Raw genomic sequence first — 72,089 nt, 5'->3', positions numbered from 1 at the left:
AATAGACTAACAAATTTCTATGGACTAAATACCCAGCATTATCAATACACAGACAAACCTAATTCATTTATTACCAAGCCTCCCTGTATTACCTCTCTTCCTCTGCCCTGCTGGGTTATATTAAAATAAAATATATCATTTTACATTATTTTTTTAATCTATGATAATTATAGTCCTGCAGTGACTTTAATTTTTGTGTAGTCAAACTTACTAGAATTTCATTTTGTGGTTCTGTTATTTAGATCACCATTAACTCCCTCAGAATAGAGTCACAACAAATTTTTGAGGTGACTAATGTTTTAAGATGAGCAAAACAGGGCCACAGAGAAGTCAGGGTACCTTGCCTAAGGGGATATAGTTTCTAAATGGAAGGAGTTGGGACCAAATCCTGGCAACTTAATCCAGGGTTCCGTCTCCTGACCATCACACCATATCCCTGGCCAGTGAGTCTGTAATGGCCATGCTGAACAAGACAGAGACCTCGTGTTGGCATTCCTGTTCATTCATGGCTGAACATACATGACAACCACACATGAGCGGTCTGTTCCACATTGGCTGCTGCCACATGAGCTTTCTAAGGTGGTGCACTTTGGAGGGAAAGTGGGTGTCACAGATTTCTTTTATGAGAATCTCATAAAAGAAAGTTCCAGGACCCTGGTTATAGGAAGCATGCACAGATAGACACAAATACATGTGCATTTGGGCATGCACACATATACACACACAACCACACACCAGCTGTAACAGCAGCCTCCAGGGACTTGCTTATCTTCATTCTGTCATCTCTGCATTAAGCAAGGAAACAGGCTCTTAATTATCATCAATCTGGATTGGATGCTTACCAAGGTTTTTTTGCCATTCAGTTCCCTGGAGAACAGTGCAGTTTGATTATATTTATATTTATAGGCAGGTGAGGATGACCTATTTAATCAATACATCTAAAGGCTAAGAGGTAAGCTATGTTATTCAGACTCAGTAACAAAGCTTATGCTAATTTCACCTGACATATAGTAAGTATGTTAGGTTAATATGATTTGGATTACATGTATCATTTTTAGAAATTGATGTTTTTGTTGCTGGTTTCTTCTGACATTTTTGAACTATAATATGGAATGCAATACTCCTCCAACAAAGAAGGTAATTCTCACTAGTGAAGGTAATTAATGGTTACTTGATCATATTACAGCATAGAAATGATGTTTTTGTTACACAATATGTTTTCTAATTGGTGATCCAAGGATGACCATGTTCATTTTCTGCTGATAGAGATTTCCTACTGTGCATGGCATTATCTCTTAATACTGTGATAGCGGCAAATGATGGTCATAGCCGGTAAGAAAATTAATTTACAGTGCTTCAACAATCATTATAAAAGACCTAATAATGCTAATTTAGGTGTAGGATGAGTCATCTAATTAGTTAATTAAATAGAACCTTGCTGCCAGTCTCGTACAATGGAGCATACTGTGTTACAGGTGTTTGATAGAGCTGAACAATGCCAAGGGAAGGTAAATGAATACACACTGACCCCACTAATGCATGTGATGTTTATAATTATGAAAGCATGGGCAAACGCATTTGCTTTACTCATAATCAAAACCAAACAACCAAATTTTAAATATTATTTTGCTCCTTCTTATTTTATGAGGAAAAAACTTTGCCGTCTTATTTCCTAGTTTTACAACTTCCAAAGATGTCTTTAAATCTTGATTTGATTTCTGAAGTTCAAAATGCTCTCACAAGTTTATTTATCCTTTGGATTTTCTTAAAGAAAGTAATAAGATCACTGCCATATGTTGAAAACTACCGATGTCTCCCTCTCTTTACTCTTAGTTGCAGTACTTGTATCTTATTTATAAAACCTGTAGGCCATAAACAAAAATGGGTTGCTAATTTTAATTAGCTTGTCTAGCTGGTGGTCCCACGAAGCTGGGGATTGAGAAGTCCCAGTTACTCCTCTCCTTTCAGCCTTTGTTATTTCACACTAATAGGTTTTTGTATTTTTAGTCTGTCTTCATGTGAGAAGTACCCTGTCCCTTCAGTGAGTTTAGCTGCTTTTTCCCTATAGGCCTTGCCAGATGTCCTGATTCTTTTTTTTTTTTTTTTTTTGATGGGGGGAGGGGAAGACGAGCAGTGGGACAACCAAAACATCACATATTTCTCATTTGAATGCAACATAATTGCTCAGAAAGAACATCTCTCTTTACCAATAATATGAAATTTTTCCTTTCTAACTGCCAGACTGGAATAACTGATTTTAAATGTTTTTGTATTATAAAGGAGGAATGGTTTATTTTCTAAAAAAAAAAAAAAAAAAAAGGTATTGAACATGATTACAATAAAAGCTATCTAATGACTAAATGGAAATTCAACATTTTCTTTGAGTCTGCAAAACCACAATAGATTTTCTGTCTGTCGATTCAGATATTCATAGGTCATCCAGTCTGGCCTTCTGTCACAGTGCACCTATAATTCCTTATTTTAAAATATTAATTAACTTGTAAACATAAGTCTTTTAGCTCTGGATACAGCACTGTCTATATGAAGGAAATAACACACTGAGGTGAAGAATGGTGTTTCTTGGAATAGGTATTGTTTGCCAAGCTGTATCCAAGAGCCCTACAGAAAGTAGAAAAAGACATTATAGAAGAGTGAGCAGACATTTTTACAAGGTCACTTCATTCAGACTGGAAAGTGGCCAGCACAATGTCATTATTTACAACAGGATCTGGGAACACTTGAGGAAATTACAGACCATTTAGTTTTGATTCCATTGTGGGGGGCAAAGTCTTAGGAAGTATTTTAGGAGATTAAATGGGGAACACTGAGAAAAGCACAGCTTGATTAAAGATAGCCAATGCAGTCTCTGGAATGAAAAAGTCATGCTTCGATAATTTTTTGACTTCTCTAAGGAAGTAAATGCCAAGAAAAGCAAATGAATGCTTCAAAATTCTGTATTCTAAATTTCTAGGAGTTGGTTAAAGTTTTGCTTGACAAATTAGCACAAAGAAGTGGCTCTTAAAATTGGAGAAATGCAGAGACAAAGATATATAGTGCATTAAATTGTTTTTAAAGTGAAAAGAAATCAGGCAAATACACCTTAGGACCAAAAGAATTTTACAGGAACAAGGATAATGTAATAGTCCAAGTCAACTCCATTGTATTTACTACCAATGTCAGCATCATATTCTTTTGGCATTTATTATGTAGTTGTGCAGAATTTTTCCATAAGACAGTGGGAAAAAATGAAAACCCCTGATTTTCAGGAATATACAGTCTAACAGAGACAATACTGATTTAGGTAAGTAAACAAAAAACTAGAAAAACATACAATGAAAATTTAATAAGATTGACTCTTAGATTGCTAGTGGTAAGGAAAACATGTTGGTTTTTAAAATTGAAGGCAAGCATTCATAGAAGAGTTTCTCTTTGGGCAGCAGAGGCAAAGCTGCCATGAAAAGATGTTTGGTGAAAGGGCAAATCTTATAACCATCAAGGGTACAAGCACACCAGGACATTTTCTGGATTTAAGAGGGATCCTGCAACCACCTGGGAAGTCATCCAGGTTTCCCAGTCTAAAAAGAAAGTAGGAGGGAGGTGGTTCTAGAAGGGTAATCTGCAACCATACATGAATAGGGAGTTAAGTGAAAATGAATAAGAAATAGACCAAAAAATAAGAAAATGACATTAGGATATTGGACTATACATTCCTAAGTCCTTTCTGAGTGTAAAATACTATGATCTCCTAGGACAGACACTGAAGGTTTAGTAAGGACAGGACTTCAGAGAATCTCTTCTAATTATACAGGAAATATTTCCTGGAAAAAGTGACCTAGGGATGTATAAGATCTTCTACAAGGCAAGACTGCTGATATAAATAGAAGCAGAGAAGAGTTCCCTATATAGCCGACATTTATTAAGTGCTATGTCCCAGAGGTTATATACTAAGCATTTAACATACATTATCATTTACTTTAATCCTCTCTAAAATTCTAATAATAGTTGCATACTATAATTATTCTCATTTTACATTTGCGGAAACTAAAGATTCACATAGCCAGTAAGTGAAAGGTACTAGAGCCAGTTATTTTAAGCCACTATGTGGAAGTGTCCCAGTTCACCAGATCATGACATTTAATCTGAGGTGCTTGGTATAAGAACAGACATTCTAGCCCCTCCCCTGAAGCTTTCAGGAAGTAGATTCTAGGATGGAGCCTGAGTATAAATTTTTTAATAAATGCTCTAAGTTAGTTTTATGATCAGCCTTGTTTGAGAAGCAGCGATTCAGTACCATAAAAAAAGAGGAAACCAGGTTTACTATATCCCAAAACTAGGAAATGCTGGAAGCTGAAAGGCTGTGTGATGGAAGGTACGGAATATCCAGCCTTAAAGCTGGCTGGAAGCCTAGAGCCCCCACAGCAGCATTACTCTATGAGGCTGCAGCAGTGCTTGCTGCAAGCACAAGTATATGTGCTTGCAAGACACAGTCACCTTCCTGGCTCCATCCCATGGAAGCAAACTGCCCTTGGCTTAAAACTCTTATAAACCACAGTTCAGAGAACCAGACTCCAGCATTCTTTTTGAAATGTTTACATGAAGTAAAAACACAAGAAAAATGTGGAATTATCCATGTGGAATTACCTAGGAAGGGATCCTTTCTGACGAAAAGCAGGGAAAAAGGAATATGAACTAGAACAGAGATCTTAAAATATTTAATTTTAAGGAGAATGGAATTGGTTAATATTTTTAACCTAGTTATTTCTCTTCTTTGTTGTCTTTGTTAACTGTATACTGAAATAGATTTTTTAAAAGAAAGGTCTTTCTTTTGAATGAACAATGAATATATTATAATATTCAATCTACCTTCTTGATACAAGAATTCTGAAAAGATTGTACAATTAATTCAACACATCAAACTTCAAAGAGCTGCTACGGTATCAACATACTCTTCAAGGGATCCATGGGGAAACCACCAATTGCACATTCAAATAAACATACCCATAGCAGACTGGGGCTTATTAGTGTTCATGCTTCAATAAATTCGACAAACATTTATTGAGCCCCTACTGTGTGTCAGGCACTAGGACTATAGTCTATGGGTAATACAAAGATGAATACAATAGTCTCTATCTTAAAGAAATTTATGATCAACTAATGTACACAAATAACTCTAATATAAACTCTAAACATCACGAAAGACCATAAAAAAGTGTTCAAGGAGTTCAGATTTCTTCTAGGTTCTGAATAGTCCTCAGGGAGGAGAAGACATTTGGGCTAAGACTAGGATGGGGAAAATTTGTAAAGAGAGCTTTTATAATTCTTTTTTTGTACCTTAATGTTCTCATCTTTAAAACAGGCATAATAGTAGTTCTCATGGTTACTCTGCAATAATGATCTCAGGGTCAACCCAACTTCATGGACAGTTCAGAAGCAACAGTCACTTCTCAAAGAATGTATATACTTCCCACTGCCTGTTATTAACTCATTGCTTCTATCTCCAGGGTAACCTTTCAAAACATTTCAGAGTGATAAAGCATAAGCCTTACAGCAGACAGGTTACCTCTGGCAAACCCCATAAAAGTGTACCATAGGGATGAGTGCACTGTGTAGCTGTATACAAATTGCTGGCTATTTGTATTTGGGCTATGTTGAGGTGAACCAGTCAGGTAAACTCTCTTCTGTGAGTAAAGGGTAAAGGAAATATCACCCTCTTAATTTGTTCAACAAAATGACTCACATCTGTCCTGACTTTTTTTTTAAATGTTTGTTTTTTTGTTTATTGTGAGAGAGAGGGCACAAGTAAGTGAGGAGCAGAGAGAGGGGGAGAGAGAGAGAGAATCCCACACACTGACAGTGCAGAGACTGAAGCAGGGCTCGAGCTCATCAACCATGGGATCATGACCTGAGCTGAAGTAGGACGCTTAACCGATGAGCCACCCCGGTGCCCATCTTGACTTTTCTGGTCCTGCTGCCCTACCTTGATTCAAGCCCTTATTCCTTCACTACTAGAGTACTATATCATTTCTTCCAAATGATCTCTTGGTACCTAAGCCTTCCCACTTCTGTGCTTTTACACAAACCACTGTCAGACTGATTTTCCTAACATAGTATTCTGTTCACATTACTGTTTAAAAGTCCATCAGAGGCTCTCTCTTGCTGTCCAGAAAGAATCCAGACTCCATGGCCCACCATTCTTGACTCTTCACAACTTGGACCCAGTGCACTTGTCTCATCTTAAATCCCACAACACTCCTATGTCTGTGCCTTCACTTATGCACCTCTCACTGACTAAAGCACTTAACTCATTTTCATACATCAAAATAGAAACAGAAACCATCCTTCAATGCCTGCCTACTTTAACTCCAACCCTCCCCCAACATTTTGTACATACAGCTTTGAACTGCACATATTTTGGTACATGGCTATATTCATCAGGGTAAGTAACATTACTGCTTACTGTTAATTTACAATATTATTTACAATACTTATTATGGAAATAGCCGAAATGTCCATTGACTGATAAATGGATAAAGAAGATGTGGCGTGTATGTGTATACATACACACATACACATACACAATGGAATATTATTCAGCCATTAAAAAGAATGAAATCTTGCCATTTGCAGTGATGTGGATGGAGCTAGAGAGCACTCTGCTAAGTGAAATAAGTCAGAGAAAGACAAATAACATACGATTTCACTCATATGTGGAAGTTGAGAAACGAAACAAGTGAGCATAGGGGAAAAAAGAGAGAGAGGCTAACCAAGAAACAAGACTCTTAACTACAGAGAACAAACTGATGGTTACTAGAGGGGAGGTGGGTGAGGGGGATGGGTAAAATAGGTGGTAGGGATTAAGGAGTGTAATTTTTGTGATGAACACCAGGTGTTCTTTTTTTTTAATTTTTTTTTCCAACGTTTTTTATTTATTTTTGGGACAGAGAGAGACAGAGCATGAACGGGGGAGGGGCAGAGAGAGAGGGAGACACAGAATTGGAAACAGGCTCCAGGCTCTGAGCCATCAGCCCAGAGCCTGACACGGGGCTCGAACTCACGGACCGCGAGATCGTGACCTGGCTGAAGTCGGACGGTTAACCGACTGTGCCACCCAGGCGCCCCTACACCAGGTGTTCTATGTAAGTGTTGAAATCACTAAATTGTATACCTGAAACTAATACTACACTGTATGTTAACTAACTAGAATTTAAATAAAAACTTTAAAAAAAACATTAGCTGCTTATAATGTAATAGAATAATACAATATTGTTTCCTGTGCAGAGCTTTGCTTATTTTAGGTACTTCAATAATTTGTTTAATTATACAAACATTTAGTAATATTATTATTTAACATTTATCAACTATGTTTTAGGTGTTGTTTAAATTCTTTTTTTAAAAATTTTTTAATGTTTATTTTTGACAGAGAGAGAGAGAGAGACAGAGACAGAGACAGAGCATGAGTGGGGGAGGGGCAAAGAGAGAGGGAGACAGAATCTGAGGCAGGCTCCAGGCTCTGAGCTGTCAGCACAGAGCCTGATGTGGGGCTCGAACTCACAAACCGTGAGATCATGACCTGAGCTGAAGTCGGACGCTCGACTGACTGAGCCACCCCAGCTCCCTGAGGTGCTGTTTAAATTCTTTACACGCATTATCTCATTCTGTCTTCTCAAGAACCCTCTGAAGTAGGTACTGTTATTATCCCTTGTAAGGGATGAAGAAACTGAGGCACAAAGAGTAATTTGCCCAAAGTTACACAACTAATAAATTGGACTTAACTGATGCTCTTCATGAATATACTATGCCAGCTCTAATGTTTTTAAGGTGCTTTACGATATAAAAAGCACTTTCACGTACGTGATTTTCATTTCAGATGTGGAAACCGATGCTTAGTGGCAGGCCCAGAGTTATCCAGTGAGTCACAGAGTGAGGACTGGAGTACTAGAAGCCATTCCTCCTTCGTGCTTCAAGGAGTCACAGCAGTATACTCTCACAATAAAAACAAAGACAAGCAGGTGCCAAAAAACTGGAAATACAGACAAGGAGTTTTTCAAGATCAGTGTGTGAAACTGGCGTATTCTTAGTGCCAACTAGCCATTGGGCAATGTGACCCAAGTAACAAAATAGGGACGTCACATCCATTGAGCTTGCCTTTTTAAAACCCCTGACATAATCAAATTCATATTGGCTTAGGGAGGAGTATTTGTTCTTCAGTTTCTGGGAAACGTCTCTGTCTTAGTTTGGTTCCCCCCAAATAAGACAAGAATTTGGGTTAAAGTGGTTTACCTTAGAGATGATTCTAGGAAGCATGAGTAAATGAACTGTGAGAGAGGGACAAGGAAGATGGAGATAACAATAAAAGTGTATTACCAAGATGGTTACTGGGTAAAGGTAGCTCCATTAAACCTGGATCATTAAGAAATATACAGAATTTCCCTCCAGAATTGCCTGACTCCAAAACAGAAGGCTAGAGCATTTAGCTACAGCCCCAACTGGTTGGGAGTGTCCTGGAGGCATTAACTTCTCTCACTTCTGGCCTGCCTTTGACGTAGGTCCAGCAAGTTCTGTAGTTTTGGAGAAGAGACTGAGGCGGAAAGATGAACCACACAGTGCATGTTTGAAGTGTGAGTCAATATGAGCCTGAGTCTGAACTTGAATCTATTGTCCACCAAAGCTGTGGTTGTAATCAGAAGTACACTGAGGCGATACAATACAGGGCACCAGGGACCTCTCTTCTACCAACTGAATTTCACCTGAACTTCATGACCCTGAGATCAAGAATCGGATGCTCTAGCAACTGAACCAGCCAGGTGCCCCACACCTGAAGAACTTTTAAATCTCCACAAGTGGATCCTGAGAAACTTAACAGGAACCCATGGGGGAGGGGAAGAAAAAAAAAAGAGGTTAGAGTGGGAGAGAGCCAAAGCATAAGAGACTCTTAAAAAATGAGAACAAACTGAGGGCTGATGGGGGGGGGGGCGGTGGGAGGGAGGGGAGGGTGGGTGATGGGTATTGAAGAGGGCATCTTTTGGGATGAGCACTGGGTGTTGTATGGAAACCAATTTGACAATAAATTTCATATATTTTAAATAAATAAATAAATAAATAAATAAATCTCCACAAGTGACCTATGGATTACTTTTTGGATCGTAACTCTTTGGCATATCCTGACAAATCTACATAGTCAAAATATATATACTAATCATAATAATATACCTCCAAAAATATAGATCCTAATCTTTTAAAAATTTCCCACTTAAAAACTGAGACCAACATAGCCTATACTAAGCTCAGAATCAAAGTTACCAGTTTAGATATATCAAGTTTATTAGATTTTATGATAAATGCCTGAGGGTACTATTAAAAGATGATAGTTTAATAATATAAATTTGTAATGTAGAAAGCAAAAATAAATTTATCAAGGTACTTTGAAAAGATTTCAGTTAACACTAGTGTTTTTTCCCCTTGTGAATATAGATGAGTTGTAGTAGTATGAGAAATAAAGAGTGTAAGTTTTAGAATCAGACAAACCAATTAAATAAGTGGATGAATTTGAGCCAGTGGATCAGTCAGCTATTGCTGCAATAATGTTATGTAATAAATAACCCCCAAATTTCAGTAGCTTATAATAATAACCAAGTCTTTGGGCAGATTGTGATTCTGCTCAGCCAGGATGGGCTTAGATTAGGCTCAGGTCTACTTTATGTTTCTCCTTATTCTCTGCAGAATAGGGGCTATGCAGGCAGGTTCTTTTCGTGGTGAACAGCAGAAGCACATGAAAGAAACCAGTTTACGTATGCACATCCTTCTGCCCACATATGCTCGGTCAAAGAAAGTGGCATGACTAACATCAACATCAGTAAGATGAGGAAATATACTCTGTCTATTCTTGAGGGAGGTATTGAAAAGTCACATGGCAGAGGGAAGCAGAGCAGAATTGGGAATGACAATCTAATCCACCTGACCTATAAAATAGGAATAATGATATTTACTTTAGCATGTGTTATAAGGATTAAATTAAGGTAATTCATGTGAATTGGATATTATAGTTCTGCCGCAGAGTAATTGATCACTAAATATTAATTCCCTCTATTTTATCCCCTTCCTTATCTATTAGGAGAAAGGCAGACAGAAGCAATGCTTCTCTTCTTTAATTAAATAGAAAAATAGTCAATCTTACTAGGCAAAGTGAAGAAAAAACACTTATTAACTAATTTTTATTTCATCCTTGAACTTTTAGTGTTTATTTCCTACCACATTTCCACCTACTTAACTTCAAAATAACCATCAAAATCAGGAACATTGACATACTGCTACTGCATACTAATTCTCAGACTCCATTAAAGTTTTCCAAAGAATTGTCTAAAGAATCCAATTCAGAATCATGCAATGCAGGGGCCCCTGGCTGGTTCAGTCAGTGAAGTATGCAACTCTTGATCTCAGGTTTGTGAGTTTGAGCCCTATGTTGGGTATAGAGATTACTTAGAAAAATAACATCTAAAAAACCAAAACCAAAAACAAAAATAAAAACAAAAAAACAATCAAACATTTGTCTAACACATTAGTATCCTTTAATCTGAAAGTTTCTTAGTCTTTAATTGACTTTTATAACTGTATTAGTTTTCTACACTGTATAACAATTGCTACAAACTTAGTTTAAAACAATATATGTTTATAATTTAAAATTTAATCAAGAGTCCAGGCCTGGCTTAACTAGATTCTATGCTTCAGGGTTTTACCAGGCTGAATTGTATGTGTCAGCCAATGCTGTGGTCTCATCAGAGGCTACCGTGGGTATATATCTGCTTCCAAGTTCCCTCAGGTTGTTAGCTGCTTCAGGTCTCTTGCTGGAAGCCACTTTTAGCTCCTAGAGGCTATCCACAGTTCCCTGCCATGTTAGCTTCTCTAACATTACCATTTATTTTATGGCAATTTACCTTAAGGACAGTAAGGGGGAGTTTCTGGCACCTCTGCTAACAAGATGGAGTCTTATATACATCATAGATAATTATGGAATGACATCCCATCACCTCTGCCATGTTGTATTGGTTAAAAGCAAGTCACAAGTTTGCTGAAACTGAAGGGAAGTCCATTACACAAAGGAATGGACACCAAAGGACAGGTATCTTTGTGTGTGTGTGTGTGTGGGGGGGTCATGTTAGGTTCTGTCCACAACAGTAACCTTGACACTTTTGAAAATTGTAGAATACTCCTCACTTTGGGTTTTTATAAAATGTGCTTCAGTTTGGATTTATTTGGTATTTCCTTATGATTACATTATGATTAGGTAAAGAATCTTTTTCTAGAATATCACAAAAAGATGTTGAGCTCTTCATATTGCTTGCTGTCTCAGAATTTGTGTGCCCTATTATTAATATTCAAATTGACAATTTGAATTAAGTAACATCTCTTTTCCCTTATGTGATTATTAAGTGTTCTGTGGAAAGATGCTTTAAAACTGTGTAACTATCTCCTTCTTCATCTATCAATTTAGTTATTTAATAACTAAATTTAAAATTTTAGTTATTTAGTCAGTATGGTCTTGTGGTTTATTGTTTAATTCAATGTTATCTTGGTGCTCAAATTATCCCAGATTTAACCAGTAGAAGTTCCAAGTTTGCTTGTGTGTTCTTTTAACATGACACCATCATTCTTTGAGTACTTCCTTACTCTCTGACACAATATGATATCCAGGCTCATGCACTTTCCTTGCTCTAGTGCATTACTCCAAGAAACCCTTTACCAGCGTTCTGTGTGCAGATTCACATTACTGTCTGGGGTCACTTGCTCTCAGCTTGAAGAACTTCCTTTAGTATTTCTTGTGAGTCTGCTGGCAACAAATTCTCTCAGTTTTGTTTATTTGGGAGTCTTTCTTTTGCCTTCATTGTTGAAAGCACTGCTGGGTATAGAATTCTTGGTTGTACTTTTTTTTTTTTTTAATCTTTGACTACTTTAAATATTTTAACCCACTGCCTTCTGGCCCCTATTGTTTCTGCTGAAAAGTCAGCTCATAATTTTACTGAGGTTCCTTATAACTGACTAATTTCTTTTATTTTGCTGCTTTCAAGATTTTCTTGTCTTTCATCATTTTTACTATGCTGTGCCTGCAGTTCTCTTTGAGTTTACCCTATTGGGATTTTGTTGAGCTTCCTGAGTATGGAGGTTATTATTTTTCAATATATTTGAGAAGTTTTCAGCCATTATTTCTTTGATATTTTTGTTTATTCTCCCTTCCTTCTGATACTCCCATTATTTGTATGCTGGTGTATCTAATGGTGTCCCATATCTCTGAGGCTCTGTTCATTTTTCTTTACTCTTTTCTCTCCCTGTTCTTCAGCTTGTAAAATCTCTATCAGTCTATCTTAAAGTTCACTAATTCTTTATTATGCTAATTCAAATCTGTTGAGATTCTCTAGTCAATATTTTATTCCAGTTATTGTACTTTTCAACTTCAGAATTTCCATTTAGTTCATTTTTATAATTCCTCTTCGTTGACATTTCCTATTTGATGTGACAGTGTCATCACACCTTCCTTTGTTTCTTTAATCATTCTTTACTTTAGTTCTGTAGATATGTATATAAAACCTACTTTGAAATATTCTATTAACATTTATTAAAATATTATTAAAATATTATTATTTTAAATTAATTTGTCATCTGGTTGCTCTCAAAGGTAGTTTATAGATCTGCTTTTTTCCCTGATGTATGAATCACGTTTTCTTATTTTTCTGTATGCCTCATAAATTTTCATTGGAAACTGGACATTTTGGATACTATATTGTAGCAATTCTGGGTACTGCTACCCCTTGTCCCCTATAGTGAGCTTGTTATTTCATTATTTTTTTACTGACAGGTTGGATTATTTTAGTGACGTCTATTTTTCTCCCACATTGTTACATTGCTGATGTTGTTCCTCTAGGAGGCAGAGTTTTGGGAATGTTCATAGTCACTCAATCTCAGACCACACCAAGCTGTTAAACTACACTAATTGCAGGGCTGATTGCTCTACTGTTTTCAATAATGCCCTAAGGAATTAGTTCTTGTACAAACAGATCCAATCAAATTGTGGCTCTTTTGAAGGAATAGTTTTAGATGTCAGTGTTTGATATTTGTTCTAAACCCAGGAGGGATCCTCCTAGCTGTCTTATTTTCCTTTCACTCCTGCAAACTAGCCAGCCTTAGTCTTGGCTATATCAACTGCCTTTTACTACATATCTACTATTTCTGAGAACACCCTTAGGCTTAAATTTTTCCAGTCTCTGTTGTAAATGAAGACAGTTACTTTGAGAAAAAATTAGGAGGTATTTGGTTCATGGCCTGCCTCTCCCCTAAGACAAACTCTCTGAGTAAGGGCCCAGGAGCTGAGAGGAGGGACAATGAGGTCCTCTTAACTTGCTTCTTCTGGTAGGGAGCTACCATGTCAGGAGCTTGGGTAAGGGTTATCAGGGTCCCAACCCTTCTAGGATGCTACTCCCAAGGTAGAGCCTCTCTACTACAAGCAGGATTGGACACAAGAAGGGATCCCTACTCTTCCTGAACTCATTCAGGAATTAGCCTGAGCAACAGGCAGTTGGGGGCAGGGTGAGAAATGCTAGGATCCTGCTAGTCCCAGGAAGAAAGCCCTCCAGCTCAGAGCTGGGGAGTGTATGTGGGGGGGTGGGGGGGGGGGGAATCTCTGCCTCCCTGATTTGGGAGGGGAGAAAGAGGGAGTGGTCTGATTCAAATACCATACACTTGCCTTTCTTACCTAGTTATTTTTCTTTTTTTTAACTTAGATTTTCCTGAGTGGATGTTTTTTTCATTTGCTATTTGCATTAGGATCATTTCCAAAGGTTTTAATAATCTGTTTTTGTTTGTTGTTTGTAATTTTGACCAGTTTTTAAAAATAATTTTGACCAGTTTTGACCAGTTTCACTGGGGAGCAAGTCAGAAGAACAACTCATGTTGTCATGCCGGCAATTAATCTCACAGCATTTTAAACATTTTAAACTGAATTTTTAACTTAGCACTGTTGTTTTTGTGTAGTCATGACCCACGGCCCATATACATTTCAGAGTTTCTACATATCAGAGTTCTTTTACATTATCCATCACTGCATCTTTTCCCAGACCTTTGCATTGTCTGTTCTCTCTGCCTAGAACTCCCTTTCTCCAGATATTTGCAAGGCTTACTCCCTCTCTTCCTTCAGATAATTGCTCAAGAATCATCTTTTTAGCAAGGCTTTCTTTCACTATCCTATTTAACATTGAATTCTCCATCCCTTCTTATCCCCCTTTTGTGTGTGTGTTGTTTTGGGGTGTTGTGTTTTTTTTTTTTTTTGTCATTTTTGGTCAGAGATTTTTAAAAAAATCTCTTTTGTTCACTGCTGAATTCTTAGCACCTTCAAGTATCCTGCACATAGTAGGCACTAAAAAAAGTTATTAAAATAATATTCTTAACATCTTATGCATTATTAATTCAACTAATGTAGATCAATGATTGTAAATTGTGATAGTAATTGATAGCTAATAATAAGGTTTCCTACTCTTCAGACATGGAAATTGAGGTACAGAGAAGTTGAATACCACAAGGCCACAGATGAGAGATGAGAGAAAAAAATTATGGAAAATGAGAACAGACTTAGGGAACTCAGCAACACCATCAAGCATAATAACATTCGCTAAATAGATGTATATATCCAGCAAGGCTATCATTCAGAATAGAAGTAGAGATAGTTTCCCAGACAAACAAAAGTTAAAGGAATTCATGACCACTAAACCAGCCCTATAAGAAATGTTAAAGGGACATTTGAGTGGAAAGGAAAGACCATAAATAAGAGTATGAAAAGTAGGAAATACAAAAGCAGTAAAAATAAGTGTATCTGTAAAAATAATTCAAGGGACTCAAAAAATAAAAGGGTGTATAGTATGATATCATATACCTAAAACAGGGGGAGGAAAGGAGTAAAGAATGGGTTCAAACTTAAGTGACCATCAATTTAATACAGTCTGCTATATACAGAAGATATTATGTACAAACCTAATGGTAACCACGAATCAAAAACCAGTAATAGAGATGCAAAAAATAAAGAGAAAGGAATTCAAGTGTATCACTAAAAAAGCCAACTAATCATGAGAGACGAGAACAAGAGAAGAAAGGAATGGAAAAAAACTACAAAAACAACCATTAAACAAGTAACAAAATGGCAATAAATACATGCCTATCAATAATTACTTTGGATGTAAATGGACTAAAAGCTCCAATCAAAAGACAAAGGTTGATAGAATGGATAAAAAAACAAGACCTATCTATATGCTACCTACAAGAGATTCATTTCAGACCTAAAGACACATGCAGATTGAAAGTGACCAGATGGAGAAGCATTTTTCATGCAAATGGATGTGAAAAGAAAGCCATGGTAACGATACCTATATTGGACAAAATAGAGTTTAAAACAAAGATTGGAAATAATCTAAATGTACAGCAATAGTAAATTTAAAAAGAAAGTATAGTATATCCATACACTAGAATATTATGTAGAATATTATGTAATCAATAAAAATTGCATTGTGAAAGAACACACAATAGTATAAAAAGATATTCTTAGTATACCATAAGGTTTATTTCAAAAGATAGTTATAGGTCACCTGGGTGGCTCAGTTGGTTGAGTGTCCAACTCTTGATTCCAACTCAGGCCATGATCTCACCGTTAGTGAGACTGATCACCTCATCAGGCTCTGTGCTGACAGTGTGTAGCCTGTTTGGGATTCTCTTTCTCTCCCTCTCTATCTGCCCCTTCCCCACTTGTGCTCAGTCTCTCTCTCAAAATAAATATAAATCACCTTAAAAGAAGGTACATATACATTTTATATGTATATAAATGAAGAATAAAGAGTAAACATGAAAGAAACCAAAATATTAATAATGTTATGAGTCCCTATAGAATTATGGATTATTTTCTTTTCTGTATCTTATATTTGTTTTCTAAACTTTCTGTAATAAACATTACATTTATGTAAGAAGAAATAAGAAATAAAATTTTTATTCACGATTGAGGCTTAAGCATTAAAAACACTTGAACATTATTGAGGATTATAAGGAAACTATTGCCATTAGCAGATTACTTGTTCTCCTTTGTAGTGATTTCTCTGCAACTTGTCATACTATTTCACAATTTTGTCCTGGACCTTATCAAAATCCATGAACATATATGATCTGAACAAAAATTAACAGAAATCTTCAAAACAGCTATGAGGGACATTGTTTTTGTGAACTGATGGTCAGCACTCTAGGGACAATGTGTCTTCTGTTTTACCTTAGATTTTATTTCTGGGCTTAACAGTGCTTTGCTCCTATCAGTGTTCATTCATTTATTGAACCAATGCTAAATGAATATTAAATTACTGAAGGCAATTTCTGCCTAATTGCTGACAGCACCCTACAGAATTTGCTATGAGATGTACATAAACTGTAACCTGCCAAAATGAGAACCCGAAACTGTTTTGGGAGATATAATTAGGGACAATTCTCTTTGCTTTGTTACCTCTGAATTAGATTTAAAATAAATAGTGTTGATCCCAGAATGGCATGTGTGTAAAAAGTTCACATTTGTCTTATCTCATCGATATTTTGTAATAAGATTTTAATAGGTCTTCTGTTTTGATCTCACTTGCTGTGATCCAATGTGATTACAATAGGTTAGACAAACCGTAAAACTCCTAAAAGTACGGAGCAGTGTGGAACAATTGCCATGATTTTAAAGAGACATTTGTCTTGCCTATGCCATTGTCTAATTGTTTTTCAGTTGCAGACATATTTTCTAAATTAAATTTATTTTTTATCTGTGGGATATACACAGGAGCTCTTATCTTCAGGCATGCTTTTGACCTATAACTTTAGTAATTTGAATCACCCACACAAGCTCAAGGAAAGTGCTGTGAACATAACAAGTCCTTATCCAAGTCCAGTGTATTTGTTCACCTAGTTTACTGCCTTACCATCTGCCCTTCACTTCTGGAGGACTTGCAATAAAGCAGGAGCCAAAGTAAAAGCAGATACCCCACTGCTATCTATTTAACTTTCATTAAGTGAGTTGGTGCAGTGCTCAGGCGCCTTCTCAAAACCAGCCCATCATCTAAGAGTATTTACATAAGACTCTTTGCATTATATTCCGACCTCTGCAACATTAGTATTAACTACTGACATCTGTCAAGTCTGACTGGTAAGTGCTTTACAGTATCAATTCATCCCAAGCAAAAAGCATTTCTGAGTGCTGCAGTGCTCTTGTTAATGCCAATAAGAAGTATCAAGGCTCATATGACACCTAGCAGAAATTAGTACCCACATTCAAAGAAAAGTCTTTGTTATTTCCCGAGTATTATGTGGACTTTATTGAGATGACTGCATCTGACACCTGCTGTAATATAAAATGCAGCTATAATTAGCCAACTGATGCTCACTGCAGTTTAGGTCGAATCCCTTCTGTGGGAATTATGCTTTAAAATATTCAGAACTCCAAGTGGCTCTCATTACATTTAATTTTAACTTAGAATTAGGTGGTCTAGAAAAAAAATTTAGGATTGTAATAGCCCCCTGCTGAATGCCACACAGCAACATGAAAACCCATAGGGTTTTTCCCCCCTTCTAAATTAAAAAAAAAAAAGGAGAACAGCAGACTACACTAGAGCCTTCAATTGAAGTCTGGCTTTGCTTAATTGTACTTTTTGCACTCATCAGTCTCTCCTCTTCAGAGCAAGCTACAAAAATTGCCTGAATAGCCAAAGAAAAGTTTCCCACAGTCACTGGCCACAGAAAAACACTATTGTCCTTCCTCACAGTTTGATGGACAACATTTCTATAAATGGGTAGCCAGCCTGTCAATGGTACCCTTGCTGAAAAGGCAAAAGAAGAGAACAGATTCTGCCAATATCTGACAAAGCATGTTAACACATAATCAGGCATTCAGTAGTCAGGCAGCTGCCCCTGGGACCTTCATCACACAGGTGCCTTTAAGCCATTTCCTATTCACAGATAAAGGAAACAAGCAGGAGATACCTGGGAAAGGAGCAGTCTATTATGGCTTGCCAAACGTCCATCTTCTAGGCTGTGTGTATAAAAGTAGAAAGAAGAAAAAGGAAACTGTGGTTTCAATTGAAAAACTGTAAAATAGCAGAACATTTACAAAACCTATCATTTAAGCTGTGGTGTTTTTTCCCTTTCCTTTTCTATTTATTTATTTTTAGGAGGGATGGATTTGTTTGTTTGTAAGACAGAGCACTCATATCTAATAACAAAGGTCTATTTTCCTCAGTGGCTTGTCAAATGCATTTGTCCAAAAGTCCCTTCACATACAGGCCAAAATACTTACCTGGTCTAATTGAATTTACTTTGTCACCTTAAGTGATTTTTTTCTATACACACACATACATACACACTCCATTTTAAGTGATGTCAACGTGGTAATGGGGTAGATGATTCTCCAGTAAGGCAGAACCTCTGGACTATCTCTTGAGGAACCACCAAAATAAATACTTGAGAACGATTACCATTGTTCATTTTTTTGTAACTGCTTAGGCTAAGGACATTAGTACCATACTGCACTGCTCTACCCAGTTAGAGGAAGTATCAGACCTTAATACTCAATTAAGCCAAAGGCCCCATTAGCATATGCATGCGTATGTGTGTGTGTGTGTGTGTATAATATTTTCAAGTTAAAATTTAGTAATTTTACTTTAAGACCATTTCACATCAAAATTTCATGATTTAGGATTGTTAAGGCTGTTAAATATGAATTTCTATTTTATTTCTTTGTTTTCATTTTACTTATCACCATACTCTCAGATCTTCTATACTCAGTGTATGCAGCAGATATGGGAAAGAACCAGGAGTACAACTTTGGGAAGTGATCAAATCCTCAGGGACCTTAGATTGACTAAATGTGGTCCTTGGGGTACAGTTTGAACACTGACATTCATAACCATAACTTCTCCTCTAAAAGGCAAGGTACTATAAAACTACTGAGGAACAACAAAGTCAACACAGTGATATAAATCAAATGCCATGAGTTAAAGTACTGCTTTTTCAACTAACTTCTTGAGTTCTACTTATTTTGTATAGCTTCCTCATCTGAAAAATAGGATTGTATTATTCACCACAAACAGTTTTAGGGAGTAGTCACTGATGAAAGTTTCTGCCTTTGGGGTGGCCATCTGTTAAGTGGAATAAAACCTATTAGGGATCATGAACACTTAAGAAATAGAACACTGAATTCTCTGACTTAACATTTATTTTCTTCTTTACTTCTTCTTTTTACTTATTTCTAGAATACAAGTAAAATTATGAAATAAATTTTAGTGAATAAATCATTAATAATTAGGATTTACTAATTTTATAATCTTTACAAATATAAAGACGGGAAATTTTCATTAAATTCAACTCAACTCAATTCAATAATATTAAGTAGCTGCTTCTATATAATCATTGCCATCACTGCTACCATACCTATTATATCTAGCTACTTTATATATGTTTCATCATTTATTGACAACTCTGAGGCAGATCCAATTACTATTGACATTTTATTTGCTTATTTATTTAAAAAAAAACCACACACGGGGCTCAAACTCACGACCCCAAGATCAAGAGCCATATGCTCTAGCAGCTGAGCCAGCTAGGTACCCCTATTATTGCCATTTTATAGGTGAGGAATTCGAGGCTCTAGAAGCTAGGGTAGTTTAGCCTTCTCTACTTCTCTGTCAAGCTCACCTTGGATGTGAACCCAGATATGTCTCCTTCTAAAAACCATGCTTTTCCTATGAAACTATGGTTCATGCTTTAATTAATATAGGACACAATGAATTTTTATTTTTTCAAGACTTGAAAACACAGTATGCTCTTTTACGAGGTAGCACATGGGTACAGGGTATTAGGTAGCATATTTATATCTTATGATATATGTATGGGTCTTTTTAATAATTGTAACATAAGTTAAATCAACCTTTTATCTCCAGGTGGAATAACCAAAAGTTTTTTGGATAGCTGAATTAATTTTTCTTAACTATTTCTAGAGAGTTTCCATCAGTGACCAAATTTATACTTGAAAATTTTAACCAAAGACTACTTTTATCTCAAAGGCATGGTCTATCTCACCAACCAGATTGAAACACTTAAAGTCTAACAGGAACCCAGTCTTCAGCTTTCTCAAAACATTTTTGTAACAAAATATAACTTCCTCGGAATTTTTCCTTCAGGTGTATCCTTAAAACTCCTACAATTTAAAACACTCTTTTATTCTGGCTTTAGCTGAATCCACAGTTTCTTACTACTTCCCATTAGGTCAAATATAAAGGTTATAGCCTCATGTTCAAGTTCACAGAAAACTAATCCTAACGTACTATTTCAACTTTTAATCTTACCCTTTACTCCAGTTGAGCAAATCTCATCTCTCCTTCTTCCTTGCTCATTCTCATTTCTGGCTTCTTACTTGCTGTGTTTCTTATTAGAAATAACTTCTTTCCGGGGCGCCTGGGTGGCTCACTCGGTTAAGCGGCCGACTTCGGCTCAGGTCATGATCTCGCAGTCCGTGAGTTCGAGCCCCGCGTCGGGCTCTGTGCTGACCGCTCAGAGCCTGGAGCCTGTTTCAGATTCTGTGTTTCCCTCTCTCTCTGACCCTCCCCCATTCATGCTCTGTCTCTCTCTGTCTCAAAAATAAATAAACGTTAAAAAAAAAAAAAAAGAAATAACTTCTTTCCTTCTTTTGATTAAACTAAACCTAATATTTCATGTCCATCTAATGATATATCTTCTTCAAGGAAATTTTCTTAACTCACTTAACACTTATCTTTCCTTAATTTCACCTACCTTTTTGATTTTATTTTGTGGCCTATAAACCATTCACTGGAATGATATGATAGTCTGCCTCATCCTCCAGTTGTTTCATGGAGACCAGACCTATGTTTCCTGACAAATTATAGCCTCCTTGGGGGCTAAAGAAGAAATAAGTCCATACACAAATGAGTGAAGAATAAAAGTTAATCCTAATGCTCCATATAATATTCTCTTACATTTCTTCCTTTGAAGAAAGTTATCATCCATCAATATCCTTCTCGTCCTACAACTAGAAAAGGAAGCAACACTCAAATCTGGCTTGAACAGAGAATGAATTAAAAGAGTTGCCATCTCCAGTCCTTTCTAGATGAGTATAGAACTCATTAGTATACTAAGTAAGTCTGGCCTTTCTCCTTCAGAGCACATGAGGGGACTATCATTCTTGATCCCATTTGAAGTTAGCATGGCCATATCCTTTGCATTAGTCAAGTAATGTGATCAGAAGTAACAAAACATCACTTTTAGGGAGAAGCTTTAATATTTTGTGCTTATTTTCCATTTTACTTTTTCTTTTCCACAGTAATTGTGAAACAGTGTAGGTAGACCCCCTCTTCAGCCAGAGTCTCTAAATGAGGATAATGTACAGGAGAGTCCCCAGCCAACTAATGATGTACATGTAACAGGAGCAAGAAACAAAAACTTGTCATGTTTTAAGGCACTAAGGTTTACTACATCAGACTATGCCTGATGTAGTAGCTTACTTAGGTCAATATGGGAATCAATGTCAAGATATGAGAAGACTGAAAAACAGAATGACTAAATTAAAGCATCTTAAAATATAATCCATAAATATATAAAATTAGGCATTTCACTTTTTAATCTGCTGGGTAAAAAAATCAAGCTAAATAGATCCTTCAAACGTCTTCTTACTGAATTGTCTACAATTTCTTTTCTTTCTCGTCTTTGGTATCCATCATACTTTCAAACTCTATACATTATTTTAAAATTTTATACTGACCACAGACTCTACTAAAATGTTAACCACCACAAAATTTAGTGTTAGATTTCCATAACTTTTATATATGTAATATTTCTCATTGAATATTAAAATATCATTTGTATCCTTGTAGATACAGTTACAAAAGGATACGCATATTTTGGGCATTATTTTGCTGTTGGTATTGTCCAGGGAGTCAAAATAAGAAATCATAGATCTAGCTTTATTCACCTGCTTACAAGTTTCTTTTATTTAGTTATAGCATAAGTACACACTTTAAAAATTTTATTTATTGTTTTATTATCCTTGTTTCAAAAAAGAATATATAGCTCAAGTTTCAAATATGACATATGATAACTTACTGAGTATGCTTATTTTGTTTTTACTTCTATTCTTTTTTATATACTAAGATTCTGACAGATGCATTCCCCTCTGACTACATTCTTCACCATACATAAGTACTATATAGTTATGAATAATGAAATTTAAAAAGCACAATGAAAGAACAGCACAACTGTTTTTTATTTCTCACTCTTGAGGACTCATCGCAATATTTCCTGCTCCATATTAAGTTTGAGAGCTTCTGAGTAGTATTCTCAGAATTCTGATCTTTTGGAAAGAATAATGATTCAATTAGGGTTTTTTTTTTTTAATCATGATGATTACTTTATGATAATGATCTTATGTAGCTAAGATGTTGCACTTATATTGCACTTAGATGCAGCATTTCATTTTAGCAAATTCCAAGAATCATCCATGACTTTATTATTGTACCTGATTTTTATAAGTTCTTTATCCAAGAACCTCTTCATTCTCAATTGAAATGGGGATGCTATTTGATAAAGTGCAGTGATAACCAGTAGCAGCTGAAAAACATGACAAAATGAAGAATATCAGAACTATTTGAAAGCAAACCAAAAATTCCCATTTGTAGTCTTCAGAATCCACCTTGGAACTGGTTCAGAAACCTGTCATTCAGAGGTGCCTCACAATTCCCTTTAAGTTTCATTGGAGAAATCTAGACTTTAGTAACATATTTGATATAAAGCATTAGTTTCCTCCAACAATAAACACAGGGAACTATGGCTATACCACTATCACCATTTCTAATAACATCCTGCTAGCTTAAAACTGAAGCTGGCCAAATTGCTGACAATTTCATCTTCATTCACTGGAGTGGCGAGACATGGATAGAAATAGTATTTAAAATGAATTGTTTATTAGAGTGATTAAAGAAAAAAGTTTATTTTGTAAAAAGATTAACTATTTTTTCTTTTGCCATCCCCATGTAAGGTATTCAATTTATCTATGTTCATTCAACCAATGTTTATTGAACCCTATGTTATAGAAATGAAACCCATGGCATTGCACAGAAGTAAAAGGCAGGTTAGGATATATATCATAGGAGCAGAACAGACAATGCTGGTTCTCTCAAGAGAGCTTCCAGTTACAGGGGCCAGAGAATGTTTGGTGTGAGAGATGAGTCTTAAAAAATAGGTGAGATTAAAAAAAAAAAAAAGTAGGCGAGATTTTAGTTGGTATAAATGGGAATAATAAAATGACAAAATACGGGGCGCCTGGTGGCTCCGTCGGTTAAGCATCCGACTTCAGCTCAGGTCATAACCTCATGGTTTGTGGGTTTGAGCCCCACATCAGGCTCTGTGTTGACAACTCAGAACCTGGAGCCTGCTTCAGATTCTGTTTGTGTCCCCCTCTCCCTGTCCCTCCTCTGCTCACACTCTGTCTCTGTCTCTCAAAAATTAATAAACATTAAAAAAAAAAGACAAAATGAATTCAAGAGGACAACATGGGTGACAAGGAAATAAGTATACTATAGTAATTGCAGAGCACTTATACAAAAGGTAAGTATGAAAATGGGATGGTTATAGTCAGTAGGGTCAGAATTTTAGTTGTTGATGATGGTGATGGGTTTCAGAGAGGTGTGTTTAGATATAATGAAGTTGTCCTTCTTTGAGAGAGCTGAATCACTTTCAAAGAGGAAGAAGAAAGGAATGGTAAGAAGAGTTTAGCCCTGGAAATAAAAAAACAAAACCAAAAACAAAACTCTTCTTTCTTTGCAATAGGAAACCATCCTTCTTTACTAAGAACATCCAAGGTCAAAATTACCTATTGTGCCCTTCCATTCTGTACTCCTCCTCTATGTAAAGTATCTCAGCCCCTAGACCTATCTTTTCATCAACACATAGATTCATTTCAACAGTTATTGAGCACCTACTATGTGCCAGGAACAAGCATAGAGCCCGGCACATGGTTGATAATAAAAGTTTGCTGCTTGAAGGTAGAGATAAGGAAAAATTAAACAGCACTAGTTACCTGTAAATTTCTCAGTAAAGTTGGATGGATATTATCTGGTGAGAATGGAAAGGGTAAGTAGTGAATCAGATGTGTGAGCAGAAAGATCTGAAGCACCTTCTAAGGGAAGTGTGCTGGGGAATAAATGGGAGATCAATATCAAGATTGTCAAGCAGCAATGAGAACCCAGTTGGAGTAGGTTAGATTGATTTTGCAGTGGGCCAGGGGTACACATAGTGTTATGACGTTCTCCAAGAATACTACTTGAACAAAATTCTCTATTGGACAGGAAAAGGATCAGGGAAACACATAGGGTAGGGTAGGGTAGTGACTAAAGATGAGGGCATGGCAGAAAGATAGGGGTTTAATAAATGCAAAATGCAGCTTCTCATTTCCCTATAAGCAAGCCCTGTCTCCTCCAAATAACATGGTGTTACATGATATTTCTCTCATATTCTTAATCCATAAAAAATGAATTAGAACTATATTGTAAACTGTCCTATTCTAATATCACATTTTAACATGACTTCTGAAATAGCTGATGAGTAAACTAGTCTTAGAATTGTTTTATTTATATATGAATGTCCACAGAAGTATCCTCTTATGATAAAATTCTATACTAAACTTTCATAAAAATATACAAGTATTAAATGCAAGATGTAATAAAATTAATATTAAATAAATAACATTTACTTTACCATTGTGAGATTTGGGCAATCCCATACTATAAGCCTTAGAAATCATTTTTTAAAAATAAATTGGAGATCCTTCCAGAGGACATTAAATCTACACAAAGTAAAGAACAGCCTCTACTGGTTTAGCTATTAGCACATTCATTTATGCTGCTCATTGTCTAGTCAGAATTTATATATCCCATGTGTCTGCATATCTGAAATGACCATAAGAAAATATGGCAAAACTGCATTAGCTTATCAAAAAGTGATAGGATTGAATACATCACAATTCTAAAACTCTGTGGCAGAATTAGTATCTTTTATTTTAAATCAATTTTCTGACACCTGGATTTTCTTCAGTGTAGAGGGGTTCCTAGTCTAAGATGGACAGAAGCTGACTGATTCTGGCTATTTTCAATTCCTCTCGTTCAGAGGCCAGGTAGGTAGTCCAAGGAAGCTATTATGCAGTGGTCAAAAAAACATCATTCAAGAACTAAAAGGCTCTTCAGTATATGGAGTATTTTTCCTTTGGGAACCCTGAAATTCTCAGGATAGAGCTAGGTACACACCAGACACTCAAATACTTGTGTGACTAGACTCCATAAAACCCAAGGATGGATCTGTATCTCCTGTTCATAGTTGGATCTCCATTGCCTACCAAAGCATCAGATACATAATTGGTACTGAGGAGGAAGGAAGGCATGAGGTCCAGAAGTAGTTCAATTGTAAGTAATAACATTCTCCTGGGCAATATCTTGAAAGGGCCAGGCACTGAAGAAAACATCTGCACTTTAACAACTGTGTTAATAATAGCACATGTTATTAAATACCAAAAGACTTTGAAACCACTCACATTAAAAAAAATTTAGAAAATTGCATTCAAATTATAGATAATCTACATATGAAATCCCTTGCAGTTAACGTGTTGCTTAATAAACACACGTTTGTGGGGTGCCTGGGTGGCTCAGTCGGTTCAGCGACCAATTTCAGCTCAGGTCATGATCTCACGGTGTGTGAGTTCGAGTCCCGCGTCGGACTCTGTGCTGACAGCTCAGAGCCTGGAGCCTGCTTCAGATTCTGTGTCTCCCTCTCTCTCTGCCCCTCCCCCACTCATGCTCTGTCTCTCTCTGTCTCAGAAATAAATAAAAACACTAAAAAAAAAAAAATAAACACACGTTTGTTCCTGTAAATTTGGTATTTTCTTCCCCCGTGATTTAACTAACTCACCTTTTAGAGAAAGTTGTAAAACTGTATTTTAAATCTCAATAGTTTTATCTTTTTTTTTTTTCAAGGGGATACTGCTGTTGCCTGGGTACAAGAGCAGGAGGTAAAACCAGCTTAAGGGGCTTTGTTTATTATCATCATGGTAAGAGTTCAAAGCAATAACAAAAAAGGTAATATAGTTTATTATCCTCAGGGAGATTTTCGAAGTGTTCTGCTACCCCATTTGTATTGACAAAAATAAATTAGATGAAATTGACCGAAAAGAGAGCTCTCTATAGGAAGAGTTCAAAAGATGAATTATATTACCCTTCAGTTATTGCTAATAACAATAATTTAGCTTATTACTTCATTTTATAGTTTACAACATGCTTTCACTTACTCTGTCTCAATTGATTTGAACAACTTGTAAGTTAAGTCACTAGACCATTGATTTTTTTTCCCATTTCCTTGATTTTTCAAGCAATTCAGTCATCACAGAAAATTATAGGAAAAATTGTCAGGAAAGTATACAAAAAAAACCTACTCTAAACCAATCACAGTTAGTATTTTGGTGAATTTCCTTTCAGTCTTTTTTCTATGCATCATTCCAGTATTCGAGTTAACAATCTATACAGTTTATTATCCTATCTTTTTCTTTTGACATTATAACAACCATGTTCCCATTTTGAGTCTTTAAGTATCATTTGACTGAATGCACAAGATACTTCTAGTTTTTAAACATGTATAAATAGAAGGGTATTTGGGTATCTTTATGCTCAAAACTTTTTTTTTTTAATTTATTTATGTATTTTGAGAGAGAGAGCACAAGCAAGGGAGGGGCAGAGAGAGGGAGACAGGGAGAGGGGAGAGAGAGAATCCCAAGCAGCCTCTGCATTGCTAGCATAGAGCCCGACACAGAGCTTGAACTCACAAGTGGCAAGATTATCACCTGAGCCAAAACCAAGAGTTAGATGCTTAACCAAGAGTTGGAGACACTCAGGCACCCCAAAACTCTGTGTGTTTTAGAATAATTTCTTAGAATAGATGGCAAGATTACATTTACCAAATACTAGAAGCAGCGACAGGATTAGAAGGGATTTGATTTTATGTAGTCAATGTTCTTGCCTCTGAGAACAATCCTATTTTTACAATCCTAAAAAAATCTATAAAAAGTTTTCTTTGCATCCCCCTCAATGTTAAAGACAGAAGCCCTCAAATGTGTTTTCATTTTCTCATCTCACTACGTTCTCTGGTGAAGAAAGAAAACAGCTAGTTGCTATCTTAGTACAGTAAGATATTAAATGAATATATTTAATATGTTCAAAGAGATAAAAGAGATCAACAAACAAATAAAAACAGATGATAAAACACACAATTACTTAGTAGTTAAGAAAAATAACCAGACATTTTAGAAATAAAAACTATATTTTATATTAAAAAAACTCAGAAGATGGGCTAAATAGCAGACCAAATATAAATGAAAAGAAAATTAATGAAGAAAGATGGAACTGAGGAAAGCCCCCATCACCAAGATATAAGAAAAAATATAAAAGATGGGGTGCCTGGGTGGTTCAGACGGTTAAGTGTCCGATTTCAGCTCAGGTCATGATCTCCCAGTTCGTGAGTCTGAGCCCTGTGTCGGGCTCTGTGCTGACAGCTCAGAGCCTGGAGCCTGCTTCAAATTCTGTGTCTCCCTCTCTCTCTGCCCCTCCCCTGCTTGCTCTCTGTCTCTTTCTCTCAAAAATAAATAAACATTAAAAAATTTTTTTAATTAAAAAAATTTAAAAAAGAAAAACAAAATATAAAAAAATGACATTCATATTACATATTTTCAGGAGGAAAAAATAGAATGGTAGGTGGGCAATACAATACGTTAACCTAAAATGAGTAGCAATTTGGCAGAATTTTAAAATTTTGTCAAATGCTGATCAAAATTAAGTTAAAAAAAACTCATATCTGAACTCATGGTGAAGCTTGTGAAAAGTAAAGGATATTGACAAGCTTCCACAGAGAAAACACAGAATACTGTAAAAAATGAGAAAATACTGTCATTAGATTTCTCATTAGTAACACTGGTACTAGGAAAACAAACAAATACAAGACCAGAAAAATACTTTCAAGGTATTGAGGAAAAAGAAAACAAAACTTGGAACCTAGAAACCTTTGACAAGTCAAACTATCACTCAAGAATGATGACAAAATAAAGACTTTTCAGGCATACAGAAAGTTTAACGCTCACAGATCTTTGCTTTAAGATGTTTGGAGAAGTGGACTTGTAATTGTAGTTCTTGAAGCAAACTTAGTAGCAGAACCACTCTTTTAAGTGGTGTTAAATCAGAGTCAGAGAATGAACTTCTAAGAACAGTAGAATATTAGAGGTTGAGTCATTGTCAGGGACATCTGGGAATTATCTGTGCTTTGACCAACACCTTCTCCCTCTCTTATGAAAATGTAGCCCTGATAGTACTAATGGCTTAGCATAAATTTGGCTTTCCCAGTTCTGGAGGATGTTACCTGTGCCGAGTGTCACAACCACTGCATGAACTATAAGGGAATCAAAAGGCCTAATTGAAGCAGTGGCAGACCGCTACATCTGACCAAGGGGCAAGATTTATCCTCCCACTTAAATGACTAGGTGGGGGGTGGGGGGTGGGGGGTGGGAAGCAAAAACACAAAAAAGAAGCAACCGTTTTTTGGATATTAGATAATAGAAAGTATAGAACTGTCATCCCTGAGGGAAAGGAAACAAACAAGTTGAGCCCAGTAATTGTACAAGTTTGCTGCCTATAGACAGTTTCCAGTCTGCAGGTCAGGAAGATGGAATGCAAGTAAAGTCTTTGTCTCACTGGGTTGAAGAGACAGCAATCAGTTTGCAGAGTCCAGGCAGTTAAGAGTCTGTGGGACAGAGTATCAGAGAAAAGGGAGCTCTGCAGAGAGAGTTCTGGAGATCTATAGAGGGGTATCCTAGAATCTTTGAGTATTGATCCAGGTACATGTGAGAGGAAAGTACTCAAGACTTGAAACTAATAGGCAGAACAATTCCCAGTGCTCATTAGAGGGCTGGGGATAAGAATAGTTTGTTTTCACCAACAAGAGTGAAAAGCTCTTGCAATGCAAGGAACATTAACTAGAACACTCAGAATAGGTATTACCTTCCTTGTGGGGCTAAATTAGCCCTGACCTATGGCTATTCTAAACTTGCCAAGACAAAACTTAAAACCAAACCTCAAAAGCAGCTTATTACATGTAATTTAACTGCATTTCAAAATAAAACACTATTTAAATGAATGCTTCAAATTCCACAAACCAACAATGTAAAATTTATGTAATATTTGTGTAAAATGTCTGGTAACCAAAAAATCAGGAAAATATGACTGATAACCATAAGAAAATCAGTAGAAACAGACACAAAATTAAGAGATGATGTAACTAACAATGATATGTGAAATAGCTAATATAAATATACTCTGTATATTTAAGAAAATATGAGGAAACATGACATGATGAGGAGAGATGTGGAGGATATAACAGTGACTCAAATGGAACTTCTAGAGAAGTACAATATAAGAAATGAAAAATACAATGGATGGGATTTAGAACAAATTAAACACTTCAGAGATAATGCCAGTGAACTTGAAGACACAACAACAGAAATTATCCAAACTGAAGCATCAAGAGAAAAAGACTGGAAAAGAAATAAATAGACTTCTGAGATAATATTAGGTGGCCTAACAGATATATAGCTAGAATCCCAAAAGGAAAATAGAGAGAAGAGGTAATAGAAAAAAAATATTTGAAGAAATAAAATTTAAAATTTCCCCAATTGATGAAAACTACAAACCCACAGACCGAGGAAGTTCAATGAACTCCAAGTAGAATAAAAACAAGGCACAGCAGGGGCGCCTGGGTGGCGCAGTCGGTTAAGCGTCCGACTTCAGCCAGGTCACGATCTCGCGGTCCGTGAGTTCGAGCCCTGCGTCAGGCTCTGGGCTGATGGCTCAGAGCCTGGAGCCTGTTTCTGATTCTGTGTCTCCCTCTCTCTCTGCCCCTCCCCCGTTCATGCTCTGTCTCTCTCTGTCCCAAAAATAATAGTAATAAAAAAAAAAAACAAAAAAACAAGGCACAGCATAAACAAGTTGCTGAAAACCAGCTATAAAAAGAAAAATGTTAAAAGTAGCCAAAGGAAGAAAGAGACATATACAGCAAACTTCTCAATAAACCATGCAAGCCAAAAAATAATGGAGACACATCTTTAAAGTATTGAAAGACAAAAATACTCAAGATTTTTTTGTCCAGCAAATATATTAAAAGCTGAAAGCTCAATAATAATTTTGTACGTGTGTAGATTTTCCTGACTATTCTTGTCTGTTTATTTTTCCACATTAACTTTACTTTTTTAAAGATTTTTTTTAATGTTTATTTATTTTGAGAGAGAGAGCTAGCAAGCAGGGGAGGGGCAGAGAGAGAGGGAGAAGGAGAATCCCAAGCAGTCTCTGCACTGCCAGAAAAGTGCTCCATGAGGGCCATTCAAACTCATGAGCTGCAGGATCATGACCTGAGCCAAGATCAAGAATTGGATGCTTAAGTGACTGAGCCACCCCGGTGCCCCCATATTGACTTTAAAATGAACCTTCCAGGTCCAGAAAAATTTTTGTTCGATATTTGTATTGGGATTGTATCAACTTTATACATTCATATGGAAAGAACTGTCAAGCTCATAATGTTTAATACTTAGCCAAGAATGTAGGTCTTTTAATTTGTTCAAGTCTATTCAGTGTTTCTCAGAAGTGTTTTACAATTTTCTTTATATAGATTTTGTACATTTACTGAGAAACAAAAATCTTAAACATTTGGAACTACTGACTTATAAAAATGAATTAGAAATGAAGACTAACTACCTCTGAAATTAAATTACAAGTCAAAGGGGGAGAAAGTGGGATTGAATTTGTAAAGCTTGATTTATATGACTTTTTCAAAGAAAAAAATATTTTTAATGTAAAGTATTTATAAAAATAAGGTGATTCATAACTATAATAAAATAAAAGAAGAAATGCTAAATGTGTCTTTCCTCTCTTGAATGAGTCATTTTCTTTTACTTAGTGTATCTCTACCAAATGTACCAACCCACATACTGGTTTTTTATTTTATTTTTTTTACCAATTATTAAGAGAAGAGTGTTGAAGACTCCAAATATAATTGTGGATTTATATCTTTCTCCTTTCAGTTCTATTAGTTTTTTCTGATAATATGAAACACTTTTGAAGAACTGTTGTTGCTGCACAAACAATATTGTTAAAGCTTCTTGGTAAATTGGCCCTCTAACATTACATATTGCTCTTAGGATACCTACATTGTCTGATATTAAAATAGTCATTTTAATATTTCAAGATTTATTTTTATGGATACTTGCATGGTATTTTTTTCATCTTTTAACCTTTAAGCTATCTCTGTCTTTATATTTAAAGTGAGTTTCTTTCAGTCAGAATATAATTAGAACTTGGTTTTTAATTAGCCTGTAAATTTGAGTTTATATCATTTACATTTAATGTAACTATTAATATGGTTGAATTAAAAACTATTACCGTTAGTTATTTTCTATTTGCTCCATCTTTTTTGTTTCTTTTTTTCTGACATTTTAAAATTAATTATTTTATAATTCCTTCATATTTCCATTATTAGCTTATTAATTATATTTCTTTTAAAAATATTTTAGTAGTTACCTTAGGGCTTAAAATTTACATCTTTAATTTATCACAGTCTACTTTCATATAATATTATATTGCACCATGTACAATGGAGAAACCTTACAAGTGTACACTTACAATTGCTCCCTCCCGATTTGTGTTATACATTCCTCTTATGTATGCTATATCCACAATAAATTTGCCATTATTTTTGTTTTGGATAGTTAGTTACCTTTATAACAAATAAAAATAAGGAAAAGATGTCTTTTATATGTTACTTTATTTTAACTATTGGTTAAGGTCTTCATTTCATTGTGTAGACACAAATTTCTTTCTGGTATTGTGGTATTTTTGCCTTAAAGAGTTTTTTAATATTTCTTATAATGTAGGTCTGCTGTACTATAGGAACTATATTTTGTTTACATAAAAACAATCTTTATTTACCCTTCATATTTTTTTTAGTGTTTATTTTTGAGAGAAAGAGAGACGGAGCACAAGCAGGGGAGGGGCAGAGAGAGAGGGAATCTGAAGCAGGCGCCAGGCTCTGAGCTGTCGGCACAGAGCCCAGCATGGGGCTTGAACTCACAGATAGAGAGATCATGACCTGAGTCAAAGTCAGACGCTTAACCAACTGAACCACCCAGGTGCCCCTCCTTCATATTTGAAATAGAGATGTGGAACCTAATTTCTCTCCTCTTGAGTATGGGCCAAACATCATAACTTGCTATAACAAAAAGAATCAGATGGAAGTGGCACTGTGTGACTTGAGAGACTAGGTCCTAAAAGGCACTATGACTTCTGCTTTCTCCCCAGTGAGTGAAAGAACCACCAAAGCCACTCCTGAATTTCTGACCCAAAGAAACTAGGAGACAAGAATTTTTTGTTGTTGTAAGTCACTAAATTTTGGGGTAATTTGTTATATAGCAGTATACAATCAATACTGGAGTTGCCTGGTTTCTTGGATCTGTCGTTTGATACTTTCATTATTTTTTGGAACTTTCTCAGTCATTATCTCTTGAAATGTTTCTTCGGCCCCAATCTCTCTCTATTCTCCTTTAGGGATCCCAATTACATGTATATTAGACTGCAAGGTGCTGTACTACAGTGCTTTGATGCTCTGTTTGCAGTTTTAAACACTTGCCAAATCAGCCTAATCACATCCCTGCCTCTTAAGACACCAGTCCCAGCTGAGCACCATCTCCTTCTCTGAGTAACTCCACAGGAATGCTCCCCTAAGCTCTAAATCTTAATAATTCCAAACTCTTCACTTTGCTTCCCCAGCCCTAGAGGGGTTAGTTGCTTCCTGAATTTGCTAATTGTGATATATTATTGTTTCTTGGTATCTTTTGAGTTAACAATGTACCCTAATAACATTTTTACTAACATTTTCTCTGTTCAAGTAACAGGTATGGTTTCTATTTTCTAACTAAATCTTGACTGATTCAGAAATTGTTATGGAGAGTCCCAGGAAACAAATCCTCAAAGGTAGGATTCTGGAATTTGTTTCGTTGTGCCTCGACCTGATCGTAGTGTGAACTCCTTGCTAATGGGAAGTGGAATACTGTGACCCATTTCATGACATGGCAACACAATTAGTCAACATTACTCCAACTTGTTTGGCCATGGAAACTTCTGTTGAAAGAAGCATCTTACAGAACTAGTATTCAGCAGAACAAACTCTGGGAAATGCTGGCTCAGCCATCCTTCTCTATTCAGTATATCCTCCCAAAACACACCAAGCATGTTCAAGTTGCTGCTTATGCTTTATCTAAATTGAGAATTTATACTCATCATTTGAGCCTCAATCCACATTCTATATCAGTTTAGAGCTTCTCCTGACACTGAACCCAAACATTTCCTCAAAGGAATTAACTGGTTGTATTATCTTATACATACTTCTAAAATGATCATTGTCACACTATATCATAGTTGTTTGCTTACATATATACCTAGCCCAGTAATATTGGAGCTCTTTGAGAGTCTTTGCCTGATTCATCTTTATATTGCCTATGCTGATCATAGTGTCTGGCACATAGAATGTACAATTAATTGGTATGGCTAACATTCATGAGAATGTTTATGGAGGCTAGCTATATTTATTCATTAAGAAAAATTTGAGCACTTTGAAATTGGCATTATTCTAGAAGAGGATAAACAGATATGCTTTGTTATTTGAAATGAATTTGCATATCATTCTTACTATGAGTTACAATTTCCCCTCAAGTATAGAAGCTTGTAGGTTTTTTTTTCCCATTTACATATCTGTTCACTCTAGATAGGCAAATAAATTCAGCTTAACAAGCATATACTGATTAATTAGTATAGTACCTGACATACAGGTACTATACTGAACCTTAAATACACAAACATGATAAATGGTCATGGCTCAATGGGGAGACAGGCTCTTAGTCAAGGAAATTTCAATATCAATATGATAAATACAATAATCAAAAGTATATACAAGTTGCAGGAGCAGTTTAGCAGAAAAGATAAACTCTTCATGAGAATTGAGGGAAGACTTATCAGAGATTTCTGAGCCATAGTTTGAAAGAGGAATAGGAGTTTTATAAACTGAGGTGGGGGCATAAATAAAAAACATGGAGACAAAAATAGTAAAGTTCTAAAGAACTAAAAGCAGTTTCAGGAGCATTAGCACCAGACGGTTTGTGACAGAAAATGAGGCTGCGAATTTAGGCAAAGGCCAGATCATGAGAAGAGACTAAGATGCCATTCTAAGGAACTTGCACTTATCCATCAGGTGATGGGGAAGCAGAGAAGATAAATAACGTTTATTTTTCTTTTGCTGCATTAGTTAAAATTTGTACTATGTACATTGAACAAACATGTTGAGCATGTATAATACTACAGGCATTTTGCTGTGCACTGGATTATTTAATGGAGTTGTGCCTTTAAGGCTCTTCATAAAGCATATTTTTGTTGATAAGATGGATAGTCCAGATTTCATTTATACTTTCTATCCTCTCAACTGATTCTTAGCATAAACTTGCAGGACAGTATTTCTAATTCTGTTGGTAACACAAAGAACAACACTTTGAATCATTTCTGTCAGGCAGCAGATTTTGCAGCATCCCACTTTATAAACTATAATTAGCCTTCTATAATGAGAAAATTTTTTTCTTTATTCCCTTTCTAAATGTCATAGCTTTCATCATATTTTTTGTTATACATCACTATCTACGTATTTCTATTTAAAGTTAGCCCAAGGAAATCCACATCTTTTCAGCCTATTTAAAATAAATAGAAGAAAATAAGAAATTTCCAAACTGAAGGTAATAAGCATCAGGAAGGAGTAAGAAAGATCCCTGGAAAGTAGGAATAATGCACAAAAGAGTTAAATTCCAACTATTATCTCATTAAGCAGTACTAAGATATAAGTGTAAGTTTGGATATTGAAACAGAGTTAAATAGACAACATACATAAAAATCAAATGGCTATAAATTCTATAATAGAGGAATAAGGGAACAAGTAAAACTTGAAATTTCAAAATCAGTGATGGCATGGACAGGAATGAGCAGTACCTAATTAAAGATGCTATTCTTATAATATACAAAGCGTGGTCCCAACTGTGTTTCCTACCAGTGTCCTGAATATTGGGGAAAAAACAAACACAAAAACAAAACAACAACAAAATGTTCACACCTAGATGAAAAGAAATGATCTGAAACTGGTTGCTAATTTGTTACAAAACAAAAATTTCTAGTTACCCTCTTATATTCTCCTTGAAAAGAGACCTAAGGCAAAAAATGCTAGCATTGCAAAGAATCGTGATTTTAGGTTAGGTATGGAGATGAGTTAGGTACGGAAGGTTGCTCAATTTGGGATTACACATTGTGAAATCTTTCTCTGGATGTTTCTAGACATAGGCTGGATTATAAATTGTATATCTTGCTGTGAACAAGGAAACAGACAGGATTTCTCAAGATCCTGTCAAGCCTCCTGATCTTTGGAAATGAAAGCCTAATTAAGAGGCTCCCAAGGGACAGGTCAAAGGCGTTCTTTTATCCCTACTGCCCCTATTCCACTTTCTTGATGCCTATTCTGCTCTTTTCATTCAGCCTACTCTAAAACTGAAGAATACATATTGTGCAAGTTTCCACCTTTGCTTTCTCTACTGTAGATGCATTAGACTATTAGAATTAAGAATTTTAAATCCCTCATCCCTTATCTCTACACTGATGTGTTTTGTTTTTGAATAGAGCTTAACATTAAAAATTCTTCTAAAATTTGTGTTCTTCAACTGGACAACAAAACTTTTTAATGTTAGACTCTGACTATAAGATTGAAAGTCCTTCAAATATGTTTTAATAAATCTGATGAATAATACTCTGTCAAATTTCAATTCGGATTTATGCCTTCCTTCTAATTCCAAAGATTGTGTTGCAGGCAATTACTTGGGTTAAAGGGTTAGAATTGTATTGACAGTGTCTCACTTTGAAAGTTTTAGGGTGAGCGTCTCTACAGTATCACCCAGAGAATAGCAGCTGATGCGCGTTTTAAAACTTGACATAATTATTTTGCAGATTTAAAGTAATTAACGTCATTCCCTTGATAGTAAATGAGGCATAGTAAAGCATCTTACTGTTCTTTTCTATCCTCCGCTCCCTCGCATGAAATATTAGTGACGTTAATTTGTGTAAGTTTTAAACAACCCTGTAGATTCTACAAGGTTGTAATGTTCTAAGTATGACAATTCTATGTGAAACAGTTTTCCAATGTTTAGAAGCAGGTGTGGGCACTGCTGTATCCCCGACCTTTCTGCAGACCATTTCACAGCGCCATGTTAAAATTTTAACTTTTAATTTAAAAATTTAACTTCTAAAACTCTTAACATTTAACTATGTTTCCTCTTACCATCACTGATAAGCAACATCTAAGAACCAAGACAGTCTTCAGATGCTAACACTCAGTGGACCACAGTTCCAATCACCAACCCAAATACCTTCTGCAACCTCGTTCAGGTCTACAATTCCCCGCTCCCAGTCCTCGGTGTGACGCTATAGCTGCACCTGATTGGTGCACGGGCTTGTCAGTCACAACGAGAGAATGGGTCCTCGAAAGCCGAGTCTAAATGAGACGCTGTGTTTTTACGTCATCTCCCAGAGACGAAAGCGGGAGGGGGTGGGTTTGTGAGCACAACTCGGTGGTGGCGGGGGTAGCCTGTGAAGGTGTCATGGCTGCTGTCGCTGAGCTTAGTCGCTCCAGCAGTGGTGACAGGAGTTTGGAACGGAGCTGCAGCCCTAATCTCTCCCAAGAGGTGCTCTGCGAAATCTTTCGCTCTCTGCATAGCCTGGTGGGACAAGTGAGTGGTGGTCTGTGGGAGTAGGGGTATGGGAACTATCCGGCCCCTCCCCCCTTTTTTCCTCTAGCGGAGGCGGGGAGCCGAGGACGCGGCCGGGATCCGTCCTGAGTAACTGAGGCCGGAGGAGGAGCCCGAGCCCAGCAGCCTACGGTCGGAGCGAGGATGGCCGTAAGGACTTAGTTCAGGATGGGTTGCAGACTAGATTTCCTTGCAACTCTTCTCCCCAAGAGTGAGAGAGGAGAGTGTAAGTGGAAAACCCGGCTCCGAGAATATGTTTGGAGAGAATGAATGTGTAAAAAGCTGTGTAGGTTGGGAAGGCGCCTGGCGCGTAGGACTCTCTTTCCTTCAGTCCATTCATTATTGAAATTGATAGGCTAGTGCGGCCTGAGAGTTTTGGAAAAGAGCTCTCAGCCTTTTTTGAGTGATTTGCTGTAATGAGTCACTTGGTTTTCTTTCTTTTTTTCCTTCTGGTCGTTGTGTGCATCTCTTACCCTTTCATACAAGGAGGAAAATAAAAGGAATTAATCTAAATACTTCTTGCATAAAGTTGGATGAGTTAGCCACGGTTGACAACAGTTTGCATCGGGAACTGTTGTTTAATCGTCATTTAATTATTAACTAACTTAACTGACTAATAAATAACCTCTGCAGATATATCATAATAAATTGGGCTTAAATAAAAGTACTCCCTACACTCTATTACAATTAAGTGACTATTTCGTTTCATGAAGTAAAATGCAAAGCATATTTTAAATGAGAAACACTTGAAAATACGTTTGTTTGCTTTTAAAAAGGAAATCTTTTCTCATATTTTAGATGGAATATTTTCTAGCTCTAAATGTTTGTTGTGGGGTTGGTACTAGTGCGGGTAGCAGACTTTTGTGTCGAAGATAATGTTATCTTCCTTTATAAAAATGGATCATTTGTCTGATTGGTAAAACATTATTTTAAAAAGCCGTGAGTAGATAGAGAATACATTTTTTTAAAAGTATTTCAGTATTTAAAAGAAATTCTAACATGTCGCGACTTGCAAAAAGTACTACTCCAAGTTGAACATTAGTTTGGTGTAATGGAACAGTTATTAATAGAATCTGATAAAAGTTATAACTTTTGAACTCAATTGTTTGCCACGGACTTACTAAAAAAATTTTAAAGACTGGGGGACATAAATATTTTAGTCTTATCACCGAAGACCTGTACTGGTTTAACAGTTTAAGAATGTTTTATGACATTGGAATTGTAAGGTTTATTTATATTTAAATGTCAGGATGAAAAAAGTTTTTGCTCATCTATAATTTACATAAGGTTTTTTTTTAGTGATGAGATATTTTTTAAAGTAACATTAAGAAATAATTTAAACATTTCTTTTGAAATATTTTGCATACTGAATTTTTACAACTCATTTAAAAAATTTAAACATTCAGATATTCTGACGGTACAAATAGAGATGTGATTAAAGTTTACTTATGTCACTTGTCAAAAATGTTAAGAGTAAATATTTGGCGAGTTTACATGACACAGTGAAGGGACCATCTAGACAAGTGTCAAAAAGTAAATCCTTGTCTCATCAATTAAATGCTAACTATTTTTTACAATGCTAACCATTTTGATATTACTCTTTATGTTTTGAGATGTATTCTTTAAAGATAAGCATGAAAGCCACAATACTTATCAAATTGCTCCTGGAGGAAATCACTATTTACTTTTGCAACAAGTTTGCAGGCTGCATTTTTAATTATAAGTTTCAAAAAAAATGTCAATATGCCTAATTTCATTCTGCATAGTATCATTATATTGTTGGCTCTCCTCAGTAAGAAACAAAATTGAATGTTAAAAAGTATTTTCTATCCCAGATTTCAGATTTACTGATTTTAACCTTCTTGCTTGCCTCTCCATGGCCCATTTTACCAAGCTGAAGCATTATTTATTGTTAGCTTGGAGTTTCATATTAATTTAAGTTTTTACTGAAAATGCATATTTGTATAGGCCATATTAATATCGAACTAATACATTTTTGAGTGAATGGTTTACAATAACAAGTTCTGTAGGGTAAAAATGCATAGAACTCGTATTACTAATAGGGAATTTGTTAAGTAAACAGTTGGATATATTGGGATAATTTTATTTATTTATTTATTTTTATTGGGATAATTTTAAAGTTAATTTGTATCATGTGGTTTTCTTGAAAGACCAAATATTTTTAATTGTGCTTGGAAGGCTTACATAATCATGCTGAATTGAAAGGAGAATATGATCCCAACATTAAGATTTATTTTCTATAAGTTATTTTCTCTAGAAAATTTGATGCTTTGCTTTGGTTGAGGATTTATCTGTGTTATCCCTAAACTCTATTATAACTAGTGTTTAGGGATAACTCTCTTATGAATAACACATAAATTTATTATCAACTATAGATCTCTTACAGGACTGTAGAAGTACAGTAATAGTTTACTTCCATACGTAAGTTGTTGTCTAATGAAATTTTTACAGGCATTAAATAATATAAACTAAGATTAATGCAGTAATCTTAATGTAAAACCTTAGTTAACATAAACTAACCTTTGCCAATGCAGTCTATACAAAACTTCTATTTCTTTATACGTATCTAATATGGACCTTAAATGTTTCTTGTCTCATGCAAAGGGTGGGGGTGGTAAATTTTTGTCATATAGTATTCATTGAGTATAGTGCCTTTTTGGTAACTTTGGGTCTCTGGTTCTTTATTCAGTGATTCATCTTTTTGTTTTATTATAATCACAACTCATAACATCTGTATTTGAACTAATGTAACACTTGCCTTTATTTTGTACAAAATAGGACTTTTAATAAATGGTTTCTGAAAAAATAATTCTACGATGCAGCATATCTTTATAGTATGCTATAAACACATGTCCCTAGAAAAGTTTATTATGGTTCACTTTTATTTACTTAAGAGCCTAAATATGGAAGCTTTCCTTCTAAAATTTTCACTAATTTTGATACTAATTTTATATTCGGGTTCTTGGTAGTTTTCTGTATATAATTTTATTCTAACAGGTCACACATAGCCAACTTATAAGAAGTTTTATATGATAAGCCCTCACACAATACTAGAAAATACTATTTAACCAAAGATTTGGCCAGTGTTGTGGAAAAGTTTTTGTTTTTCACTTCAGATTCCACAGCTAAGTAATTGTTTTTTTTATTTGAAGTAAATAAACATGCTGCAGTTTGTCCCTAGATTTTATAATATGTATGAATAATCTTGAGTTTTAAATTATTTTAAAAATTGGTTAAAGTTGAAAATGATAAAAATGTGATTCAGAAAACATCAGAGTAATGATGTATGCCAGTTATGTTTTTATGTACATATTTAACAAAAAGAAATGTTTATATCAGAACTTGCATAAATGTACCTGCCCCTTCTGTTTAATGTTCTGAGCTAGAAGTACTGAAAAGGGCAAGTCTTTCTTGCCTCTCATCCAAAGGTTTTAGATAATGAAGTATCAAAAAAAGCCTTATCTTTCCATCTTTCCTGGACAGTTTCATCTGTGAGATGGTCCCATTACACAGACCCAAGAATAAAATTAGAATGAGATGTCATTGTGATTTTTTTCTATAAAAATTGCACCTTTCTTGGCCTTTTAAAATGGTAACTAGGTAGAGCATTTTAATGTATCATTAAAAACCTGATAACTTTGAGCTAAATAGGCATGTTACTCTAAAGAAATATTATTTTTGTGACATCCCATATATTCAGCTTAATCGTGTAATTTTTGTGATGTCGCTGGTTTGCCCCTTTGAAGCTTAACCTCAGAGATGATGTGGTGAAAATTACAATCGATTGGAACAAGCTCCAGAGCCTCTCGGCATTCCAGCCCACTTTGATCTTTAGTGCACTTGAACAACATGTTTTATATTTACAGGTAAATTTCTTGTTAAAAATGTTAATTCAGTATTGAGAATAGAAATTAATTGCAGTTAAATTATAAGCTAGAGTATTTGTCAGGTCCATCTTAACACTGTATTAATAGTGTTATCAGTAAAAGGTTACTTCAGCCAGATTAGATCTAAATCCGTTCATTTCCATAGTGATCTGGACAGTCTCAGGAATATAGTCCAATAGGCCAATGTGGCTATGAAGACTGAATGAATGCAATTCTATTCAATTCTAGACTTGTGCCGAAAATTCAATACAGTAGCATCTATGGTGGGTTATAATTAAGCAATAAGACACGGCAGGTGTGTGTCATGCTATGATAATGATTCCATGCCTTGGGTGAGTTTGGAGGCTCATGGAGTGCTTTCAGTGGTTCAAGAAGTGGCATTATCCCAGCATGACACATCCTGGAGTGTCTATTGCAATTAAACAGTTTCAGCATACTTTTTAAAAAGAAAGTAATTTCTGTGACATTAATGTCTCATCTTAGTAAGTAGCCAGTCACTATTTTATCTTTTCTTTTTCTTAACAGTTTGAAATAATTCATCCCTTATATTAGAAGTCAACATTGAATTATTTATAATAGTATTGCTATATTTTATAATATTTCAGTTTAATAACTAGTTATTTGCTAGTTTCCAGCTGAACATCTCTGCAGTTATAACTGATGTTAAGTTTGCAGTTTATCTCTAATCAAAGTATATAATATGAAGTGTCAAAAGGTAAGTGGAAGAACTGTTTGGATTGGTCATTTTATTGCTATTAGGATGTTATAAGGTTTCAGAAGAATAGTTGGTATATAGTAAACAACAGAAGCAAAATTATAGGTATGAAAAAATAACTGGAACATTGACCAGTACTGGTGTGTTTTGATTAATGGAGTAAACATTAATTCTCAACCCTCTGTTCAGTGACTATGGGAAATTTTAACTCTGTTTCATATTGAAATAGTTAACCCTAAGATTAAAGGACAGAAATAATGCGTTGTAGAACTCAATTGAGGTCTGATTGTTGGGGGGTGGAGGGTGGAATTAGTGGTATAATTTACATTATACAATAGGGTTTTTTTGTTTTTTGTTTTTTGTTTTTTAATTCCCTCCAGTATAGTGAATGATAGGCATATCTCTTTTCAGCTATGGAACTTGGGAGTTTTTACTTTCTTTTTAAAAATTTAATTTCGTGACCCAAGAAGGTACCTTGCCATGTCAGGAAAAGCCTGAGTGTTCACTCAGCATAACACCTATATATTTCATATCTATGCTGTCTCATTCACTTTGGCCAACTGCAGTTTCAAGTGGAGAATCTCCAGTGATACAGTGATAATGCAGGGCTTTGCTGAGTGAGAGCACTGGCTCTCATGTTAAGGAGGAAAAATACTAAGCCTTAGTGTTCTGAGGAGGCATTTGAATGACATGTTAATTAAGTGGCATTGGTGCCAGAGGCTGAGGCTTTGATTTGGCACAAAATAAAAGATGAGTGACAGAATGATTCCCTCAAAGAAAATTTTAAATTTCCTCAGGTTTGTTTTCTTTCTTTCTTTCTTTCTTTCTTTCTTTCTTTCTTTCTTTCTTTCTTTCAAACAGATTTATAGCAAATGATAATGGTCACAATAGCAGAGAACAGCAAACACATGTGATCAGATCTATGTATCCTGATATGCCAACTTTTTATATTTTGTTTGATATTAAATATTGCATTTACTTAGCAGAAATTTATATAAATATATTAAATGTGTAATTAATTTTGATTAGTTTGAACCTCTGCAGATGGAATTGTGTTTTTCTCAGCCTTTTTTAGCAAAACTTCAGCCTCTGATTAAAGAGGAGAATACAACTGTTGTTGGAGGGACAGAAAAAACAGAAATGGGGAATAAGAATGAAGTAAATGCCAAATTTCCCATTAGTGACCTACAAGAGGAAGAAAAGCACAAAGATTGTGATTTAGGAGATGTGAAAAAGACACAGATCCATGTTGATCCAGAAGTAGTTCAAATAAAGGCTGGAAAAGCAGAAGTAAGAAGTTTTGGTTTTTGGGGGGGGGGGTATTATTTTTTAAAATCTTATGCTTGAATTGTTAAAACATGCATACTTATTGTTTGTAGATTGACAGACGAATATCTGCATTTATTGAAAGAAAGCAAGCTGAAATCAATGAAAACAACGTGAGGGAATTTTGCAATGTTATTGATTGTAATCAAGGTAACTACCTCGAAGAAGTTAATTTTCATAGGATTTTAAGCACAGTTTTTACAGTTGCTCTGATTTTTCATTTGTTTTTAAAAATGAATAACATGGGGCGCCTGGGTGGCGCAGTCGGTTAAGCGTCCGACTTCAGCCAGGTCACGATCTCGCACTACGTGAGTTCGAGCCCCGCATCAGGCTCTGGGCTGATGGCTCGGAGCCTGGAGCCTGTTTCGGATTCTGTGTCTCCCTCTCTCTCTGCCCCTCCCCCGTTCATGCTCTGTCTCTCTCTGTCCCAAAAATAATAAACGTTAAAAAAAAAAAAATTTAAAAATGAATAACATTAAACCAGTTTATTTCACAGGTTTATTTAGAAGCTAAGGCAGCAGAATTTCTTTCTGTTTAATAATACACTACATTGCAAAAACAGGTTTCATTTTAGTTATGCAAAGATCAAATGCTACACACAAGGGCTACCACAGGTGAAGATTCTTTTAAATTTCCTTTAGAAATGAAGATGAAGTGTGGGTGGCAGTGTTGCTTAGTCTCCCAAGAAGGAACTAAGCTATATAAATTTCAAGCCTGTAAATGTACTTTTGAAATTATGATGTTAATACATAAAGTGAACTTAGTAAAGTTAATACTCCTCAAGAGGGAGCAGTTTTCTCACTACTCATGAGCTGTTTGAAATGTTTTCTGTCACGATAAAAAAAATTGTCATGAAGACTGTGGTGTCTTATGCTTTCTTCCTTTCTCTCACAGTGCATGCATTTGCTGTTCTTTTTATCAGATTCTCCTTTTCCTTTCCACTTGGTGCTATAGTATATTTACAAATCTGCAGGTATGCTGCAGTATACAAAATATTGCAAAGCACTGGCATAGATCTTACTCAGGCATCATAGTAATAATCAGAACAAGTAGTTCTTAGAAAAAATTATGGAGAAGAGTTCCTAATTGGAATGAACATTTTTCTTGTTGCCTCTACCATCTCTTAGCTAATTATTATGAGTACAGAATTGTGAGATGAACCTAGAATTGACACTTACATTGGTATACTGATTCTCTTAATAATGAAATAATACAGGCTCAAGTGGGTCCTGAATTCAGCCTTTTCTGCTATTAACATTATACATGCATATCTCTAGACTTAGTAAATTTTCCTGTTAGCTTTTCAGAACAGGTGCAATAGTGGCAAAATCTCAGGTATTGCAATCCATCCAACTGCAAGCAACCCATGAGAAAGGGTTTGTTGAGGGAACAAGCACATGTGTCACTAATGTTATTCCTCTGTTCTCCCTGCTAACTCTATTATTATAAACCACCAGGGGATAGAAATTGACAAGAATTGAAATGCTCAGCAGGATTCCTTGGCCCATTCAATCCCTTGCTGGCTCAAAACAGTGCTAGCAAGAATTGCTGTGAAGAGTGGCTAGCACTCATACATTCACTATCTTCACACCATGCTGAATTTCTCACTGATGGGTCAGTTAATCTATATACATGGAATATAACTCTGGAATGGATGATAGCTTCTTTTTTTAACCCTTAGCCCCATGAAATGTTAGAAAAAGAATGGAGAAGTGATGGCCCTTTGAACGTATATTGAGGTATCTCAAAAAAAAAAAAAAAAAGGAAAGAAAAAGAAAATGATTCTGTTTACTATCTATATAAAAGGTAAATTTAGAATATTCACATAATTTAATTTGTCAGCAGAACTGTTAAGGAAACTCAGACTGAAAAAATATGAATGTATTATAATGTGTTCGTGTATTCCTTTGATACCTGTCAATCTGACTGAAACAAAAAATTTTTTTTTTTGAAAATCAGTTTCCATAGGGAAAAAAAGAATTTTCCCTCAATATCTCTTTTACCATCTATTTTTTATTATAAGGGGAAATTTTCAGGAAATTTACTGCAGTGCATGGCTTAATGTCATTTTAAGTGTAATTTCATAATTGACACATTTATGTTTCAAATTTATTCATGTTAGGTTAACATTATTCCAGTTTTCCCCTGGGTTTGTAATTAATTTTTGATACCTAATTTGAGAAAAAAAAAAGAAAGCTATGCCTTTCAGCTTAGAAAAAAATTGGAACAAATTTTTACAACTTATTTTTCCTAAAATTGTACCTTTAGACAGGAACAGTCTGGAAAGAGATAGATAGCTTTTGGGATTCTGAAATTAAAATGTGTTAAATGTATAATTAATCCTTTTTATTAGATGATTGCTAATTTGACCAATAAGTAATATCAAAATGCTGTATTTTTTTAAAAGGCATTTCGGTAAAAGTAATGAGTTCTATTTATTTCTGTGATGAAATAAAGGGAATAAAGTCTCTTTGGCTTAAAATTAAAATGTTTTCTATAATATATAAAGTATTTTCTCCAAAGGTCCAGATGGTTTGGGTGGATATTGGTATTTGTTAAAAAATTATATTAAATTATGCCACTGAATGCTGAGGACTTTTCTTTCTATAAATGTAAAAATTAGGTACGATTAAAGCTTATAAATTTTAGAGGGTAAAGGTCACTAAGTTTTATCCTGAATAAGATGGTAATTTAATTACTGTTATTTGAAATGATAATTCTTTTATTAGTAGCATGTTAATATGAATTATTGGAAGTTTATCAAAATCTCATATAGTTGAAGTTAAGAATATATTTAAACTTTTTTTTTTCAATATATGAAATTTATTGTCAAATTGGTTTCCATACAACACCCAGTGCTCATCCCAAAAGGTGCCCTCCTCAATACCCATCACCCACCCTCTCCTCCCTCCCACCCCCCATCAACCCTCAGTTTGTTCTCAGTTTTTAAGAGTCTGTTATGCTTTGGCTCTCTCCCACTCTAACCTCTTTTTTTTTTTCCTTCCCCTCCCCCATGGGTTTCTGTTAAGTTTCTCAGTATCCACATAAGAGTGAAAACATGGTATCTGTCTTTCTTTGTATGGCTTATTTCACTTAGCAAGGAATATATTTAAACTTATACTCATCTGAATTCTCCTTAGAAAACAGTTGTGCAAGAACTGATGCCATTTTTACTCCTTACCCGGGATTTAAAAGTCATGTAAAAGGTAAGTATCCACTACATATCTTCATCACTGACAGAAGTTTATTCTCAATTATAAACAAAATGGAATAGAAATCACCTTCCTATCTAAATTTTGTTTATTTTAAAACACAAAAAAAGTCTTGCCTTCATACTTGGGTTGGTTAGATGGTCTTTATAAAGTACTGTTAGGGAGATAGAATATCTGACTTTGGAGCGTATTAAATTTACATTTCAAAGTTTCTTAATTTAGTTTCTAGAGTTGTGAATACATATGGACCACAGACTAGACCTGAAGGAATTCAAGGGTCAGGTCATAAACCTAACAGCATGCTCCGAGATTGTGGTAATCAGGCTGTAGAAGAACGACTACAAAATATTGAGGCTCACTTGCGATTGCAGACGGGTAAGCAGAGTGCTGGGCAGTGCCCTAACAAGGTACCTTTGCAAGTAGTTAAACTACACAATTTATTGAGTCACAGAATTTTCATTGAGCACTTGCCACGTACAAAACATGCTTCTGGTTGGTATGAAAATGAACAAAGCATAGTCTCTACTCTCAAGGAATCTACAGTTCATGTGTTCAGGTTCTCCCTCCTCTTGCACTTCTCACCAATTTGAGACTGTTAGTAGAAAGGGAACAGATTCCAAATAGATCCTGACACTCTCAGTTTATTAAAGTCATGGCTGAAAATTAATGTAGTCTTTTTCCTGCCACCAGTGTCATAACTTAACCACGACTATCACCCACTGTGCTAGGTACCAAGTATTGATAAATGTGATCCTAGTCCCCAAAGATCTTTCAGTGAGGAGAAGCATATAACTAAGTAAATACCATAGGGGAAATGAACTAACATTTATTGAATAATACTAAGTGCCAGTCACTCAAAGTATTATACATGTCAACTCACCTAATATTTAACAGTACCTTTGTGAGGTGTTGGTGCTGTTATTGTCAGATGAAGAAACTGAGTTCAGAGAGCTCAAGCAACAGTCCCAAGGTAGTAATGACAACTCGAAATCAAACCTCAGTCTTAACTGGCTGTAAAGCCAGTCTCCCTTCTCATTTAGTCACCAGATAACTGTTGATTCTGTCTTCTGAATATCTCTCAAACCTACCCACTTCTGTCTACTTCCACAGCTGCTTCTCTAGTTGAAGTCGCTGTTCTCTGCCTGAGACGGATGGAAGGATATTTGCTGGTTGCTTGCCACTAGTCTTTTTTCTCTTCTTCCTCAAGACCAAATCTGGACCAATGGCCAAACTGCTTTTTCTGAAGCTCAAATCTGATCTTGCTGCTCCCCAGTTAAAAATTCTTTAATGGTTTCCTGTTGGCCTTACATGCATACCAAACTTAGTACTTATATATTCATTCCACAAATAGGTATTAAGTTCCTACTGTAAGCCAGGTACTGTTCTAGGCACTGAGAATACATGTAAACAAAAATTCTGGTAATAAATTATATGCTACACAAGAAGAGCTACAGAGAAAAGCAGGTTGACCAAGAGAAGAGAAAGGAGCTTAGGATGGGAGGGGATTATAATTTTAAATAGCACGATGTACTCCTACAGTTCCAGCCCCCTCTGGGCTTCCCAGCTCCTACTCATTTTGCTGTCCTTAGGGCCTTTACCAAGGCTTTTTCTTATGCCCATGCTTTCCCCTCCTGATCCCAGACTGTTATGGATTGCCCTTTCATGTAGTCTCAGTAGCACGTGGTACTCCCTGCCCTCCTTTACAGCAGTTAGCACAGTTGTGTTTGTTTAATATCTATGTCCCTTGCTAGATAGTAAGGTCTGTGAGAGCAAACTGTCTGCCATGTTCATTACTTTGTGCTTAGCGCAGTGTCTGGCAAAAAACGGGTATTCAAGAGGTTTTTAAATGAACGATTGCTCATTTCCCTTTTCAGATGTATGCAAAATACAGTGGGCACAAAGTTAGTGTCAGAACTCTCAGGAGAAATCAAGAGATGGTATCCCTGGTGAAGTGTTATTTGCATCCTTGAAGGATTAGCAGGAATTTGTCAGCAGGCAGGAGCAAATTATTCCAAAAAGAGGGAACACCGTGTGCAAAAAGTACTGAGGCACAAAAATATGGTTAGGGAATTTCTGAGTCCAGTCTAGCTGGAGTATTTGCCGGATAGAAATAGAAGATAGAAGATGAGAAGGAGTAAATCTTTTAGGGTAATAAGAGATTAGCATTAAATGTTAACCCCTCCCCCAGAAGTAAATTCATTTAAAAAAACAACTAGATAAAAGGATTGATTGGCTTATTAAGTCTAATAGTATCAAGAAGTTAATTATGAAAAGTATCTGTTGAGTGCCTACTATGTGCCAAGTACTATTTTAGACACAAGGGGGACTGAAATGATATAGCTGCGGTCCTTAGCTTCAAGAACTTCACAGTCTGGGAGAAAGAATAATGCTGAAGTGGAATGTTACAGGGGCTATGAAGGAAGGACATGGTGGGGCACAAGGAGCCTCCATATGAAGAGAGGCAGTGCTTCACTGATTCAGTGAAGTTTGAACTGACTCTTGAAAGATACAGAGGTGAGGCAGAGGACATTCTAGGTAAAGGGGGCAGCAAGAGCAAAGTCAGTTGAATAAGTTATTCATTTTGCTGTATTCAAGAGCAAGAACAACCAAGATCCTAAGATAAAAAAATTCTGAAAAAAGAAACCCATTTCTAGAGTTTTCATACTTCAACAAAAGTTGATACTTTTGATAGAAAATTGCCTGTATGCTTTAATTGCATAATGATTATCTAATTATATATTCGTTCAGTCTGTAAATACTGAGCACCTGTTTGTGAACTGATGATTCCTAGGTTTGTGCAGTGCACAAGCTGCACAGCCATACCAATGAACACAACAAAATTTTGCCCTCCTGGAGCTCACATAAAAGTGGAGAAACAGGCAATAAAACAAAATATATGGACTGTAGTAGTAATATATGGAGGTGGTAGTAATGGTTTGGAATAAAATAAGGGAAAGAATAGGGAGTGTGTCTGTGGGGAGGTTTAGCGTTGGTATTTTTTAAAGGGTGGTCAGAGAAGTCCTTCCTGATAAGGTAACTTTTGAGCCCAGACCTAAAGTTGGTGAAAGAAAGCTTTGTGTAGGGAACCACAGGTGCTAAAGCTGTGAGAGTATTTGGCCTACTCAAATAACAGAAAAAAAGGAACCAAATGGCTAGAATGATAAAGGTGTGGGGAGAATGTCCAAATTGTTTAGGACCTTATATACTACTGTAGAGGCTCTGGTTTTTAGTCTGAGTGAGATGCAAAGGTATTGGAAGGTTTTGAGCAGAGAAATGACACTATCTGACTTACGTTTTAAAAAGATCATTGCTGTGTTGAGAACAGACTGGGAGCAAGGCAGAAACAAGAAGTCCAGTTTGGAGGTTGTGGTAATCCAGACAGAGATGGTGGGGGTGTAGACAAAATGGTCACATTGATGTACTGAGAAATAAAAGGATTTGGGATATAATCATAACATTGAAATTTGAGTAACTTTAACTTATCTTCCCCCTCCACAGAAAGTTTGTTAGGAATTATGATGAAGCTCCTAAACATTCTTTTAGGTTAAAGGGGAAAATGTGGCATGTAGGGAGAAATATAACTTGAAAGTGATAAAGACATTGCAATCACCAAATTGAACTGTCTGTGGTCCCCATGCATTTTTCTCCTCACAAGTAACTATCAAAATCTGTCAGAAGTACAAATTGTCCGATACAGGAACTATTCAGTAGCATGTAATAAATTTAACATATAACAAATCTTCTAGAAATATAGGAAGCATAAATGGGGCTTGGGGAGAGGTGTAATATAATATATCCCACAGTGTATAACATAAAAATATGAGCTAAGGATTTCATTTTATTTTACTCTTGTTCGTTATCTTCTGAGGCTTAAATATTTCCCATTCCTCTGCACAAGTTTCTCTGCATAGTATTTTAAGAATAAATATTGTAAGAAGAATTATTCAATAGAATCTCAGAATTTTTTTAAATGTATTTAGGTGGTCCAGTGCCAAGAGACATTTATCAGAGAATTAAAAAACTTGAGGATAAAATCCTTGAATTGGAAGGCATCTCTCCTGAATATTTTCATTCTGTAGTAAGTATAAGTGTCTTTAAAAAAATAAATATTTTATTTTATGATGCTTCATCATATAACAAACAATTCACTCATTTATCTGCTATATGTGAAACACTGGTGGGTTGTTTGTTTTTTTTTTAATGTTGAGAGAGAGAAAGAGAGAGAACACGTGCGAGCACGTGAGAGGGGAGGGGCAGAGAGCAGGGGTGACACCAAATCCAAAGCAGGCTCCACATTGTCAGCACAGAGCCCGACGCAGAGCTCGAACTCATGAACCGTGATCATGACCTGAGCCAAAGTCTGACACATAGCCAGCTGGGCCACCCAGGTGCCCCATGTGAAACACTGTTTTAGTAATTCAAAGATAGAGGTGCCTGGGTGTCTCAGTCAGTTAAGTGTCCGACTTCGGCTCAGGTCATGATCTCACAGTTTGTGACTTTGAGCCCCACATCGGGCTCTGTGCTGACAGCTCGGAGCCCGGAGCCTGCTTCAGATTCTGTGTCTCCTTCTCTATCTGCCCCTCCCCAACTTGTGCTCTGTCTCTCCATGTCTCTCAAAAAATAAATAAACGTAAAAAAAATAATAATAATTCAAAGATAAACATAGTCATATGTAGGGAATTACCTACTTTTTAAAAAATTATGATTTTGAATTTTGTATTTAGACTCATAATTTTTTTTAAAGGGGTAGTTTTATTAAACATTACCCAAATTCTCAAACTTCAGCCATTTTCATGGCATAATATATCAGCCTATGTAGTTGTCAATCCTGTCACTTACGAAAATGCTATCTTATAGAACAAAGGCTTCCTCTGGGACCCTGCTCTGTCAGTTATACTTTCTGTCTGTTTAATCCCTCACTGTCCAGACTCCTTCCCTCAGCTCATACATGTTTACATTTCTCCTCCATACTAAACAAACAAACACCTCAATCTGCCACCCTTTTTCTTTAGCTTAACCACCAAACTTTTTGAAAGACTAGTCAATGCTTGTCTAATTCCTCAACTCTGGCACTTATTTATTCATTCATTCATTTTTACCCTTTTTTCCAAGGACTTTAAGAAACGGTGTTGTACTGATAAGTCTCTTTTTGTCACATCAGCAGGTTTCAGACAAGTGACCCTGAGTTCACTGTGTTATTTTACTCAGTCTTCTGGGGTGATTATACATACACCTGCCTTTTCTGAGGTTTTATTTTGTTTTTGTTTTTTTTCTTTTTCTCTTTTTTAAAGCAGTGTCATATTAGAACTTTTCACCTAAAAGTGAACAAAATGTCATCTAAAAGTGAACAAAATGTTTTAATTTACTAAATTTTTAGTGAAAATTTTACTAAAACTCCTGGGTCAGAAAAACTATGTAAAATAACTCATATTAGCATGAATCATTTATAAGTCACTGGTGAAAATATATTTAAAATTATTTTAGGTAAACCAGCAATTTTTCCAAAGTGGTGAATTAGGTATTCAAGTAAGGTAAAGAAAAGAAGTATTTCCAGATGAAGAAGGCAGGTTTATATAACAAAAGTGAACAATGAAGCTTAAAGATCAAGAATTTAGAGAAAGAGTTTTAGTGATTTATTTCCCTCAAATGTAAAATAAGGTTTATTGAAGTTCTAAAGACTGAAGCAAGGATTAAATGAGGTAATACCAGTCAAGCACTTAGCACACTGTCCAGCATGTGGTAAAAACCTCAGTAACTCTGCATTTACTTAGTTTCAGAAACCAGCTATGAATACACTGCGTCATATGTAAACTGTGGATAAGTCATACAATTCCTTTAGCCTTCAGTTGTCTAATTTAGAAAATTTCTTGGTTATATTACATAATTGCAAAGGTTTTTCCACTTTTAGGGTTGTTCTTTGAATGTATCTTCCTAGAAAACTTGATGAAGATTTTATGCTTTTTCCTAAAACAGTCTGCCATAAGTTTTTTTTCTCCATTCAAGTTGCCTTCATTAAGTAATTCCTAGGCAGATTATTTTTCTAGTTCAATTTCATACTTTGTTAATATAGCTCTTGTTAACAACAGAACTGATCTTAACAGAGAATATCGTAGTATTGAATGCCTCCAGAGAGACCTTGCTCCATCATTATTCTCTTTCTTTTTGATTTATAAAGCTTAACATCTACCTGTTACTGAACTTGATTAACAAAAGAACAAGCCCTTCAAATCATAATCTTGTTTTGGGGATGTCTTATACACAAGATAGAATGTTTAGACTGTTTTGGTTAAAGAGGTAGACTAGTCAGATTGTAGAGGACCTTAAATACCATACCCAGAAGTCTAAAGCATTTAAAGTTTAAATGCTATTGAAAGCATTTGAGCAGGGAAGAGACTTGTGCAAGTTACTCAGAAGATTTATCTAATACTCTGCGAGATAAATGAAAAGGGAGAGACCAAGAATAAGGAGACATTATTATACTAGCTTAGATATGAAGTGAGATTCTGAACTAAGGACAAGAGAGTGTGAATAGAAAAGATTAATGCAAGAGGCATAGAGCAAGGGTGAGTCAATTTTCTGGTTGGAAAAATTATACTATCATTGATAGAAATAAGAAAATCTGGAGGGGGAGTTATTTTGGGAGGAAATGTGAATTTAAAGTCATATCAGGATATGCAGATAAAAACATCAGGTAAACTTTTCAAGAGTAGGACTTATACTTCAAATAATTGGGAAAGTCTGTAGAGGTGATAATTAAAACACAGAATGGGTAAAAGAACACTGGGATTGTCAGAGGCCTTAAGTCTGAAACTTGGTGACAACTTTAGGAGCAGGAAGCATTATACATGCAAACAGGATTGGCCTGTATGTGTTAGGTTGCCATACTTGTGATAAAACTAGTACTCTAAAAATATATTTCCAGATATGTTAAACAATATATATTTGATTAGAAGGATCACTTCTGGATTAGTATTACAAATGACAAGTCCAAATTAATAGTGAGCTACAAGGAAGGACAAAACACTGAAAAGGTTTAAACATTCAGATTAACTCTATCATTAAGGCCTATAAATAAACATGGCATAGGCCCAATGGCACAGGCACTCACCCCTCCTAAACAGAATGAATGTGCCATCTCTGGGAGCCACACTCTTCACTTAAAGTAGGTCCGGCTCTAGGAACATCTGTGGACATGGGCAGAGTTAAAACACATACCCTGTAGAGGACATATACTCATCACTCTCACCATCCTCATGCTGGGAGTACACATATAGAAATCACGTATTTCTACATATCTTTCAAAAGTGTATAGAAAAGAGTACAAACGCTGTACAGTCTTCTAGCTTCTAAAGTTAGTAAGGGAGGGGTGCCTGTGGCTTAGTCAGTTGAGTGACTGACTTCTGCTTGGGTCATGTTTTCATAGTTCGTGAGTCTGAGCCCCATGTAGGTCTCTGCACTGACAGCGAGGAGCCTGCTTTGGAATCTGTCTCCCTGTCTCTTTCTGCCCCTCTTCTGCTCATGTGCATTCTCTCTCAAAAATAAATAAACATAAAATAAACTTAGTAAGGGAAAATTGAGCCCATTATATTTCTTATGGATTGAATTTTTATAGAAACTGAATTCTGAACTCTGAGAATATTTATCTGTGTTTATTCCAGATTTACATGTAGATGAATTCTAAACACAGGGAAGACTCATAGTTGAACAGAGATTGGTTATCATGGGTAACATTGAAGCACAGCATATGAAAAGGGAAAAGCTAACGGAAAAAAGATATAAATTGCATTTGGTTCAGGAACAAAAGTAAGTTACGTAAAGTTCTCTTCAGTTATGAAACAGACATAAAACTCCAAAACAATGTATATAAAGCAGGAATTACAACAAAGATTAGTGTTTTGTTTTACCTTTTAAAGTAATAGTTCTAAAGGTCTTGATTCTTCACATTCAACATGATAAGATTTGAATGGGATAATGTTTTAAAATTTTTAAGGGCATCCCTTAATAGACATTTAAAAGATAAAATCCTTATTAGTATTTCCAAAGAATTATTACTGATTTTAAATTTTGACCCTTGAAACCGCAAATATAACATGCTTCACAAATATATTTTTATAGCATTGTTCATTTTACAGCACTTACCACTTACATGTTTACACATCTGTTTTTTACACTATATTTTGAACCTCTGAAGGGCAGGAACTGTGTCTTGTTCATCTTTGAACACATAGACCATAGTAGGCATTGAATAAATGTGTGAATGGATAGGGTTTGGCTGCTAGTTCATTACTGGACTTTTGAAGGTGTGTTACCTTTGTTCCAAAGACTAGGTGGATCCTGAACCTTGTCTGTAATGGTAACTCCTGGTTCTGAAGGTAAGTATAGGAAGAAGGGAGTCAACTTCATGTGCATAGGCCATGTACGTGTGAAAGTGTGTCATGGGCCTGAAGCGTGAGGTAGTAACTGGATCTGTCTAGAAAATAAAACTTCAAACAAACACATTTTGGAGGGCCTTGAAGGTCACACTAACCAGTTTGCAATTCTGGTGTCACTGGTGCACAATTAAGTTTTTGAGAAAGAGAAACTTGTTCCTATCTGGTGGCATTATGAAGTTTGAGTTAGAGATTAGAGTCCAGAAAGATAGTTTAGGAAATAGATCATTGTCCACACCAAAAAGAAATCTGAATCACGGTAGTGGGATGGGACCACAATGGAAGAAATACTTAAGACCCTACACCTAAACTAAGCCCCCAAAACCACATTTTACTGTTTTTAAGTTACTGAATCTGATGTCCTTATTCTCCTCATTCTGATACTTCTCACTTTGGTTTTGTGATATAATAATAATCTGATTGCTCAATGACATGGAAACTGTCAATATTTTAATAGACTAAACTGTTAGGAAGACAAGGGGAAGTATATTTTAATCAGTGTGTAAAAAGGCACCCCTTGGGAAGGTAGAAGACTGAGGAGTCATCTGACCAAAATTAAACCTTAAGCCCTTACCTGCCTATGGGCCCCATCACAGGTATCCAGCTTAGTTTGGCAAAGGAAGAAACCTGTTTATATAAACACCTTTCCCCCCATATTTAATAATTATAGTACTTCGGGGCACTTGGATAGCTTAGTTGGTTAAGTGTCCGACTTTAGCTCAGGTCTTGATCTCACAGTTCATGGGTTTGAGCCCCAAGTCGGGCTCTGTGCTGACAGCTTCAGATTCTGTCTCCTTCTCTCTATGCCCCTCTCCTGTTCATACTCTGTATCTCACTAAAAAATAAATAAACATTAAAAAAAAAAACAATTACAACACTTCATGATTTCCCACTTACTGTAACTACTGATAAAGAAGCATACCTCAGTATTCTTTGAAACAGCTTTTGACACAAAGGAAAATGAAAGTTTTTACCTTTTATTCTAAATCTTAGTGGTCAGAAATATTCGTGAGAAATTTTTGCCACCTACATTGACAGTTTCTTTGTCAAATATACCGATATACTAATTTGCCATTCAGAAGCTTATGGTTCTGTGAAACTAAGAAAATCTAGAAATTCATTTGGCCAAGGTTTAAAAGGCTCAGCAGCATGTCAGTGAGAATGTTGTCAGCTTAAGTAATAGAGATTTAAACTTAAATTGGCTTGAACAGCATGGAAATTATCTTACAAAGTAGGAAGTTCAATGGTAGTACACTCTTCAGGGTTAATTGGTTCTTGGGCTAAATCATGGTTGTCAAAGAATTGGGCTCTTTCCCCCTCAGCTCTGCTTGGTATTGGCTTTTCCCCCAGTGGCAGATTGCAAGACAGCTACTTTCAGGTGTCCTATTCAGACATAGCAGTGTCCAGAGGAACTGCCTCTTTTGAAGGCTTTCTCTTAGAAGTGAGAAAGCTTTTTCCAGAAGCTCTCTCCCGAGTCTCCAGCAAACCTCTTCTTACTCATTGGCCACAACTGGGCCCATGTCCATTCTAGTCGCTGACAAGACCAGTGGGATACGATCAGCATTCCCGAGTCCTATAGAGGAGCAGTGGGTAGCTGCTTGTACAGACAACCAGTGATCATCAGAGTCAACCAAGGATGTGTGTGTTTTCACCTGGTACTCCAAATTCTGTTTTCCTCTATTGCTTCACTTGTTCAGTATCCTGAAAGGCTAAGAAAGGAAACTAAGTAGAGAAAGTCCCCACAGCATCTCCTTCCATAATTATTCCCCCTCATTAGAAGCTGGGAATTAATGGGAATGTGTGTGTAGCCAGGGAGGAGCATGTTGCTTTGATGTTACTACTATATAGTTTTGTTTTTTTTTTTTAAGTTTATTTACTTATTTTGAGAACACAGAGAGTGCTAGCAGAGGAGGAGTAGAAAGAGAGAGGGAGAGAGAGAATCCCAGGCAGGCTCCTTGCTGTCAGCACAGAGTCCAACTCGGGGCTTGATCTGAGCATTGAGATCATGACCTGAGCAGAAATCACGAGTCAGATGCTTAACCGACTGAGCCACCCAGGCACCCTATTACTATATACTTTTAAGATCATCTTTTAGAGAGTATCTTCCAAGATACAAGGACGCAGATATTAGTGGCAGATAGTGCTTGATGAGTTCTGTGGGCTTTGTTTCTGCCAGGGTTCTCTGTGTTGTGTTCAGTATTCTATAAAGGAAAATTGTTTATATTTTCTAAGCATTGATTACTTGCTTTCTTTTTATCTAGAGCTTTTCCGGAAAAAGAAGAAAAGTACAACCACCTCAAGTAAGTTACTGAATTCTCATGTGGCTTCTGAAATAGTTGGATAAATTTTATGCCTCTCATCAATAAAAGTTTCTACACTGGTTGTTTTTAGATCATACCCTGGGATTCAAGATTGAAAAAAAAAGGGGGCAGCATAAATTAATGAACTTGAGTTAAATAATTTTATTTCAAGGGTAAGGAATGATTCATATGAGTCATATAAATGTGAAAGTATCTAGCTGTTAATTGTGGCAGAATGTATCAATTACCAAATGCAGAAAAATAATAAATGCTAGGTAATTTAAATCCCCCCCCCATCTCAGGAACCCCAAGATTAAGAGCCCTATGCTCTACAGACTGAGACAGCCAGGCACCCCACCCGCCCCTCCCCCTTTTGCTGACCCTACTAATTAGCAGCATCTAAATCCAAAAAGGATGTTTGGCAGAGGTTGACTTCAGCCTACCACTGTCCACAGTCCTACTATATTAATTAGTTGAATCTTAATTAGTGAGGTTCTCATAGCTGTTAATGGTAGTAATGTAAATTTAAAGTTGGAGAAAACTTAAAAAAATTTTTTGGTTTATTTTTGAAGAATAGTTTTCTACTTATTTTTTTTTTTGTAAAATTTTGAATAAATTTCTGAGAGCATCCGTGTTCTCCAGGAGAGGTAGTTGCTTGCAGTTGATCCATCAAAAGAGAATTTCTAGCAGTTAAGCTAATCCTAAAGTTTAATTTTTTTACTGTGAGAATAGTCAATTAAAGGAAAAGTTTTTACAATCCTTTCAAAGTGAGAGTAGTCAGTTAAAGAAAAGTTTTTACAATCCTTTAGAAGTATCCAGGAGAGCTTCCTCATTAGGAAAGAGAAAAAAAGTATGAAATATTTTAAGCCTTGTTATTTTCTGCCTATCTGATATAGCCAACATAAATAGTTCAATTTAAGAATTATTCTTATGGGGGCACCTGGGTCGTGCAGTCGGTTCAGCATCCGACTCTTGGTTTTGAGTGAGGTCATGATCTCACGGTTCAAGAATTCGAGGCCCTTGTCAGGCTTTGCTCTGATAGCACAGAGCTTGCTCCTCCTGTCTCTGCCCTCACTCATGTGTCTGCGCTCTCTTTCTCTCTCTCAAAATAATAATAATAATAATAAAAACATTTAAAAATTACTCTTATGAAGGAAAAAAAAGACATTTACTGTATTGTCAGTATTTCTAGTTCATTTAGCCCTTTATCTGCATTAAGATACTTCAGAGTCTTATTCAGCAATTTCTATTCTTGTTTACAGCAGAATTATTCACTGGCTGAACTTGATGAAAAAATTAGTGCCCTCAGACAAGCCCTGCTCAGAAAATCAAGAGAAGCAGACTCCATGGCTACCCACCACCTTCCATGAAAAACTCCTCTCATTCTTGTCATTTTACTTTTTTTATATACATGTAACTTACAGTGCAATTAATTAAGTGGATATGTGTTTATCAATGTAACTTTCCTTCTCTGAAATCAAGGTTCTTTTCATGAGAGTCTGGCCTGCAGCAGGTCATCTGCAGATATTCCAGTGAAGTTTGAAATGGTTATAAGGTGTGGAAAATAGCATTGTCGGAACGTGTCCCCTTCTGTTCTAAAGGAGATATTTTGGAAACCGAAAAACTTAATTTCAAAGCACATCTTTTTGTGTGTGTGTACATGCCACAGAAAGGATGATTTATTTTGAATAGTGATATTTAAAAGGACTTTATATTTGTAACATCAGTGTTAACCAGTTTTTTTGTTTAAATCAGTACTTTGTACGTAATAGGCAAGAATTTACCAACTGAAATGAATTTTAAATGAATGCATACTTTTTTTCCCAAATGCCAACTTTAATGTAAATAAACAGTAGACTCTACCTTTATCCCCTTACTGTGTGACCTTTAGCAAATTAATCTCTTTGTATCTTAATTTCTTTATCTGTAAAATGGCATTGATAATAATAAAACCTACGGTTGTCATGAATAGGTGAGATCATGCATATACAGCTTTTGAAACTGGCCCAAGGGCAGTGCTCAGTAAATGTTAGCTATTATTCCAGTATAAAACCAAGTCTGTCTTTGAAAGTGTTTAGATGTTACAAATAGTCCCTCTCTCTTGACAGCCTCACTTTTTTACAGTGTCCCAGTTATGTTAGGCAGCATATGTATTTCTATAGTTGCAAATTAATCATTGAAAAGATGCAGCTACAGTCAACGAGCAGATGTTTAGGTCAAGAATTGTTTTGGTTGCAAGAATCAAATCTACCTAAAATAGCTTGTAAATAGGAAATTGTTGAATCAAAAAAATCTGGAATTTAATTATAACAAGTATAGCTGGACATTGTGGTACCTAGGAGGTCACCAACAGTTCATCTCTCTCTGTCTCTAGCTGCCTCTGACTGTTTCTATGTCTAGTTCTCTGTGCCCTACCTTCCTTATTTTCTTCTCTCCCTCTTCCTCTCTTTCCCTCTGTCTCTCTTCTTCGTTCTTTTTCTCTTACCCCTAATCATCTATGTGACTGCTTTATTCTCTGTGAACTGATTTCTCTGAAGGCCTCTTCATTACTACTTGATAGTAACTTCATTACTCCATACAGGGTGACATGTTAGCCCTGTCTCCATAGCCTTGGCATTCATGCCTTTGAGTTGACATGGTGCAAACTCGAACCCAACTCTGCAGAACCTCACAACTCCTCTTAGATCTCACTCAGTGCGATCAGGGGTCTCTATCATTTGTGGCCAGGATGATGGGGCAGGACCTCACAGAAATATACAGTATGCACACAACCTTGCACAACCATTTGTGGAAGCTTTGAGAATGGGGGCACCAGGTAAAAGGGGCTTTGAAATCATTCCCAAGAAGTAGCTGTGGACTAGGTCGATTCTACTAACATTTTAACCACTATATTTCTTCTCTGTGGAGCAACTCATCCTTCAAGATCGTCTTGCCCAGCGTAATCCAGTATTACAGGGACAGCTGCAGATGATTGCTCCTCAGTCTCCATTACAGTCTGGTCATTGTAATGATCCTGCCAGAATGACCTCCTCTGGGTTTACTGGCACATTTACTACCATCGTGCCAATAACAACAGGAAAAAAGTCAGTAAAAGTAAAAATGAGGTTGACTTAGAGGTAGAGAAGAAACCTAGAAAACAGGATCACGTACTGGTCACTAGTCTGCTCCGAAATAAATGTCTTGAGTCTGTTTCTTGACCCTCTTGACAGTAGAATAAGTTCCCAAATCATGCCTAACAGTCCTAGGATCTGTCCACTAGAAGGATTTCCTTTTACCATTGTCCCCTTCAAGCCTCCTCTCTCCACTTTAGTAAGTGTTGTCCGGTGCCAGCATCCTTTCTACTTGAGTTCAAGCCTCCAAAAGAGACCAGGACTAAACACCATGTTGATTTGAGTTGGCATAGGTACTTATTCAAGACTAAGGTTCTGATGATAACTACCCCAGAATTTTAGAGAGTTTTCAATCACCATCTTTCTTGAGTACATCCTTGACTGAAAGTCAATGCTAGGAATTTCTGTGTGGGTAAGTTTGCTTCTTTAATTACCAGGCTACCTAATGACCATTTCCTCAGGATTTTTGTTAGTTTGGCTCCTCTTAGACCCATTGTTCTTAATGGCCCGGTCCTCAAGAGAATAAAGGAGGAAAAGTGGAAAAGGTTTTGCAAAACAGGAAGAACTTCCACCTTGGTCTACCCCTAAAAATCCCTCCCCTCCAGTCTAAGGAAGTGATTTACTAAGGGTTGGGAGCTAGCAGGGGTGATAGTAATCAATATGTTTATCCTGAGGAAAAGGGCTGGGTTTCCAGCTACTACTGGATAGCCTTTCAATTGCTAGGCTCCTGAGCCCTGAGCTTTTCCAAATTCATGAATGGTATCTGGACCTCGTCTTCAACAATCTCATTAGAAAAGACTTACCTTTATGAAACAGATACGTAATTTTGCTTTTCCCTATCTGCTTTTAGCCAACTGGGTATAGAAAACTTTTTGCCACTGCATTTTAATCATGTCCATAGGGAATTAATCCTACATTTTGACATTTGACAACTTTTAAATCTAAGCTTGGCCTTTAGTGACATGTGGTTTGGGTCCCAAGAAATTTTAGACAATTGTTTAGCTATTTTGCCAACTCTTACCTCCATACTACCCAGTTTTCCATGGCATAAGGAATCCTTTCTGTCACTCCTGCCTTTATCCCTCTGCCTTGATTCCACAGCTAGTTCTTCATTTTCACTCAGAGTCTGTGACTTGCAGTCCCATTGCTGGCACTAATTTCTGTTTTAGGGATTTGTTGTTTTCAAGAAACAGAAGCCCAACTCTAACTTACATATAGGTTGTTATAAAGAATATAATTCAGGGGTGCCTGATGGCTCAGTTGGTTAAGCACCCGACTCTTGATTTCTGCTCAGGTCATGATCTCATAGTTCATGAGTTTGAGCCCCTTTATAGGGCTCCACATGGAGCCTTCCTGGGATTCTCTCTCTGCCCCCTACCCCCCCCCAAATAAATAAAATTTTCAAAAAAGAAAATAAAAGAATGTAATTCAGGGCGCCTGGGTGGCTCAGTCGGTTGAGCATCCGACTTCGGGCTCAGGTCATGATCTCACAGTTTATGAGTTTGAGCCCCGCGTCAGGCTCTGTGCTGACAGCTCAGGGCCTGGAGCCTGCTTTGGATTCTGTGTCTCCCTCTCTCTCTGCCCCTAACCCACTTGCATTCTGTCTCTGTCTCTCTCAAAAATAAATAAACATTAAAAAAAAATAATGTAATTCAAATTGCAGGAAGTTCAGCCAGGTTTTGTCACTCTGTCACACTGAGCCATGTCGTCTGGATTCTGAATATATGCCCCGTTCTGCTTATAGCTTGACTTCTCTGAAAATGTCTTCTTTTCTCCTTCTTTGCAATTTAGTTTTGTGTAAGACTTTGGGGTCTGTGTGCTGCTAGCTCTCACCTATCTCTTTGGCTCCAGTGTCCCGTGTTTATTACAATTCAAAATATGTAAAAGGAGTAATTTGTATTCAAAACTGTCTACCCCTGGACCAATTATCTGTGGCCTGAGAGGATATTCAAGAACAAAAAAAGCCACATGACCTAGCCCTTTGGGGGAATAAGTGGCACTTCCACCAAAGAAAACATGGGCCAAAACTCTGCCCCTGTGATCTAGATTGATGGAACAGTTGGCCTTTACAAAGTTTTTAGTTCTCTAAGAAATACTTTTCTCCCCCATGACTTTATCTGAAAATGTTTTATGATCTTTTAACCCTAGAGATATCACATGAGTCCATTAAACAAAATTTTAGCTTTGGGTTTCTTTTTTGAGCAGTGCTAACTTTATAAAGATTGATATTTCATGACTTTTAGTCTCTTAATATTCTCCAAGGGATAAAAAGAAAATTTACTTTTTAAAAATAGAATAAAACTCATATTTTTCAATTCCCATAGAGGTCCACTGGACCCTTCTATAACTCTAAGATACATTATGGGATCTCTGATTTAATTTTTCCTACATCTTTTGAAATATTTTATTTCATCATCCCAGCAACTATTTAATTATTACTAATCAACTATCTGCAACTGTGCTTTAAAAGACTAAAATAGTAAGGAAATGGAATGATGATGGAAACACCTAGAAGAATGTAATAGTATATATAACAGTAAAATAAGTGAGGATCCTTCTGTTTTCACATAACATTGCCCAAAGTATTGCATTATCTTTTAAGAAGATATAAGGGTCTAGAGAGACACCATCTTTAGAGTTTTTTTTTTTAAGGCTTTCAATGATGATTACAGTTAATAGTTTAGATTTCTTTGTTTTTACTATAATGACAAGTAGAAGGAAATTAACAGAATTTCCATAATTATTAAAGGAATCAGAAGGTAAATGCAAAGAGACAGAGGGCAGTGCTCTGGATCCTAATGATGTTGATGAAATTGACCACATAAGCAAAATCTCAGATCATGAGTCTTCAGACTGTGTATTCAAAGTCTGTTTTCTCAAACTCAAGAATGAATGAGTGAACCATATATTTCTAAGCACAATTAGAATATCAGGTATTTTCATCCACTTATTCAATAGTCATCATGCAAATTTTATAAGGACCTGGGCCATCTAATTTTGCTAAATGGGTGGTGTGGTTGTATTTTTTCACTTTTTATGATGTTTATTCACCAAAATTTACTTGATATAGTTCCTGAGTTGTAAAGTGCTGAAGACAGCATTTTTGTATATACAAAGGTAATTGAAAGGATATAAACGATGTGGAAATGAAAAAATTACTGGACTGTTCATTCTAATTGATGCTTATAGATCTAAAAAAATTTTAAATGTTTTCCAATAATTGCCATCCTTCAATAAAATCATATCATCAAAGTTTTTTTTTAAGTTTTGTATTTTCACGATGCAAGTGCAAAAGAACCATAAGTAATGATAAACTAGAACCTAATAGAACTGTATTTGAAATCTAGAGTTACTATTTACAAGATGGATATGTTGCAGGTTCGTGCCTGGCAAGTGATGAGCAGGTGGTCACATTCAACTGACATATATCTATCTACCTTTAAAGTGTGTGTGTGTGTGTGTGTGTGTGTGTGTGTGTGTATACATCTTCAAAGCCAAAATATATGGAATAAAAATTGTGTTTATCATGCTTAAATTCTTATTAAAGTTTCTAATTGAACTACCCCTTTATACTTCATAAATTATTAATAAAATGACTTAAATACATATTATAATTATTTTATTTTAAAGATTCACTGGACCCAGATGGTAAATGGCAATGACTATTTTTCCTGGTATATTAAAAGTTAAGATGCAGTTTTAAAATCTGAAGATCTTGGGGCGCCTGGGTGGCTCAGTCGGTTGAGCGGCCGACTTGGGCTCAGGTCACGATCTCGCGGTCCGTGAGTTCGAGCCCCGTGTCGGGCTCTGTGCTGACAGCTCAGAGCCTGGAGCCCGTTTCGGATTCTGTGTCTCCCTCTCTCTCTGACCCTCCCCTGTTCATGCTCTGTCTCTCTCTGTCTCAAAAATAAATAAACGTTAAAAAAAAATTTTTTTTAAATAAAAAATAAAATCTGAAGATCTTTGTAAAATTCACATATGCCTAATATTAATTTTTTATAACAATACCAAAGTAAAAAAAAATCATATACATAAGCAAGCTAAAATTACTTTCAAATATTTAATTTTTAAAAATGGTTCTAAGAAATTTAAAGACATGTGAGGTCATCTCCCTACACACTTCCTCTAGGAAACTTTAGTCAAAAGGAATGAATAAAAATGTGAGAAAAATCCCTGGATTACAAAATGTTCACATGCTTCTGCTTTTTAAGAAAGTAAAAATTTAAGTAGCTGGCAAACTGCTTTCCCTGTGTAAAAAGTTGGGATCGTTTCAAAAACAAACCATCCTTGTAGGACAAAATGCTTCAAATGTTCTTACTTGCCTCTTATAACTTGCAGCTCTTGGTAAGCACAAAACTGTCTGAGGAATTTATTATCATGACTACTATTTTCTTTAGTCCATTTAGACTATTTTCATAGTCTTTAAATGGCCTTTCTAGGATGACCTTTTTCTACACTACTATGAAATAGAATACAAATTTTTTCCAAGTTATCTCAAAATTAAAAGCTTGAATACTGATATGACTTTAGATTATCAAACAGGGTTAATAATAGATTTTGCCATGTGAAATTAGTTCCTTAAAACTATGAACTATTAGGACACCTGGGTGCCTCAATCGGTTGAGCTCAGGTCATGATTTCTTGGCGGATGTGGGATTGGGCCCTGAGTTGGGGTCTGCGCTGGGTGTGGAGCCCACTTGAGATTCTCAATCTCTCTCTCTCTCTCTGCCCCTCTCCTGCTTGCTCTCTTTAAAAATAAATAAATAAAAATAAAAGTATGAACTATTTCAAACATGTAAGAGTACAGACAATAATCTATCAGACAACTGTTAATAGATGTTAACACTTGCCATATATATTTCAAGTTTTTATTTTTAAAGGAAAAGACCAAGTACACATATAGCAAAACCCAGTTGCTCCTCCCTCCCTTTCCTCCTCCCTCCCCACCCCTCTCTGTCTCTCTCCTCAGAGGGAACCTATATCCTAAAGTTCCTATGAATCATTCCTTTGCATTTTTTTTACTATTTTTTAAATATATTAACATTAATTGTATCATGCTTGGTACTCGCTACTTTTCACTGAACATTGTTTTTGAGTTTTACCACATTGATCTGTATAGCTATGCTTTATCTATTTTAACTGCTATTTAACATTTCAAATGTATAAATAAACTAAATCATGTCCTTCATTTGAGGGACCTCATGAGGGACACCTAAAATTGTTTCTACTCTTTTTATTTCTTGCATGGTACCCTGAACTATGCGAGGCAGACTCTGGATTGGTAGGTTTTCCATGCACATAGCTTCCAACCTTGGAAAACAAGCCACCCCAGAGATTTACTAGAATGTTATTTTGAAAAAGGGATGTTGTGGGAGGGGGTGGGATAGGCTAAATGGGTAAGGGGCATTAAGGAATCTACTCCTGAAATCATTGTTTCACTATATGCTAACTAATTTGGATGTAAATTTTTAAAAAATAAAAAATAAAATTTAAAAAAAAGGATGCAAATTACTTATAAATAAAAATGTTACTGACAGAGCTAGATATATACCTAGTGGTAGGTGGAAAAGTATAACCAAGCAAAAAACGTATGTTCATTTTTAACTGTGACAATTCTGTTTCTTTCCTGTATCTCAGCTGATTTAAACATTTAGGGTTTAAGAGCATGGGAAGTATGCTTTGAAATTCACTATTGCCAAAGAACTTTAGCCTTCATGTGGCAGCCTATTAAATAGCTGCTATTCACTGCCTTTTTCTTTTTTCCTTGCTCTTGGATTTCTGATCTCAACAGAAAGACAAGCATAGATGAACTCTCATGCCAATTAACAAATCTGGAGAAAAAAATATGACTGATGCTTGAAAAGTTCTGGTCTCTGACCTTTATTTGCCTTTATAAGGTAAAGTTAGAAAAAGGGAATTGAAAGGGCATTCTGCTAACCTTAGTCTGTTGCCTGAAACTATCAATCCAATGTACCATCATGGTAAAAACCACAACAAAAAAAGAATTATGGAATATTTATTTATTCATTTAAAATCTATTGAATAACAAGTACTATAATGGGGCTGGATATATGTTGACACATAAAACAGATGGAATCTGCCCTCAAGCCTTAACCAGTGTATGCCCTTATCCACAGCAGTGACAACAGCCCCCTTTGCTCCTTTTCAACAAAACCAGGAACCACTGGAAATGCCCAAGAAGCACAACTAACATAATCAAGAGAATGTATGAATGAAAATAACCAGAAAAGCTAATAAACAAGCTATTAGAGTTTGTGTATCCACTATGCTACTTTTGTATACAAATTACAGAAAACTTCTACTTAACTGGCTTGAACAATAAGAGGGTTTATTATCACACATAAAAAAAAGTCCAAGGCTGGTTAATTCACTAGTTCAGTAACTGTCACTGAAGACCCAAATTTTTCCCATCTTTCTGTTATCACCTCCAAGCTTTCATGATGGCAAGATGGCTGCCACACTTCCAAGTGTCACATCTTCTGCTATAGGACAGCAGAAGCAGCAATGTGGGACAATGTCAGCATTTCTTCCAGGTGTCTCTTTTCTTATGAGACATCCTCTTACATCTCATTGGCCAGAACTGTATTACATGTGCCTTCTTAAACCAATCACTGGCAAGGGGAATTACATTTCCATACCTGGCTTAGACTACCTTAGTTCAATTAAAAATATTGAGCACCCACATGCCAAATGTTTTCTCCTTTTAACTGAAAAAACAAATGCAAACAAACCAAATAGAGGACAAGTATTGTGCATAGCTCAGGAATATGCAGTGAAACAGATGTGAAATTTAAATCTCTGTGTTAATAAATTGATCGACTAATTTGTTTCTAATGTTTCCATCTGACTACACTAGCTATCTGCTACTGGGAGACAAAATCAATGTTGGGAGGTGCCTATTCCCCCAATAAAAGTCTTCTGATGATTCCTGGCTCTCAGCAAAATAACTACAAATCTGAAATTTCAAATGGGAAATATAATAGAAATTAGTCATCACTCAGTATTCAAACTCGTGCTCATTTCAATGAAATACCATTACTGAAAGAACACTATCTTCTTTCAAGAAACACAAGTACATCCCTGACTGTTTTATATTTTGCCAATAGTCAAATTTAATGTTTTGTGTTGATGATTAGGAGGAATTCTTCTTGGATTAAATAATACTGGTGACAATAGGGAAATAATCCCTTGAATTTGTAGAGTACTTTATGCTTTCAAAGTGCTTTCTCATATGTTAATCTGAATTATATCTCATTCGTACTCTAGGAAGGGGTAAACAGCTGCACTGAATCCTCATTTTTTAAATGTGAGAAGTGGGACATGTCAAAAGTTAAAAGATTTGCCCAAAGACTTCACAGCTAAGTAGTTAAATAATCAGGATTAAAACCAAATTACTTCATTCCTAATTCAATGCTTTTGGAGCTATTTAACAAACTCTCAGGTAACTTAAAATTATTTGATGCTGTAAAAACCTATTTTAAAAACTGTTTAAAAAGTTAGAATCTCTCTTGTGAGTACATTATAACATCTTTTAGATCTTATCTTCTCCAACCCAGACCCAGTTGTTAGATCCCTGAAATCTAAGGCTCTTAGATGTATGTTCCTTTTTTCAAATGTTCCTATCACCTCTCCTATTAGAAACTGCCACATATTTCATATAAACTGAAAATCCAACAAGCCTGGACACTTGTGTGACTTTAAATTCTATTTATACCCTGATTCTGAAAGAGCCAAAGTCAAACTTAAAACGAATGAGTTTACAAAGAAAAAAAAAAAAAAAGACAGAAAGAAAGAAAAAGATTACCCAGAATGAGACCCTCAATGACCAACTTGAGAAAAATCTCACTAGAAGGGACCTTAAAAGGGAACTTGTGTAGGAAAAATAATTCTTCTTACTTTCCTGAATTTTAGGAGAATTAAAAAACGAAGAAATATTTTAAATCTGTCACTCTTACCTCAATCTTTGAAAAGTGACAGGTGATAGGGAACCAAACAAAGCAACAGGCTTAAAGAAAGGTATTTTCTCACTAAAACTAGAAGGAGCAAAAATTTCCCAAAAAGGACTGTGACAAGCCATTTCTCTTTGGGAATGTTGATCTAAATGGAGATTGTGGAGTGCACAAAATATTTATCTCCTCTCCTGACCACATTTCTATATCCAGTGGTCCACTTGAAGTCACTGCTCAGATGTCTTGAGTTTTATCAAACTTACCACTTCCTAAAGTAGACTCCTGATACTGTCCTCTGGCCTGCTTTACTTCTATCTTTCCAATCTCAGTGGATAGCAGCTCCCTTCTTTTCAGGCCCTCAGACTGAAACCTACCTTTCCGGGGTGCCTGGGTGGCTCAGGTCATGATCTCACAGGTGGTGAGTCCCAGCCCTGCATCTGGCCCTGTGCTGACAGCTCAGAGCCTGGAGCCTGCTTGGGATTGTGTCTGCTCTCTGCTCCTCCCCTACCACTGTCTCTCAAAAATAAATAAATGTTAAAAAAAATTAAAATAAAACTACCTTTCATCCTTTAACTCCTATCTTTCAAATATCTGGTTTGTTAGGAAATTCTGTTGTCTCTTCAAAATATATTCAAAATCCAACGATTTCTCTTTACTACTTCCTATCACCTCAGTTTGAGCCACCATTGTAGTGTTCTCCTAGATTACTGCAAAATCCTCCTGGGGTCTCCCTGCTTCTGCCCTTGTCCCTCTGTTCTCTATTTTCAACACAGCAGCCAGAGTAATCCTTTAAAATAATAAGTCATAAGTCAGGGTGCCTGGGGGGCGCAGTTGGCTAAGCGTCATACACTTGATTTTGGCTAATGTCATGATCTCACAGTTCGTGGGTTTGAGTCCCACATGGGCTCTGTGTTGATGGCGTAGAGCCTGCTTGGGATTCTCTCTCTACCCCTCCCACGCTCACACTCTGTCTCTCAAAATAAATAAACATCTAAAAATGAGAGAGAGGAGAGAGAGAGAGAAATAAGAAGTCAGTTCATGTCCCTTCTTTGCTGACGTGGATCTTTACATAGTTCACTCAAGAGAGGTAACAAAATCTGTCCAAAGGCCCACAAGCCCTCCATGTTCTGCCTGGCCCCTTCTTTTTCATCTCTTCATTACTCCTCAGCCTCTTGCTGCTGGGAATGCACCTGCCATACTCCCACCTCTCGGCATGGTACACTCTTCCCCTAGTCTGCTGTCTCACATCCCCTTCAGATCTTTGCTCAAATCTCACTCTTAATGTGGGGGTAGGACTGGAGGGGATATGTGTGCAGAAAAACTAAGGTACAAGTAAAATTTGAATTTCAGATAAGCAATGAATAGCAGTTTAAGTATGTCCCAAATACTGAATGGGACACGTATATTTTAAAAATTATTCATCATTTATCTCAAATTTGCATTTAATTGGACATCCTGGTTTTTGTTTTTGTTTTTGTTTTCTAAAACTGGCAATCCTACCATGGGTTCTACCCTGACCTAAATATATCATGTCTTCCCTCTACCCCCCAGACTTCAGATACCATCTCACCTGCTTTATTTTTTTTCTTTCTTCACAGCACTCAGTTTCCTCTAACCAAGCACATAATTTAGTTAAATAGCACATTTACTGTCTGTATCCCTCCTCTGGAAAACTTTTCCATGTAAGAAATTCCAAGATAAAAGGAAAATTTAACTTGTGGTTAAAGAATTTCATTTTTCAGCATATTTCTTTTCCACTGTTTTGAAGAGTTGAAAGTTTTTCATGAAAACAGGGAAACTAGGCACTTCTCTCTCTCCACTCTTACTATTCTTACATATCTAATACATATGCACATGTTAATGTAACTGATTTCCATTTAAAACTAACCATTTGCTACAACTGTAGAACTTTGCCCTCCAAAAAATACACGAGATACATAACACGAGACAAAATAAAAAATTACCATGTTGGGGGGGGGGGAAATTACTTTTAACAGAAGACCATCTGTTGAATTCTATAGTTCGACAAAAGGTATAGAATATGTAACCACTTTGTTGATCCATTCATTTACGTATTCATTCAACACACTGTCCTTGTTTAGCCACCTTGTGCAGAGCACTGTGTCTGGCATGGGGTGGGGGTGGGGGGGGGAAGAGTGGGAGTGTTATCCTTGAGAGGGAAGAAGCACCCAAGTCCAAAGGGCCTGGTAAATCAGCTTAAAGAGCCAGTGGGAGGAGCAGGGGGATGGCCCCATCAGACGTGCACATTAGAAAAATTACTCCAGCTTCTGGCTGCACTGTGGAGAAGAGATTACTATGCTTAGGTACATTACACTTGATTAAGAACTTATTATTATAAACAGGGTCTTAACCTTAACCTCTGGGCCTCAAAGTAAAAATTTCAGAAAAGGGCCCCCTTTGAAGAAACCACAGATCTGTTTTAAGTATCTTATTATGTTCTGTTTAAATGTAGTTTTTAAAATTACTATATGTATAGCAAACATCTGCAATTTCATTCACAGCTGTGAATTTCGACTAATGAATGGAGAAAAAGGAAGAGCTGGTATGAACTAACAATTGTGAGTACTTCCTCAAAACACACAAAGGATGAAGGCCTTCTTGTGCATTATTTCATTTAATCTTTACAATATGCTGAGAGGTTATTGTGTTATTATCCCTATTTGCAGATAAGGGATTTGAGACTCAAAAAGGTGAGTCCTGCCCTCTGTAAAAGGCAGGGTTGGTTAACCTGCCCTCATGCTTTCTCAAGCCCACATTCTTGCCCCTAACAAGAGTGCAAATTTATTTACAGTATAGCTAAGTTAGGCAGCAGATGGGTAAGCAGGGGAAAGGCTGAGGCAACCTTAAATAAAAATAGAATAAAGATAGAAAATGGTCAGCTAGAGCAAAGGCAAAAAAATAACTGAAAAAATAAAATTATGAGTAATTACCCTTTTTTGGTAAGAGCAAAAAAGGCAATTTGCTTCTCAAATGGAGAGATATAGAGCTATAAAGATTATCAACTTTGCCTATTTTGGAATACCACAAATACAATCACAAACACACTTTCTACTGAACTACAAAATTCAAGAGATGGCCTTTTTGCTGAGGTGCCAATATTAAAGATAAAATGCCATAGAAAAGAAATCCACTTACTAACTTATGTAATTTAACCGCTCTCATCGAGCCTGGTATTTGTCATTGGCCAAGCAGGCTTGATCAGCATGCAGACCCATGAAAGCCAGCTACTTTCAGTAGATTTGATCCTCTGGCAGAGTAATGTTCCTTGCTGAAGGGAACAGGGGGTCTCCTGTCCCCAAAAGAAACTTTCATCCAGGTCTGTGCCAAAAATTCTAGAATACAAACTGTTTTTGGAGAGAGATCCAGTCACTCTGAAGCATCGCTTCATGCCTTTTCAAAGACACAGGGCTATCCAGGGCCAGTTGGACAGTCAATGGTCACTCACATAGTGAGATTTGAGGGACACAAGCAATGTCTCCTTTCTGAAACTAGCCTCTCTACTGGTAGAGATCTCAGATTAATGTGCATGGCCATTGGATTAATCAGCCAAACACCTACCAAAAACTACAGGGAGTGGAACACAGATTTGGCACAATTCGACAGGCAGGATACAAGGGGAGAATGTTGGCCCAGGTAATATATCTCAAAGAGAAGGCTAGCTAGCCAGGAAACAGATGAATCTGCTGAGGTAAAGAGGACAGGATCTGTATATCTGACATACAGTGGGTTGTTATGTCTGATGTGGAAATATTGGGGTTCAGAGCAAATGGTCAAGAAAGAATTCTTGAGAGGTCTTTGGTGCAAAGGGTGGTTTTATTAAAGCAGGGGGACAGGATCCGTGGGCAGAAAGAGCTATACTGGGGTTGACAGGTGACTAATTCTACACTTTCAAGTTGGAAGGGGGTTGGGGACAGCACAACCCAAGATATTTTAGAAACAGGTTTCCAGAACCCTGAGGGGGCTAGCTGTTGTTAGGAATAGGTCATTTATTACTGCTTAGTAAACAGTCATGAGACCCTTCACATGTGTATCAGTGGGCCATATGCTTGGAGGATGATTGCTAACACATATCTTGGGAGGATAGAGATA

At 36.2% G+C, this 72,089-nt stretch overlaps 1 protein-coding gene and 1 long non-coding RNA gene across 10 annotated transcripts; one reads left to right on the top strand and one right to left on the bottom strand.

Moving 5' to 3' along the window:
* Positions 1-16,271: 16,271 nt before the first annotated feature.
* Positions 16,272-36,655, bottom strand: LOC121031664 (uncharacterized). The gene is made up of 3 exons (XR_005790830.1): positions 36,544-36,655; positions 22,571-22,662; positions 16,272-18,076 (listed from the first exon to the last, which is right to left on the bottom strand). It is a non-coding gene; the product is annotated as an uncharacterized LOC121031664 (long non-coding RNA).
* Positions 36,656-36,817: 162 nt separating this feature from the next.
* On the top strand, positions 36,818-58,868 carry MBIP (MAP3K12 binding inhibitory protein 1). Of its 9 annotated transcripts, XR_005790829.1 has the most exons (10): positions 36,818-36,991; positions 40,777-40,896; positions 42,698-42,922; positions 43,012-43,108; positions 46,099-46,164; positions 46,393-46,545; positions 50,151-50,248; positions 53,829-53,973; positions 56,861-56,899; positions 58,162-58,221. XR_005790829.1 is itself a non-coding variant. In XM_040476962.1 (9 exons), the coding sequence occupies exons 1-9, from the start codon at positions 36,863-36,865 to the stop codon at positions 58,267-58,269; spliced, it is 1,032 nt and encodes a 343-aa protein (XP_040332896.1). In that variant the 5' UTR covers positions 36,818-36,862; the 3' UTR covers positions 58,270-58,868. The 9 variants fall into 9 exon arrangements, 8 of the variants coding, with proteins under 8 accessions (XP_040332896.1, XP_040332898.1, XP_040332903.1 ...); XM_040476962.1 differs by lacking the exon at positions 53,829-53,973 and having other exon boundaries at positions 58,165-58,868; XM_040476961.1 differs by lacking the exon at positions 53,829-53,973 and having other exon boundaries at positions 36,819-36,991; positions 58,162-58,868.
* Positions 58,869-72,089: the final 13,221 nt, after the last annotated feature.

Source organism: Herpailurus yagouaroundi, unplaced genomic scaffold (assembly GCF_014898765.1).
Source record: "Herpailurus yagouaroundi ecotype Mexico unplaced genomic scaffold, PumYag 141, whole genome shotgun sequence".
Lineage (NCBI taxonomy): Eukaryota > Metazoa > Chordata > Mammalia > Carnivora > Felidae > Herpailurus > Herpailurus yagouaroundi.
The sequence above is the reverse complement of the archived record's forward strand: the minus strand, read 5'-3'. Positions and strand labels throughout refer to the sequence as shown.

What these genes read in the sequence shown, in the direction of transcription:
- MBIP (XM_040476961.1), top strand. Translation starts at nt 36,863, where the DNA reads ATGGCTGCTGTCGCTGAGCTTAGTCGCTCCAGCAGTGGTGACAGGAGT. An exon ending in TAAAGGCTGGAAAAGCAGAA is followed by an intron (nt 42,923 to 43,011) that starts GTAAGAAGTTTT and finishes TATTGTTTGTAG; the next exon opens with ATTGACAGACGAATATCTGC. An exon ending in GAAAAGTACAACCACCTCAA is followed by an intron (nt 56,900 to 58,161) that starts GTAAGTTACTGA and finishes TCTTGTTTACAG; the next exon opens with CAGAATTATTCACTGGCTGA.